General features: G+C 34.4%; 4 protein-coding genes and 1 long non-coding RNA gene across 15 annotated transcripts in view; 3 read left to right on the forward strand and 2 right to left on the reverse strand.

Annotated features, from left to right (window-relative positions):
• The first annotated feature begins 12,889 nt into the window (after positions 1 to 12,889).
• On the forward strand, positions 12,890 to 17,819 carry LOC112290880 (putative protein phosphatase 2C 11). 7 transcript variants are annotated; one of them, XM_024537695.2, is made up of 11 exons: positions 12,892 to 13,312; positions 14,535 to 14,655; positions 14,977 to 15,043; positions 15,294 to 15,402; positions 15,802 to 15,919; positions 16,084 to 16,209; positions 16,380 to 16,503; positions 16,666 to 16,742; positions 16,887 to 16,939; positions 17,193 to 17,247; positions 17,443 to 17,819. In XM_024537695.2, the coding sequence occupies exons 1-11, from the start codon at positions 13,224 to 13,226 to the stop codon at positions 17,596 to 17,598; spliced, it is 1,095 nt and encodes a 364-aa protein (XP_024393463.2). In that variant the 5' UTR covers positions 12,892 to 13,223; the 3' UTR covers positions 17,599 to 17,819. The 7 variants fall into 7 exon arrangements, with proteins under 7 accessions (XP_090111442.1, XP_024393463.2, XP_024393469.1 ...); XM_024537701.3 differs by having other exon boundaries at positions 12,917 to 13,418; XM_024537700.3 differs by having other exon boundaries at positions 12,918 to 13,362.
• Positions 17,820 to 17,964: 145 nt separating this feature from the next.
• Positions 17,965 to 19,327, forward strand: LOC149987942 (uncharacterized). Its single transcript, XM_090255317.1, has 2 exons — positions 17,965 to 18,231; positions 18,350 to 19,327. The coding sequence occupies exon 2, from the start codon at positions 18,592 to 18,594 to the stop codon at positions 19,027 to 19,029; it is 438 nt and encodes a 145-aa protein (XP_090111443.1). The 5' UTR covers positions 17,965 to 18,231; positions 18,350 to 18,591; the 3' UTR covers positions 19,030 to 19,327.
• Positions 19,328 to 60,092: 40,765 nt separating this feature from the next.
• LOC112290731 (kinesin-like protein KIN-5D) lies at positions 60,093 to 67,289 on the forward strand. Its single transcript, XM_024537355.3, has 22 exons — positions 60,093 to 61,034; positions 61,129 to 61,258; positions 61,638 to 61,796; positions 61,962 to 62,302; positions 62,457 to 62,595; positions 62,686 to 62,783; positions 62,876 to 63,032; positions 63,145 to 63,214; positions 63,327 to 63,403; positions 63,531 to 63,584; positions 63,683 to 63,763; positions 63,859 to 64,057; positions 64,205 to 64,380; positions 64,472 to 64,633; positions 64,759 to 64,866; positions 64,975 to 65,133; positions 65,342 to 65,425; positions 65,545 to 65,750; positions 65,864 to 65,965; positions 66,074 to 66,183; positions 66,380 to 66,531; positions 66,668 to 67,289. The coding sequence occupies exons 1-22, from the start codon at positions 60,976 to 60,978 to the stop codon at positions 66,881 to 66,883; spliced, it is 3,039 nt and encodes a 1,012-aa protein (XP_024393123.1). The 5' UTR covers positions 60,093 to 60,975; the 3' UTR covers positions 66,884 to 67,289.
• Positions 67,264 to 67,795, reverse strand: LOC149987943 (uncharacterized). Its single transcript, XR_016506073.1, has 2 exons — positions 67,669 to 67,795; positions 67,264 to 67,424 (listed from the first exon to the last, which is right to left on the reverse strand). It is a non-coding gene; the product is annotated as an uncharacterized LOC149987943 (long non-coding RNA).
• A 670-nt stretch (positions 67,796 to 68,465) lies between these two features.
• The window catches only part of LOC112290215 (nuclear transcription factor Y subunit C-1), a 3,751-nt gene continuing 127 nt past the window's right edge, over positions 68,466 to 72,089 (reverse strand). Inside the window, exons 1-7 of one of the 5 annotated variants that reach the window (XM_090255318.1) lie at positions 71,985 to 72,089; positions 70,995 to 71,073; positions 70,553 to 70,620; positions 70,112 to 70,306; positions 69,720 to 69,830; positions 69,443 to 69,505; positions 68,466 to 69,130 (exon numbers count right to left, since the gene is read on the reverse strand). The exon at positions 71,985 to 72,089 is cut by the window's right edge and continues 125 nt beyond it. In XM_090255318.1, the coding sequence (XP_090111444.1) occupies positions 69,080 to 69,130; positions 69,443 to 69,505; positions 69,720 to 69,830; positions 70,112 to 70,306; positions 70,553 to 70,620; positions 70,995 to 71,073; positions 71,985 to 72,089 (672 nt within the window). In that variant the 3' untranslated portion in view covers positions 68,466 to 69,079. Of the gene's footprint in view, positions 69,131 to 69,442; positions 69,506 to 69,719; positions 69,831 to 70,111; positions 70,307 to 70,552; positions 70,621 to 70,994; positions 71,080 to 71,691 lie in introns of all 5 variants that reach the window. The other 4 variants (XM_024536288.3, XM_090255320.1, XM_090255319.1 and 1 more) reach the window with 4 other exon arrangements.

Genomic DNA, 72,089 nt, shown 5'->3' on the forward strand with positions numbered 1-72,089 from the left:
TCTTATATCAAAAGAAAGAGAAGTAGTTTTTGAATAATAAAAGATAATTTTATTGAAGCCAGAATAATTTCATCTTCAAACAATGAAATCAACATTGACTATTGATTTGACTTTTTTCAAGTAGATCCAAGCAAGTATGTCCTCAGACCTTCTTGTTCATGATATTAAAAATAATTCTTCCAAGTCTCAAGATACTTCTAAGTTTGATTTTAAAGAGAACCTACTCTATTTCAAAGAATACTTATATATTCCAAAGAGAGAAGGACGATTACATATTCTTGAAGCTTGTAATATTTTCCTTGCAATAAGGCATTTTGGATATAATAAGACTTTGGAGCTTATATCCAATGATTTTTAGTGTTTTCAAATATGAAAACCTATTAAAGAATTTGTGCAGACATGTGATATTTGTTCAAGATCAAAAACTCCTTGTCATTGACCTTATAGACTTCTCCAACCATTACCTATATCAGAACAACTATGGTCTTCTATTTCTATGAATTTTATCATGGATTTTTAATTTCAAGTTCATATGATTTTATATTTGTGATTGTAGATCATTTCACCAAGATAGCATATTTTGTACCATGTACAAAATCTATCATAGGTGAAGGAACAGCTAAATACTTCCTTAATAATATCTATTATTATCATAGATTATCAAAGAATATTATATCAAACAAAGGAATATAGTTTTTATCAAGATTTTGGAGAATTCTTTTCAAAATATTGAAGGTGGATATAAAACTATCTTTGGCTTTTTATCCTCAAACTAATGGATAAACAGAACAAATAAATCAAGTTTTACAGCAATATTTGAGGTGTACCATTAACTATCAATAAGTTGATTGGATAATTCTTTTGCCATTGACAGAGTTTACTTACAATAATTCAATACATTCTTCTACTCGATAAATATCTTTCTTTGCCAATTATAGTTATCATCTATGATTTAACACTTATGACTTTTCAAAAGTTGATAATCCTATGGTGAAAGATGTGGCAAATCAATTGTTATAGCTAAATGTAACAATAAAGGCACAATTAAAAGAAGCTCAAGAACTACAAAAAGCCAATATAGATGTCTATTGTAAGGAACAACCTCAATTCTATGTGGAAGATAAGGTATGGTTACTTTGTCATAATATTAAAACTATTTGTCCTTGTGACAAGTTGGATTATTGTAGGCTTGGACAATTTTCCATTTATAAATCGATGAATTCAGTTGCTTATCGATTACACCTATTATAGTGTATGAAAATCCATCTTATGTTTCATTTGTCTTTACTTGAGCCATACAAGATAATAGATATACAAGGAAGGAGACAAATGCCACCACTTCCAATAGAAGTGGACAATAATGAAGAATTTGAAGTGGAAGAAGTCTTAGATTCAAGGCCGTACCAAAATAGGTTAGAATATTTAGTACATTGGCATGGATATGACATTAATGAATGTACATGGAGGCCATCTAGGGATCTAGCAAATACATCAACCAAAGTTAAAGCTTTTCATCAATGACATCTATCAAAATTAAGATGAAGAATTAAGAAATTCTTTGCTATAAAGCAAAGCAAGTCCAATGGAGGTTTCATTCTATCTTGTATTATTATTTCTTTGGATTTTTTAGTACTTAGGAAATGGAGAACCAACAACTAGCAGATTCAACTCAAAAGCTATCATTTACTGAGCTATCAAACAAGACATTGTAACTTTTATAACCTTTGAGATAGCAAAATCGAAATGAAGTTCTATAAGAATGACATATTCTTCTTCAAATAAATGGCAAGTTACAACACATTTGTTACCACAACCTTTGAAGAGACTCTCGATGTTTAGTAATATTTTTGGAGGTAGAAACCACTCTTAATGGTATTACTAATGTTTCATTTGAAGAAAGTTATAAAGGCCTCTATAATGATCAAATATCAAGGTGGTCTTCTTGTCCTGGTATGGGACATTATCGATGGTTGAAGGAACCTATCAACTACCTTCAAAGGGAACAAAGATTAAAGTATGTGGCAAATACAGTTCGATGCATATTGGACTTCATCAACATATAATCACCGCTCTTCATAGAACTTGTTTTTAGAAGGGGAGATAATGTCAAGGACATACATATTTATCCTGATAATTATCTAAATAATAAGAATAAGTAGAAGTCAAAGTAGATAAATATGACAATATTTGGTGAAAAGCTTTTTAGAAGCTACTTTGCCTTTATACATGTCTATATGTGATTGATAGGTTGAAAACTTGGCCAACAAAGAGGCCATGTGTTGACATGTTGATCACTTGTAGTACAAGTTGGACATATGGCATAGACTTAGGAAACTTGCCTTATAAATTAGACTTATGTTCTGCAAGTTGGATGAGTATCAGAGGTCCTATAGCATATTTTTAAATAGTTCTTAGTTAAGTAGAATATATAGAAGCAAGAACAAAGCATTCCTCACTCTTATCAATTCATTTCTTACTTTTAATCTAGTTTCAAGAGTCTTATATTTTTTAGTCTTTGGTAATAGTCATTCCAATTTTTCTTTGAATATACATACTTTCTTCTATTTTGTCACTTTTCTTTTGATATAGATTCTACAAGTTTATGTATTTTCTTCTAGTTTATATCCTTGATATTTGATCTATTTCTTTCTTTGAATTGCATAACTTCTTAGCACAGACTTTGATTTTTATTGTTGACTTTTTCTATGGATGTAGAAATAATACTTCTATAATTTATGTTAAAAATTTATGATATTTCTATCCTAAGAATATTAATGAGCTTTTCAAGATCTGTAATAGTTACAAATTTATTCTCACCTCTACCAAAAATAGCATCCATAATTTTTTCTTCTATAGAAAATTTAAATAAATTCAAAAAATTAAATTAAATAAAAGTAATCTATAACCTTTAATATAAAATAAAAATTTCTATAAAGATGGATTATTTACTTTGTTGAAGGAAAAAATTAGTATTAAAAACTATAAATTAGTTTAAAAATAAGTAGTCCATAATTTTTAAAAATATAATAATAGAAGTAAAATAATCTACTTACTTCCTAAATAAAAAAAATAATAAGTTAAGTCTCTTATCAAATTATCAAGGACATGAATCTTAAAGAAAAAAACTCAATACACTCTTTTGTCATTCATAAATATTAGAAAGTTATTCAAAGATGGTAATATATTGAATTAGAATGGCTATTACTAAAGACAAGGATACTAAAAATTCTTAAAATAAGACTAAGAATTAAAAAAGTATTCATAAGAATAAAAAAAGCTTCATTTTATCTCCATATATATTATTTAACTAGGATCTATGTGACAATATTTTATAGGCCCTTTAACACATGTTGACTTTTCAAGATACATATTTTAACTTAAAAGATAAGTTTCATATGTGCACAACATATTATTTGCTTATATTACAAGCTACCAACATGTACAATACATGGTTAGCTTATTGGCCAAGTTCTTAATCTATTAATCAATTACAAATATTTATAAAATCAAATACATGTCTATAAAGCTTCTAAAAAGCTTTGCCATAATATACTATTAAATCTACCTATATTTATATTCTATCTAATATTTCTTATCTAGATAAATATATATGTCCATGATAGTCTTATTCAAACAAGACTTAACTATCTCAAAAATCGAAGATCCTTCTAATCTACAATAACATAAGGTTTGTTTACAAAATAGGACAAAATAGACCAAAATAAAATTGAACGGAACTAAATAGAATAGGACATGAAAGACAAAATTGAACAAACAGAAATAGAACAGAATAGAACTAAACAAAAAGATGTAGAACCAAACTTTACTAAGAGAAAGGACTTAAAGCCGTACTTGACTAGATATCCAAAAAGATCTTGATCAGTCCTATTTATATCTTATCATACCACCCTAAATTTTCTAGAATGTTCATAAGTGGTGGAATCCACTTAAATAACCACTTTAAATTCTTTTTTTTAGAAGGTTCTATGATAGGTTCTATTTGAATAACTATCCTAAATTCTTTCTAGAATATTTTACAGTGGATCCTACTTGGCCCTCTAATCTAATCTCAATTATAGAAACTTCTATGGTTCTAATTATCTATATAATTATCTTATATATATCCTATTACACTTGTCTTAAGCCATATAAAATAATAAATATCTTGAAAAGAAGACAAATATCATTGACTCCTATAGAATAGATAATAATTAAGAATTTGAGGTAGAAGAAGTCTTAGATTCAATGAGGTGCCAAAATAGGTTAGAATATCTTATTTATTAGTATGAATATGATATTAAAGAATAAAAATTAGAGTCAATTAAATATATTATAAATATAGGAAATAAAGTTGATGCTTTTCAAAGATGACATCTATCAAAATCAACATAAAGAATAACAAATCTATGTTATTGAAGAAACGTCGTTTAAAAAAGATTATATTCTACCTTCTATCTTTGTTTGTAGTTTTTATGTATTTATTGCATTAAAGATATGAAGAATCAAGAATCAATAGATTCAATTTAAGAGCTATTATTTATTGAATAATCAAATGAAATATTATAACTATTACAACCTTCAAGACAATACAATAGAAATGAAGATCCTCAAAAATAACATATTTTTCTTCAAATAGATAGTAAAATATAATGTAATTGGTATCACAACCTTGAAAGATACTTCTAATGCTTGGTAATATTATTGGATGTAGAAACCACTCTCAATAATATTTCAAATGTTCTATTTGAAGGGAGTTACAAAAGCTTCAACAATGATAAAATAATAGAGTGGTCTTTTCATCATAATATGAAATATTACTAATGATTAAGAAGACCTATCAACCACCTTCTAAGAAAAAAGATTAGAATATGTGACAAACATAATTTGCTGCATCTTAGACTTCTTTAACATATAATTACTAATCTTTGTAAAATTCGACCTTAGAAGAAGAGATAATGTCATGGATATATATATTTACTTAGATAAGAAGTATTAAGTAGAAAATAAATGTAGTTAGATTTAATATTATCTTGTGACAAAATTCTTAAAATCTTCATAAACACGTATTTGACCTAATACATATTTGTAATTGATTGATAAGTTAAAAAATTAACCAATAAATTGGCTATATATTGCATATATTGGTAGCTTATGGAATAAGCCAACTTTATAGCTTACATATAGAAAACTTATTTAATAAGTTATATATGTATCTTGCAAGTTGGACTTATGTCAAAGATCCTACAGAACGTGGCCACGTAGCTCCTAATTAGATAGTATATATGGAAGGAAGAATAATGTCTTCTTCACTCTTATCAATGTATTTTTAGTCTTTAGTCTTATCTCAAGATTTTTTTAGTCTTCTTATCATTGGCAATAGTCATTTTACTTTAATGCTATACCATCTTTAAGTGGTTATCTAGTCTTTTTGAATGAAATAAGTATATATATTAATCTTCTATTTCTTTGAGATTCATGTCCTTAACATTGAAAAGTAAATTTTGTATGTTTTGCCTGAAAAACTTTATTTTATCCTTCTACATATTTTCAATGTATTGTAATCCATATAAAACTAATGTATCCAATTTCTTACTAATTTATAAGTTCAATATTTTTTCTTAATAAAATAATTATATTTTAGAATTTGATCTTTTTTTAGAATTTATTAACATCTAGTTAAGTCAAAAACAATAAAATTTCTTCAAGTCTTTTTCAAATTGATTATAATGTCCTTCAAAAGTTGATTAATTTATCTTTATAAAAAACCTAATTAGGTATTTTAAATAATATTAAATAATTTAAAATACATCTCTAAAATTCTTTTAATATTATTAAAATACTAATATCAAACTAAAGATATTCTAGTACTTTTTGGTAGTTTTTTATAGCTTCAAAAAAATTAAATTATTTAAAATCCTATTAATTACATAAATATCTAAAAAGAAATTATTATTATTTTTAAGCCTTTTATCTATTAACTATAATGTATAATTTTTTAATAAATAAAATATGAATTAAAAGACTATTTAAGGTATTGATTCCAAGAATTAAATAAGAAATATTACAAAATATAAAACAAAGATTAAAATTAATAAATCAATTAAGATAATTCTTACCAATAAGTATTAAGATTCTATTTTAATGATTTTATTTGTCTTACAAGACTTAAATAATCTACAGGTTCTTTAGATCATTAAAGTCTTATAAGAAAAAAATCATAATACTCAATTATTTTTAATAAATTATATAAATATTAAAAATTTAAAAATTTTATTTTAATTTTATTAAAATAATTTTTTATATCTACTAATTAAGATTGATTTGTGGAATTTTAAATATATATATATTATTTTCAATAACTTAGAAGTAATAATAAAAATCATTAATAAAATATAAATAGTTGAAATATAAAAATTATATTATTTTTGTATAACACATATTATTAACTTTACAAGTAATTTAATACGACTTTTGGAAAAAACTCTATGACAATAAACCATTGATTTGCACAATACAATTCATATAGGCATTACAAGAATATCAAATTAATATTATATGTCAATTCATAAATCAAAATAATAAAAAAGAATAGAAGCCAATACAAAGACCTCACAAGATACTTCAAAACCTTTATAAGAAAAAATACATGAAATTTATAAACTAATAATGTCTAAATATAATAAAATTATATTATGTTGTACATTTTCTGAGAACTAGAATGCCAATCAAGCTAGTTTGGACATGTGGGCTCCAGCATGAACAGCCAGGCCGTAGTATGCAGATAGATGAAATAAGATGGATGTATGAAATAAAGCAGATGGATAAAATTCCAAGGTAAAAGCCCCTCTCCAGAGGGATGTTCTGTGTGTTGAAATCATTAAATGTAGCCGGCGCTCTCCATAATATTTACTATAGACTATAGTAATTACCATAGCTACAGTATTTAGAGTCTAGTGGAGAAGTACTGTTTATCCTCTCCTCTTTTTTCTTCTTGTATATGAGACACAACCAGATTAATAGATTTGTGTGTGTGAAGCTCTCTCTCCTTAAAAATCCTCTTGTGTATATGACTTACTACTACTCTTATATGTGTGTATGACTTACTATTACTCTTGTGTCTTTCTTAACATTTTCAACACGTTAACAACACAATTCTCTTCTACACACTATCACAATCTTTTGCTCTAGTCTTTGACTCTTCAAACCTGTTGCTATCCTTGCTTAATATCTGCTTCATGATCTTGTTCTTTTTGTTGGTCTCTCACACATTAGCTGCTTGCTTAGAACACTTGTTCCACTCCCTCCCTTGATTGCTCTGAATACTTGATCCAGCCTAACTCCACCCTCTGTTTGCTCCCTATTGCGCCTTGCGCCTATCGCCAAACTGCCGTCAAACCCGTCATTGCTACCTTGTCGCCGTTGATGCTGCCGCCCGCCATCGCCGTCACCACTGTCCGTCGCTGCCCGGCGCCGTTGCCTGCCACTGCTGTCCGCCACTGCTGCCCGCCGCTGCCATCCTATTGCACCTACCGCTGCCTGCTACTGCCATCTTATTGCTGTTCTGCTGCCTTAATCTACAACTCTCTCCTTAAAATATATATATATATATATATATATATATATATATATATATATATATATTTTTTCAAGTTTAAGTTTATCATTTTATTTGACTTTATATTTTAAGATACATTTTACTCAACTTTTCTACTTGATCTTGTATTTTCTTTATAGATTTATTTATAATGAGTGCTTCAACATCTTCAACTGCTTCTACTATGGTTCCAACTATTACCAATGCATCCCAACATTTTTAAGTTCTTTTATTTCCACTATTGACTGTGGATGGAAGCAATTATCTATTATAGGCAAAAATAGCAAAAGCAAATTTATTTGCAGAACAACTCTCGGATGCTATTATGTTTGAAGAATCTCTTACAACAAGTATTTCTATATCTCCTGCTATTCGTTGGAAAGCACTTCTTCTCCTTTGTCGTCATCTTATACCTACATTACAACATCAATATTTGGAAATGGAAGACCTTACATAACTTTGGAAGAATCTTAAATCTAGGTTTGATCATCAAAAGACCATTTTTCTTCCACATGCTCGTCATAATTGGACACATTTACATATCTTGGATTTTCCAAATTTAAATGCTTTCAATAGTGAAATGTATAGTATTGTCTCATAATTATGATTATATGGACAAAGCATTTTCGAAGAAGAAATGATTGAAAAAACTCTCTCTACATTTCTTCCTGCATCTGCTATGCTTGCACAACAATATAGGAACATGAAATTTCAGAATCATTTTGATCTCATGTCTTATCTACTTCTTACGGAGAAGCAAAATGAGCTACTGTTACGCAATGCGAAAGCTCATCCTATTGGAACTACAGTTCTAGAATCTCATGCACTTAATATTTCAAAGTCTAAGAAGAAATTATATAAACATGGAAAACGTGCTCATAAGTATCAGGGTAGTCATAGTCAAGACCATTTCTACCCATATAGAAAGAATAAACGTTCTACTATTAATTATAGTAGAAAACAAAAATCAAAGATGCGTTCTTGCCATAAATGTGGAATGATTGGATATTTAGTACATGCATACCTTACTTCAGAATATTTTATTAAAATATTCCAAGAAAATAAGAAATTACGAGCTGAGGCTCATAAAGTTCATACCATGGATGTCTCCATGGATTCAATTGGTGTTGATGACTTAGAAGCTTATATGAATGATAGAACCTCTAATGATGAATCAAATGATGCGCTTATTGATTCTGCAATATCATTTACTATCTTACGAGATAGATGATTTTTTATTGAAAAATCTTCAACTTGGCAAACTAAAAATATGATGACCATTGTTGGAGCAAATTCATTTTGTTTCCAAGAGGGCACAATGATGATAAAATTACTTGCGGGTTCCATTATAAAATGTAAATATGTGATGTTTGCACCCTCAGCACCTCGGAGTCTGATCAACTATCGAGATGTGCGTATTAATGGTTATCACCTCTCGACCACCACTTTAAATAGAAAAGAGGTTTTGGTTCATGTGAAGAACCATAAAGTTGTTGAAAAAGCTTTTGCTACAGAAAATGGTTTATACCGAATTGTGATTCGGCCTCCTATTATATTTAATTTTGCATCATCTATCTCACAGAGTCATGTTTCTCTCTGGCATGGACGATTGGGACATCTAGAATCCACATTATTTAGAAAGATCATTCTATGTATAACTGGGCATAATTTAAAGCCTGTAGATATAGACTCTATGGAATTATGTCGTGCATGCATATAAGGTAAAATGATTACTCGGCCTTCAATTTGGAAACTTCCACAAGAATTACCACCAATGCTTGAAAGTTTGCATGGTGATATTTGTGGTCCTATTAATCCAGTATGAGGACTATTTTATTATTTTTTGGTCCTTATTGATGCATCAAGTAAACAATCACATGTTTCATTATTATCAACTTGAAACATGGTGTTTGCCAATCTTATATCTATGCTTATTTACTTTCAGGCACATTTTCTTGATTATCCTATAAAAACATTGCGTATGGATAATGCAAAAGAATTTACATCAAAGTCTTTTGAAGACTATTGTATTGCAACAAGAATCGAGTTGACATATTGTGTTCCATATGAACATGCTCAAAATGGACTTGCAGAGTCATTTATAAAGCATATACAACTCATTACCTGGCCACTCCTCCTTCACGCAAATCTACCTGCATCTATGTGGGGTCAAGCAGTTTTACATGTTGTAGCATTAATACGCCTCCGCCCTTCTTCTCTTGAAATTGTTTCACCACATGAGCTCATTTTGAGTCGTGTTCCAAATATATCTCACTTATGAGTATTTAGTTGCCATGCTTGGATTCCAGTATCAGAACTTCAATGGCGTACCATTAGAGCTCATCGACAAGAAGGCATATATGTTGGTTTTGATTCACCAAGCATTATTCGTATTGTTGATCCATCAACTAGCACATTATTACGTGCACGTTTGCAAAATTGTCGTTTTGAAGAAAATGTATTTCCATCTCTTCAAAGAAGAGTATCCAATCAACAAAGAAATAAAGTACTCATATTTGAAGCACCAGAAACATTTACAATGAATCCCGATCCTAAGACATCTTTGGTAGAAACTGAAGTTGCTAAGATTTTACATTTAAAACGCATCGCGGATTAAACACCTGATGGCTTCAATGATGTACCTAGAATTATAAGAGTTCCTATTAATGAGGCTCAGAATGCACCTGCTTCATTTGTAGTGCTATTGACTACAATACCTCAAGTTATAACAACAACTAAAAGAACTCGTGGACTAGATAAGCAACCACGTAAGAAGAAAGCTATAAAATTAACTAATTCTAGTATTATTTCTCAAGAAATTGCCACTCATCTTGCAGGACTATCAATTCATGATGATATATCCATACATAATGTACCTTCAATTCCTATGAAAAATAATCTTGGAATTGGAAGGAATAAGAAAAAGTTGAGTAAAGAATTATCTATTCTGTATTGTGCTACAGATGATATTTGGGACAGACCATCTATTACGATAGATGAATCATTTGCATATATGATTATAGAAGCCCTTTCTTGCGAGAAAGATGATCTTGAACCTCAAACCATCGAAGAGGCAATGCGTCGCTCAGATTGGTCAAAATAGAAAACTGCTATTGAGGAGGAATATGCCTCTTTGCATAAGAGGAAAGTCTTTGGTCCAATTGTAGACACTCTTAGATCTCGCCCTGTGGGATATAAAATGGTATTAATATGCAAACAAGATGCTCAAGGCCAAATAATCCGCTATAAAGCTCATCTTGTTGCTCAAGGATTTACTCAACGATTTGGCATTGATTATGAATCCACATATTCTCTAGTCATGGATTCAATTACATTTCGATATATTATTGGAATGGCAGTTTATGCCACCCTTGAGATGCATTTGATGGATGTAGTTACTGCATATCTATATGGTTCTCTTCATGCAAATATTTATATGAAAGTTCTACCTGGCTTAGAAACAGGAACTCCAAATCAACCTGCTCCAAGAAAATATCGTGGTATTAAATTTTGTAAGGCCTTGTATGGTTTAAAATAATTTGAACGAATGTAGTATCAACGTCTTCAAGATTATTTAATTACAAATAATTTTATAAGTGATCCAATAATCCCTTGTTTATTTATCAAACGAGATAAAACTGGTTTTGTGATCATCGCTGTATATGTTGATGATCTTAACCTAGTGGGCACTACATTTGCATGTATTACAGCTACAAACCTACTTATATGTGAATTTGAGATGAAAATGCTAGGAAAAATAACTTTCTGCATTGGTCTTCAGATTATGCATCTTACTGATGGTAGCATTTTTTTCTACCAACTAACGTATATTAGACGAATCTTGCAAAGATTTAATATGATTGATGCTTATCCATTGTCCACACCAATGGTTGGACATGGTCGTGATGGTCATGATCCATACTGTCCATGCGAGGAGGAGGAGGAAATATTGAGAGATCAATATCCATACCTTGCAACGGTTGGAGCACTTTTGTATTTAGCTACATCTACAAGACTAGATATTGCATTTGCAGTTAGTGTTCTTGCAAGACATAGTGCACGTCTAACATTATGACATTAGAATGGCATCAAATATTTATTACATTATTTAAAAGATACTAAAGACTTGGGATTATACTACACAAAATCTGTAGATCTAAAATTGGTTGGATATTGTGATACAGGATATAAATCTGATATTGCAACAGCTAAATCTCAAACAGGATATGTATTTTTAAGACATGGAGCTGCAATATCATGGAAATCAGTGAAACAAACAATAACTGCAACCTCATCCAACCATGCAGAAATTATTGCCTTACATGAAGCATCTCGAGAATGTATTTGGTTGTGATTAATTGATAAATTCATTCAAACAACCTGTGGATTTTTATATGATGATTCTCCAACTATCTTGCATGAAGATAATAGTGCTTGTATTGCACAGATGCAAGTTGATTTCATTAAAGGCGACAGAACAAAGCATATTGATCCAAAGTATTTTAGTTATACTCATGACTTGATTACTGATCAAGTACTTATAATTAAGAAAATTGAATCTACAAATAACCTTGTTAATCTCTTCACCAAAGCTCTTCCATTAAGCAACCATCGTCGACTTACTTATGGCATTGGTATGCGACGACTTGCTTTTCTTGAATAAGAAAGTTAATGAGCTCTTTAAATAATTAAAGAAAATGATGTTGTACTCTTTTTCCTTCATCTATGGTTTTGTCCTTAAATAAAATAAGGTTTTCCTAGATAAGGTTTTAATGAGGCAACAATTGTTGATCTTGCAAGATCACAGAAAAGTATAGATCATAATTCTATACAAATTTTATATTATGTAAATATTATGATGAGCGAGGAGGAGTGTTGAGATCATTAAATGTAGCCGGTGTTCTCCATAATATTTATTGTAGACTACAGTAATTACCATAGCTATAGTATTTAGAGTCTAATAGAGAAGTACTGTTTATCCTCTCCTCTTTTCTCTTCTTGTATACGAGACACAACCAGATTAATAGATTTGTGTGTGTAAAGCTCTCTCTCCTTAGAAACCCTCTTGTGTGTATAACTTACTACTACTCTTGTGTGTGTGTATGACTTATTATTACTCTTGTGTCTTTCTTAACATTCTCAACACTGCGGAACCCGCGACTGAACCGCGGGTGATACCCCAGTCGACTGCTTCAGCCGGTAGCGCGGGTTTTCATTGGGAGCGACGAGGATGGCCGAGAAGAGTTCGTGTCCCAACCCGGGATGAGGACGAAGGGTTCGTGTCTCGTCGTCGTGGATGCTCTGGACTCGGCATTCCTCCGCTTTCCTCTCTTGCCCATTTCGTCTCGTCCGCACCGCACCTGCGCCACGGCTCCCGCACTCCGCACCGACGCTCCCACCTCTCCGACTCGACATCACCTCTGGCTTCTGCTTTCCCTCCTGCTTTCATTCAGTGCTGCTATCGTCGGTCGTGATTCCCCGAGGCCATCGCGACAGCGCCTCACGTGGTCTGCTCCCGCAGCAGGATTTGTGCTGTGATCATCTGGTTTTGTCCACACTCTCTCATGCCTCCGCTTCCGACGCTTGCTTTCCTTTTCGTTCGTCGTCGTTGTCGTCAACGTCGGCATGGATGCCGTCTCGGGCTGTCGTCCGCCGTCGCCTTTTGAGTTCTGAATTGGTCGAGGAAAGGCCACGAAAGTCGAGGCGAGGCGAAGCGAGGTAGGAGAGGGGAGGAGGGTTTGAGCAGATTGATTGCGTAATTCATCAAGGTACCTAACTGTCGGGAGCAGTTGAGTCCTCCAAAGGCGTGGGAATTCAAACCCTAGTACGGCGTCACTGTTTATTTTATTTTATTATAGTTGTTATGACCTGTGATTTGGCCGGCATTGGTGCATCGATGGAGCTGGTTTGGGGCGTAGTTGAGTAAGGGATGGTATCAGCTTGGAGCAACCGCATGAAGTTGCTAGGCGATAGGTGGATCAGCAGAATGTGCGTGCGAGTGGGGTGCAGAATTGTGGTTGACGATCGCTCGCTGCGTGATGGCTGGTAGCGAGGGCACAATGTGTGAAATTCGAGTGGTGGTTGTAGTTTTGTGTATGGTCGGAGTGTGAACGCACTTGATTGGCGTACGGTTTCGCGGCATGCATCAGGAAGTGGAATTGAATGCTCGAGGATTTCTGGACTGGGACTTAGTACTGTGGCTTCTTGTGAAAGGTCTGCCAGTTTCAGTCCGGATCGTCTCCTGGCGTAGCAGGCGCGGGGTGCTAGGTCTGTGGGGTCTTGAGAATCAGGATGATTATGGAAGACATGGGCGTAATATATTGATGAGTGAGGTCGATGAGGTCTTAGGGGATACGTTACAAGAATCACCGTCTTGGAGTAAGTACTGAGTGGCAGAAGGGCGATAGTTGTGGACAAGTGCGTAGGGATTGGAAAGGGGCTCATCTGCCGTACATGAGGAATAGGTTATGGTAGAGAATAGGTATCTAGATGTTGTAATGATCGTGAAGTGCGCAGCGGAAGGGCTGTGCTGGTACTGTGCACGTGGTCGTAAATCAGGGACGTGACTTGTTGGAAATGCATTGTATGAAGGAGACTGCTACATCGTGAGATGACGTCTTTCCTGCTCAGATACGTGGGATTTGGGATGTGTCATAATGCTTACGTAGAATATGGATTTGGGGGTGGCACAGTCAGACTGCAGTTACGAAGTCAAGATATGTGCTTATTAGGACTTATCTTACATGATTCTGAATTGCTGCATGTGTGTTTCAGCAGTGTGCTGATTTTCTATGCGTAGAAGTTGCAAATATCTGTTAGGGTTATTGTAGGTGTACTAAATATTTGAAGAGTTTGGATGTATTGCGAATGGTTATGGGATCGAATCAGTGGGCTAGAGGAATAGTTAGCGCTCACCTCGTATCTTTTCATATCTTTTTAGGAAGATGGGGATTTATCTGAGCTCTCCGAAGACTGACAAGACATCTGAAGATGGTGAAAATGCGGAGTTGCGGTTTGGCCTATCTGCCATGCAGGGATGGCGCGAAAGCATGGAAGACGCAGTACGTGCCTTCCTACTCAATGAAGAGGGAACCCTGTGCAAATCAGTTCATTTCAATTAAAATTGAATTTGAATGTAATTAACCGATTTATTATTAATGGGTACATTTTATTAGATTGATTCAAGTATTAGCAGGATTAATATATGGTGTACTTATTTTAATAATGTTTTACATTGTTTTTTTCTCTCTAGAGGAGTTAGGGGGACAAATACTTCGTGGGATTCATTGCTGGAATTCGTATGCAGATTCATAGATTTGATACTGATAATACACCGTATTTTAATACTCTACAGCCACTTACGTCTGCCTTATGATGTGCAGCACACTGCTATTTTGGACGTGGATAACACATCTACGTCAATATTCGGCATTTTTGATGGACATGGAGGTGTGTAGTGAGAGCTTCATATGCTCTCTTTGCCTTTGGAATTTTCGAATCTGTGTACAGGATTGGAAAATTTCTGAACATGCATATCATACCTTTTACAGACCTTCAAAGACAAACGAAACTCTAATGAGGACACGCAATACTTTAGAGTTAGATCCGGTATCAATGAGTAAACATTCAACCATGTCGTGAAGCGGTAGGATTGACTTGTCTTGTCATGATCTCGAAACGCAACTTTATTCATGTGCAGGGAAATTGGTGTCAAAATTTTGCGCAAAGAACTTGCACAGACAGGTTTTGAAATCTGACGCATATGCTAGGGGCAACTTGGGTGCAAGTTTGGAACATTCTTTCTTGCGGTATGTAATGTTATGTAGTTTTACTTTCTACTCTTTAGGTTTTAGTTTTTTATTTTTAGTTTTTTTAGTTTTTTAGTTTTTTAGTGTTTTTAGCCCAATATATCTTTTTGAAATAGTTGTACGTAAGGATGATCCTCACCTGAGATTCTCCAGTGGTGTTTTACCCCACTTCCGCATGCTCTTGAGTTTTTATGTGAAATGCATTTTGATTATCTACGTCTCATACTAGAAGGTTTAGTTACTTTAGCAGTGTTTCGGATGTCAGCAGTATTGCTTCAGACCTGGTGTACAAGGAACGGTGCTTACTTCTCATGTACCAACAACTGATACTATCATTATGGTTTTCATATCTAGTCCAGTTTGGGAGAGTTAATGACGGCACATTGCCCTGATTGGCAGGATGGATGAGATGATGAAAGGAGAAAGAGGATGGAGAGATCTTCAGCTTCTGGATGAAAAGAGTAAAATGAGCGCCCTACGAGACGGACAGGGGAATGACGAAAGTGATAGTACTTATGTAAATATTCTTTTGAACTTGTGTTTTTGAAATTTCTCTGCATAATTAATTTATTGAAGTTAGCAGATACGTGTTACCTGTAAGAATTTACCTGATTATGTATTATCTACTTTTCTTTAACTTTCCAAGGTTGCATCCTTCATGAAATTTAGTGGTTGCTGCAGGGTGACCATAAAGATTACCTGGGTCCCAGCTCTGGCAGCACTGCAGTGGTGGCTCTGATTCGAAGTAATAAGCTTTTCGTTGCAAATGCAGGAGACTCACGATGCATCATGTCCCGACGTGGCCAGGTTATCACTACCCTAGCTTTCAGTTTTTTCAATATTGTTTTCGGAATTTAAAGTTTTTGTTTGATATTTCAAAATACAAAATATTCGTGTCATCTTTGCATAGGAGTGAATGGTGAATAATATTCGTATCACTCAACATAAACCCTTTAGATTCCGCTGTAACTGTGCAGGCTGTGAATCTGTCGGTAGATCATAAACCTGAGCTAGAGCTTGAGAAGGAAAGGATTAACAAGGCAGGAGGATTTATTCATGGTGGACGTGTGAATGGTAGCCTAAATCTCACACGAGCAATTGGTATGTCTATTGAATTACAGAGTGAACCTATGTTTCTGCTCATTTTTCTGTTTTGCTACTTGTGGTATCTTTTGTTTTGAAAAAGAATTTTCTTTTTTTCACTAGAATAATAATTGTGAGGAATACATTATATCTTCATCATAACTAAAGTTGCGTATGTAGGGGACATGGAATTCAAGTATCAAACAAATTTGGCACCTGACAAGCAGATAGTCACTTGCTGTCCAGATATCCGAGAGGTGAATTCCATCTATTCATGCTTCGCCAATTGTCTCATTGACCAGTCAATATATTACATCATTTCTAGATTAATCGTAGTATTCAAAACAATTTTATGTGCAGTTCAGACCATACTCATAAGTGGTATTTGGGTTTTGGTATAGGAGGATCTGGGACCTGATGTTGAGTTCATCGTCCTTGCCTGTGACGGAATATGGTGAGATAGTATTCCTTTTTACTTCTTAATGGACAGTGATTGTCATTTGTCTTGAGGCATTCGTTTAACAATGCTTCGGGCGAAACTTACGTTATCAAATGCAACCTCTTTTATGTGGGTGCTTAAGAGTGTTGTATGTTTCTAATTTTGTTCCGAGGACTATCGGTACCTGCAGGGTAACAGTGTGCCCAGTATTTATATGTTTTATTTATTTATTTTGAGGATGACCTCCGAATGATGGATTTGTGTGCAGGGATGTTATGTCTAGTCAGCAAGTTGTGGATTTTGTTAGGAAAAGATTAACTACCGTAAGTACCCATTCTATTTTCTGTGAAGTTACATATTTGATATTACGTAGCTTTCACGTTTTCTTGTATCCAAATCTTAAAAGTCCAATTGCGTTTCTTTCCTTGTCCAAGATGCTCAGCTTGTATATAATTTCTGTGTTGTATACTTCAACCAAGGATATGGCTGACTCTATTTCGCTTGTGTACTTTTGCTAGGCCAATACTTTATCGTCTATATGTGAGGATATACTGGATAACTGCCTGTCCCCAAGCACGCGCCAGCAAGAAGGGTGTGATAATATGAGCATCATCATTGTCCAATTCAAACAATCGAGTGGTGTAGCCTCTTCGTCAGCAGATTCAAGTTTATGACTATCGTTGGACACCTTTCAGGTCTATAAACGTATTTAACGTAAATTTCTGTGTCCGTCTTGTGGGAAGTCTCAAATTAGGTCGCACTTTTTCGTAGTTTTAAATTTTCGTAGAGTTGAAGAATCCCTAATTGGGAGGACAGTAGTGTATCTACGTTTGGCTCTATTATGGCTCCTGTTTCTCAATATAATAATTTCGGAGAGCCAATCGAACGTCAAAAAGTACGCTATTTGTGTGGTTTTGCGCCGGACTCGTATCCCTCTCTTCACATGCTTTTCAATCACAGTGGTACTACTCTACAACCGATCATGATCAGAACTTGTGTTTCTGGAATCTTCCGTTTCTGCTTGAGACTTGGTGTCCTGAGTTGGGTTACAGTCGGCAAAGGGGGGCGGTGCGGCGGCGGCGGGTATGCAGATTGAAAATTTTGGGGTCTAAGGAACAATTCAGGTGGACTTCTTGGGCGGCTCCAACTCGATCTCCTCGACCACTCTGATTTCAAATCAAGGATCTTGAGCACAAATCTTGTCAATAGATGTAAAATCATTGCACTACTAAGCTGTACAATGTATCGAGCGAGGACTCGACCAGGCAACAAAATTGCGTAACTTTAAAATCGTATATGGCATTAAGGTGATTATGCTCCTCTGAATCAGCTCGGTACAGTTTAATTCCTGTAACTTCAAACAATGTTATTACTTGTGAGATTTGAACATTTGCTTTCATGTTAAGAATTCGTGTTTGGTGAAAGGATGTGACGGTTCATCGTGAAGGGACGTGATCAACTATGAGTGCAAGAAGTTCAAAGTTCATTCTGAAATCTACACGCTGAAACGAATTGAGCACTTCTCGAGATGGTTGAGGTGGAACTACTCTAGAAACAAGTGGTGCGTCACAGTTTTATGGGTCCCTATCAAGCGTGAACGACGTGACATTCTACACTGACAGAAGACCCTACTCGGGTTTGCAAAAACTCGACCTCGATTGGACACCATGGTGTTCCCGACAAGCACCATGATCCGGGACGCTGTGATCCACATACGCAAGCGTGACGGTACCAGTCTGATCGAAATTTGCAAGCATTTAGAGTCGCACCACAACAAAAAAGTAGACGCAGTCAACAAACGGATGCTGCTGTCCACCTTGGATGGGCTGGTGCAGACGGAACAGCTCCAGAAGAAAGGCTCCAGCTATACACTTGCGACGCAGCAGAAAGCTGCATCCAGAGACTTTCCCAAACGCCGCCGCCGCCGCACCTCGCGTCGCAGATCCAAACGAAGCTCCCGCAAGCCCGTGAGTAAGTCCCGCCGTCGTAGACGCCGACGCCGCTGTGGCAAACCACCCCATGAACACTGCAAACCATCCTACCGACACAAGAGCGGCCACCGTAGGCCCAACCGCAGGGGCCACCGCCACTGCCCTCGAAATTGACGGAGAGGACGCCCAGCAGTGGACGAAGACGACGACGAAGGTTCCTTTTCGTCGACGTCGACGAACGATGACGATGTTGACCGTGCGATTCGTCGACGCTGTCGTGAAACCCCCCAACGTTATCGTCCGTTCGTGGTCGAAGCCGCACACTAACTATGAATTTAAAATCTATTTGAAAATCAATACTGTACAATTTTTCATTAAAGGAAAAAATATAGGTCAGGAAAAATTTATCACTGCTTTTATTCAAGGTTAAATTTTTATTAGAGAATTGTAATAATAAAAATCGGCTTTGCTACATGTGTGAATAGATATGATTTTCATTTATCAAATATAATATATTAGTATGTGATCTTTTTGATTGTAAACATTATTGAATTTTTATGGAATTTTCTAATTCTTCTTTTTGTTGAAAGGACACAAACGGTTCTTTTTTGTACTGTTTGCAATTTTGAGTGATTAAGTCCATGGTAGTCTTTCATTAGATTCTTAAATTTACAATATTACATAAAAGAAATAATTGTAGATATTTAATTGATCTGTTTAAAATTCAAAATTAATATTTTTTTTGAAGAACACATAATCTAAAACATTCTAATATTGCATAATATTTAAAAAACTTAAATGTGTTAGAAATAATTACTTTAAATTTTCTAATATTGCTATAATTTCCTCAATGCAATATCTTAATATGTATCTTAAACAATGTATTTTGCACTCACTATTTGTTGTTTCTATTGTAAAAATAAAATAAAATAAATAAAAATATAAACAAGTATAATAAGAACAGTAATACACTAATTAATGTATGTGGTTATATATAAAATTAATTTTACAAAATTACAATGATAAAGAGTACATTGTCTTGAGTCAGTAAAATAAGAGTTTTGGACAAGGAGTGGTGACTTGATACAGCAAATTAGAAAGACTATTTGTATATTGTAACTTTATTAAAACATAAATTCTTCCAAAATTTATTAATTTAAACTTTTAAAATTCTACATGACAAGTAGACAAGTGTCAAAGATTTTAGCCTCTTTATTTTATTATATATATATAGACTCTATAAAATAGTATAAGAAGAGTACTTTCTTTTTTACATTCTTGTAAATCATCATGAGGTACAAGTAAAACTACAAATTAATATGACAAGTATTGAGGTTTCATTGCCAAGGACTTCTACATCTTTGTAAATAGATAGAATGATTGCATTGACAATGAAGTGTCTTAATTCTAATTAATAAGTAAATGGCATATCAATTGATAATTCATAATGTTTAATAAGAGGTGATTTGACTTTATTATAAGTAGTGAATACAAAGTATGGTTAAATCATAAAATAAAGAATGTGTCATTCCATCACTGTAGATATAAGTACAATGTTTGCAAATGTTGTAAGCTATCTCATGGATTGAAATAGTAAAAAATTTGTAATAAAATAATGATTTCTAAATTTCAATACATTTGTTGTGTTATATAGATATATATATATATATATCTATATATATATATATATAAATTTTCATATATAATTATGGAGAAATTAAGCATACTACTCAACATTGTCTAAAAAAGTAACGCAATCATAAAATGAGAAGCACGATTGCCAAAGAAGATAATGTATCAAAAAATGAGTTTTTTCAGCTATAATAGGAACCGTTGTCGTAATACGTGAAGTCTTGCTTGAGAATGCTGTGGGCACCTAGTTATGGAAGGTAGAATGGAAATTTCAACAAAAAATTTCTAATTCTAATAGAGCACTAATAATGCTAAATAAGCTTGAATCAAATTTAGAAAAACCTCAAAAGAATTCCAAAGAAACAATAAGAAATCTTAAAGAAATATTAGAATGATTACAAACATATCTCAAATACATCTCAATTCAATCTTAATTTAATCCTAGTTGAAATCTTATTGGACTTTATTTAAACTTTAGGCCAAAAACTAATTAAATCTTAAATCCTAAAAAAACTCAAATAAAATCTTAAATCCTAAATCAAATCTTGATCAAATCCTAACCAAACCTTAAATCTTAAATCAAGCCCTAAATTCTATATTCTAAATCAAATCTTAATCAAACCCTAGTCTTAAATCAAATCTTAAATAAATCCTTATCAAATCCTAATCTTAAATCAAATCCTAACCAAATCCTAACCATAAATTAAATCCTAACCAAACCCTAGTAATTTCTATAATAGAATTAAATCTCAATAACTAATGAATGAACCGTTAATCTTAACTCAAATTTTTCACACTTCTTAAAAACTAAGTTGAAAACAAGCACAAAAATTTTGAAAATGATCGAAATTACCAAATAGGCGATAACCTCAAAAACGTGTTTGGGTATTGGACGACTTCCTTCTCCAATCTTGATGCCAATCTCTTAGAGCCAATATCTCTATTTTTCACTATTCGATTGATCTCAAAATTCTCATATATATAGAAAAACAAGTCTAATATTCTCTCACATAAATTTCACTCCAATCTAACTAGTAGATTGCAAAAAATCTTAAAAATCCTCATTGGACCTAAAATTCTACTTTCTGAGACCTTGACTCACTTAAACCTCAATAATCCTCAATTCAACCATTAGATCAAGCTCAAATTCACAATACATATTGAAAACAACTATAACCATTAACCTACTAAAATTTCACCTATAAATCTATTACAAAACTCTTGAAATCATCCAAAATATAAATCCTATTTTATTTCACAAAATCCAAGTCATTCAAAACTAACCTTGACTTTGCAAAGCTCTTACAAAGTCAATACAAATCCAAACCATCCAAAACTAATGCTCATTGAAATCCTATTAAGTTTGTTCTCTAATCCCACTCTTTGATCTTCAAAAGAGACCCGAAGTCGTCGTCAAGACTCGATTTTGTTCCTTGGGATCTGATTTTGACCTTGGTTCATAACCAACCCTCTTTGGGTATCAATATCTAGTTTTTCTAAATAATTTTTGCTATAATTTACTCTTAACTTCTTCCTAAAGATGCTTGTATCATTTATTTTTTCAATCTACTTTGTTTTGCCTTATTTATGGCTCTACAAAGTAAATAGAAGTCACTTTTTTAAAAAGGTAGTATTACTACTAAAAAATTTTACTACCTCCCTATCTTATCCATATTTTTCTATTTTATCTTTTAACTTGGCTCTTCTATAATAAGATCTATATTATCATCTTTCACCATATAGTCGTATTACAATACGACACCATGCGCCAGGAATCATATGCAACACCTACTAAAGGTCCTATTTTCTCCTCAAATCTCTCACCTTATTTTGCAATAAATATATGTTTAAGACCTAAAAATCACAAAGTCTTTGCATTATTAGATTTAAAAAATTCAACTTGTTTCATAGACAAAGACTTTATTAAAAAAATAAGAAATATTTTTAGTCAAAAAAAATAAACTCGTACAAGTAGAAGTCGTAGATGGTTGTTTATTGTCTTCTAAAGATGTAATGTATAATATATATTTTCCTTTTAATATAGAAATTAAAGATCATAATAGTATAAAAATATAAAAATTGATAAGATCTCCTTTTAATCCAATTATTTTAGAATTATTATAGTTAAAAAAATATTACCTTCAAATAGATTAGATTTATTGTGATCTTAAATTTTTTTTTAATTTAATCCAAAATTTTATAGTGAAGTAGAAATAGATAAGCCTAATACATCCAAACTCTTATCAATAAGTGCAAGAGATTTTATGCATATGGCTAAAAAAGAGCCAAATTTTATTATATATGCCACATCCATTTTTGATAATGAAAAGATGTCAAAAGATATTCCTAACTAATATCAAGATTTCCAAGATATTTTTGAAAAACAAAATGTAGATATTCTTTCAAAGCATTGATCTTATGATTATACAATTGATCTACAAGAAAGAGCTTTCATAGATATATATCTACTATAATTATTATTTAGGTAATATGAATAAATAGAAGTAGGTAAAAGTAGATTAATTTTATAATACTTTCTAAAAAAGCTTTCTAAAAGCTTCTTAGATGTTGTTTTGATTTTACATGTATTTGTAGTTGATTGATAGGTTAGAAACTTAGTCATCAAACTAATCATAAACTACATGTATTGGTAGCTTGTAGAATAAGCTAACTATGTGGTGTCTATATAGAAAACTTGCCTTGCAAGTTAAGATACATGTTATGAATAGTCAATACGTTTTTGGAGGTCCTATAGAACATTGCCACATATATCTTAGGTAGATACTGTATGTAGAGGCAAGAGTAAAGTCTTCTTCACTCTTCTCAATTCTTTTCTTACTTCTAATCTAATTTCAAGAGTCTTTAGTTTCCTTGTCTTTTGGCAATAGCCATTTTAGTTTCTTTTTTTATATACATATTTCTTTATTTCTATTTTATATATATAAAAAGAAATATTTCTTTGAAAGAATCTTATTTATTTATTTACTTTCATTGAGTTCTTGTTCTTAACAAATTGACAAGAATATACTTATAATATTAAAGTTTTTTCTTTTTTTGATTAAAAATACATTAGTCATTTTTCTTGATAAGACTTAAGCATATTAAGAGTTGAAAATCATCCTCTTCTAAACTAATATTATTTTTAGTATTTTTTCTTTATTTTCAAGTCTTATCTTTTATTTATTTTTAATAATATTAAATATCTTTCCTTCTTTAAGTATTATAATGGCCAAGTTTTTTGAAATGGAGAATGCAATGGCACAAATACAAGAACAATCTAAGGAATTAATACTTATTATGTATCAACTCAATTTATCATCACAAAGAGTAATAAGAATAACAAGGAGCAAAAATATAAAGATGATTGAAATTATTTCAACATCTATACCAAATCATGTCTCTTCTTCTATAGTGGAACATCCTTCCAATCTTAAAAAATCAATGGTGGCATTTTTTGAGAAGTTTAATGACATAAGATCCAAGTTTTGGGGATTTATCAATCATGTACAATTTGTGATTGAATTTCAATCCAAAGCTATCCAATTCTAGGATCGTAAGTTAAATTCATTAAAATATTCTTTTTAGGTTCAATATTATCATAGTTTTTATCTTTTTTTGAATGATAAGATCTAATATTAGATAATTTAAAAGCTTTTTTGGCAGAATTCTGATTCATTATTAGAGAACATGATGCAATTTGTATTACAACTAATAAGATCCATATTTTATCATAAGACAATGAATTAGTAACATTACATGCTTCACAATTTTGACAACTTGTAATTCATATCAAATGAGATTATATTGCACTTGTTAGCCAATTTTTCTGTAAATTATAATATGAAATAAAAAAATTAATGCTTAACTTACTTGATCTTCAAATATTAAATCAAGCAATTGACTTTGCTCTGAGGTGTGACAATCAACTTTTTGAATTTTGATCTGAGAGTTGCACAAGTACACCTTAATATTACTGTAATTCAATGACAATGCTAATATCTGTCATGGACATACATTGGAAGATTCTTCGAATATTCTTCTAGAATATTCTCTAAAGATTCTCTAAAGATTCTTTTAGAAGGTTCTAGAAGATTCTTAGAATATTCCCTAAAGATTCTCTTAGAAGGTTCTAGAATATTCTTAGAAGGTTCTAGAATATTCTGATAGATTCTAGAAAGTTGCTCGAGAAGTTTCCTAATTAGTAGAAGTTGTAGGAGAAGCGTCCTAGTTAGCGGAAGTAGCTCGAAAAGCTTCCTATTCAGTAGTATATATAGGAGTCGAGGCTGAAGGGTTCTTCAGTCTCGACAACACATCTCTTGGAATTCTAGCTCACTTTTCTGGTGTTGTTCTTGTACTCATCTGATTAATCCAGTTCTTCTTGAACTTCTTGTCTAGTTTTCTTGTCTGTATTTTGTATCCGTGACAGTTTGTCGAGACTGCATTTTCACTGGTATTAGAGCTAGTTCCTTCTTGTTAGAGAGTGGATTACCCCTCTTCTTGAAGGTGTGCTAGTGTTTTAGAGGTTGCGGATTACCCTCCTCTAAACTGATATCTCTCCTTTCTCAATATTGGAGCCTTATTCTTCTTGGAGAGAGTGGATTACCCCTCATCTTGGAGTCTTAAGGCGTTTTAGAGGTTGCGGAGTACTCTCCTCTGAACCAATATTGTCCTCTTGTCAAAACTCTTTTTTCTTCTTTCTGAAGGTTAGCCGAAGGTTAAGACGTTAATATGGCTGAAAGTTTGGAATCCAAACTAGACGCCATCATAAATGCTCTTGCCTCGTTGTCACATAGGACAACAGAGATCGAAGGAGTCATGGTAGGACTCCATAACAATGGAGCATCTGGGATAGCGCCATCTAAAGCATATCAGCCTCAAACTTCTGCGCCAGAAGAAGCAGTTCTATCTTCAGTTCAACAAGATCGAGTAGTCCTACAATGAAAGGAGCCTCGAGTTAGTCTTCCGGATAAGTTTGATGGAACTCGTTCTAAGTTTCGAGGTTTTGTCAACCAAATCAGGTTGATAACAATTTTACAGCCCGAACGTTATCCAACGGAGGAAGCGCGTGTTGGGCTTGTTGGAACCTTGCTTACAGCACAAGCTCTGTCTTGGTTTACTCCCTTGTTCGAGAAGCGATCGCCAATCCTGAGCAACTTTGAAACGTTCTTGGAGGCGTTTGCAGAAGCATTTGGCGAGCATGATAAAGTTAGATGGGCTACAACAAAGATCCGATCGCTACGACAAGGAACACGCTCTGCATCAGTCTATGCCTCGGATTTCAGACAATTGGCAAGTGACATTAATTGGGGTGAAGAGGCGTTGGTGAGTCAATTTTATTGGGGCTTGAAGGATGATGTGAAGGACTTGCTGTTATCTCTTCCTGATCCTCAAATGCTCAACGAAGCTATTAGCCAAGCTGTAAAGTGTGACAACCGCCTATTCCAACGTCGCCAAGACCAACGTCCAAGACACCAAATGACTCGTTACGACGTGACTATGTCTGCAAATAGCTTAAACTCACATTCGGAGGCAACAGACATGCACATCGACACGGCGCGTGCCCGATCTCTTACTCCAACAGAGAAGAAACGGCGTATGAAGGAAGGGTTATGTTTGTACTGTGGAGAAGAAGGTCACAAGGTTGGAAATTACCCAAAGAAGCAAAATTGGCACCCTGTCAAGACTACAAGTGCGATGATTCCGAAAAATGACGACGCCCAGCCACAGTAGGAACCGTGCGGCTGGACAATCTAATATCACGACAACAATCAGGTTCTTCCTTCTCTGTCCAACCTGCCCGTTGCTTTACAATTCCTTTGTTTTTAGGCCCTCAAAAACAAAAAACTTTAGCTTTATTGGATTCGGGGGCATCTACTTGTTTTTTAGATGAAGAGTTTGCTAAACGCCACAAGATCCGTTTAGTACAGAAGTCCAAACCTGTTCACGTAGAGGTGATAGATGGACGACCCTTACTGTCAGGCAACGTTACCCACGAATCAGAACCTATAGAAGTGGTGTTTAAGGACCATAGTAGTCACGTTGTTTTTAATATTATTAGAACCCCATCAAGCCCTGTTATCCTTGGTCTTTCTTGGTTAGAAGATCATAATCCGTCCATTGATTGGAGGCTACGAAGGATAACATTTCCTGAAAAAAATAATAATAAACCTGTTGGTAGAACCTACATGAAGAAATCCATGTTTATTGGAGCGAGAGCGTTCCTAAGATCGTCCAAGGAAGGCGCACCATTTGTCATTTATGCAGCTCCAACTAGCGGCGAGAATATCTCAACATCGAATATACCAGAGCAATATAGGGATTTTGAAGACGTGTTTCAGAAGAAGAACGCCGATATACTGCCGGAACATCGACCATATGATTGCGCCATAGACTTGGAGGAAGGAGCGCAACCACCTTTTGGTCCAATATACAACCTATCGCAGACGGAGTTGGCAGAATTACGGAAGTACATCGATGAGAATCTAGCCAAGAATTTTATTCGACATTCAAAGTCGCCAGCTGGAGCACCAATCCTATTCGTGAAGAAAAAGGATGGCTCACTGCGGATGTGCGTGGACTACCGAGGACTCAACAAGGTGACCAAGAAAAATTGCTATCCCTTACCTTTGATCTCCGGCCTCTTAGATCAACTTGGACGTGCAAGGATTTTTACAAAGATTGATTTAAGAGGAGCCTACAACCTTGTGCGAATCAAAGAAGGAGATGAATGGAAGACAGCCTTTCGTACAAGGTATGGCCATTTTGAGTACAATGTCATGCCTTTTGGTCTTACCAATGCTCCAGCGGTCTTTTAGCATATGATGAACGACATCTTTCGGGAGTACCTCGATGACTTTGTTGTCATCTATTTGGATGATATTTTGATATTTTCCAAGAATGAAGAAGAACATGAGAAGCACGTTTGTTTAGTTCTTGAAAAACTACGCGAACGAGGACTCTACGCTAAGTTGGAGAAGTGTCAATTTCACCAGAATGAGATGGAATTTTTGGGCTTCATTGCGACTACAGAGGGCTTGAAGATGGATCCAAAAAAGGTAGAAGCAATTATATCTTGGGAAGTTCCGAAGACGGTTAGAGATGTTCAGTGTTTTCTTGGATTTGCTAACTTCTATCGGATCTTCATAAAGAATTATTCTCAAGTTGCTGCACCACTCACGCGTCTAACAAGCAAAGACAAGCTCGAATGGGGATCACAAGCAGCAAAAGCATTTCAAGATCTCAAGACGGCATTCACTACGGCTCCAATCTTGGTACACCCTGACTTTGCAAAGGCTTTCTATTTAGACACCGATGCTTCAGATTTTGCTTTGGGAGCTGTGCTTTCACAGATGGGCATAGACAAGAAGCTTCACCCAGTTGCGTTCTATTCACGGAAGTTCTCTGCTGCTGAGATCAACTACGAGATCCACGACAAAGAGCTGCTTGCTATAGTGGATGCCTTCCAAGAGTGGCGTCACTTCCTCGAAGGAGCTGCACATCCAATGACTGTTTATACGGACCACAAGAATTTGGAGTACTTCATGACAGCTCAAATTTTGAATCGTCGTCAAGCTCGATGGAATATGTCTCTATCACGATTTGACTTTATTATCACCTATCGCCCTGGAAAACAGCAAGAATTATCTGACGCATTATCGAGGAGATCGTATCTTGCGCCAAAGGCTGGAGAAACAGCGTTTGATCAACAATGTACAACATTGTTGAAACCAGAAAAATTCAAGATTTTTGCTACTATTGCAACCATCGATGACGGCTTCCTCAGCGAGGTACGTACTGCGACCATTGAGGATTCTATAGCTCTTGACATCAAACAACGTGTCGATAATGACAAGTTTAAGGTGGAGGGAGATCTTCTGTATTTTGAGGAGCGGTTGTATATCCCAAAAGGACCAACTCGACTCCGAGTACTTCAATCTCGCCACGACTTTCCAGCTGCGGGACATTTTGGATTCAACAAGACTTTGGAGCTCATTTCACGAGATTTTTGGTGGCCCCAAATGTGGAAGGATGTGAAGGAATTTGTCCTTTCTTGTGATGTTTGTTCAAGATCCAAGATCCCTCGACATCGTCCGTATGGACTTCTCCAGCCATTGCCTATTCCGCACCGACCATGGTCTTCAGTTTCTATGGACTTCATTACGGACCTACCGCCATCGAATTCATTTGACAGCATCTTTGTTGTGGTAGATTGATTTACCAAGATGGCGCATTTCGTGCCTTGCAAGAAAACATCGTCAAGTGAAGACACCGCAAGACTCTTTCTTAATAACATATATCGTTATCATGGCCTACCAGATGATATCGTGTCGGATCGAGGTACTCAGTTTGTATCCAAGTTTTGGAGGTCCCTCTTTGAGATATTGAAGGTGGATATTAAGCTCTCTTCGGCTTTTCATCCTCAAACTGACGGTCAAACGGAGCGGGTGAATCAAGTTTTGGAGCAATATTTACGATGCAGCATCAACTATCAATAAGATGATTGGACTGCATATCTACCGCTTGCTGAGTTCGCATACAACAACACTCTTTATGCGTCAACTCAACAAACACCATTCTTCTCCAACTACAGATACCACCCCAAGCTCGATTTATTGAGTTCTTCAGCAAATAACAATCCAGCAGCTGAAGGATTTGTGAAGCAACTATCGGAGCTTCAAGCGACGTTGAAGCTTCAATTGCAATCTGCCCAAGAGAGTTACAAGGCATCTGCAGATAAATATCGAAATGAGGCGCCTACTTTTAAAGTTGGAAGTAAAGTATGGCTTCTTCGAAGGAATATCAAGACCAAGCGGCCATGTGACAAATTGGACTATCGGAGATTAGGGCCATTTATTATCGGGAAGCAGATCAATCCGGTGGCATATCGTCTGGAGTTACCAGCTACTATGAAGGTACATCCAGTCTTTTACGTGTCTTTGTTGGAACCTTATCGAGAGTCAGCTTTTCTCCAAAGAGTACAAAGTCCGCCACCAAGTATCGAAATTGAAAACCATGAGGAATACGAGGTGGAAAAGGTACTAGATTCACGGCGTAATAGGAGAAAATTGGAGTATTTAGTGCATTGGAGTGGATACGACATCAATGAACGAACGTGGGAGCGTGCCGAAAATCTTGCCAATGCACCAAAAAAGGTACAAGAATTTCATCAACGATATCCTCATAAACCTAAGTCGATTCAACGATAGCTTCTTGCTGAAGCTTGCTCATCAAGTAGCATAAAAAGGGGGGAGGGCACCTCCAAAACCCATAGTTCAATAGTGTAGAACTTTGTTAGCAACTATAGTTTGCTCTCATCATTTTAGTCTTTGGACATGGATAGTCAAGATACTACACTTGTTATGTCATCTCAAGCGACTAGCTCACGAAGACGACCGCGAGATGAAGAACCGCCTGCACCACGACGACGTCGGAGGATACCGAGCAACAGATCGCTAGTAATTGTATTTGAGGTCTAGCCTGCCTACGACGGTCAGCCAGAAGGTGTGTTTGGAGGGCAGTTTCACAATGAAGACACAGAAGTCCACGCTTGGTCAGAGATTGAAGGTGTTGGTCACTACCGTTGGCTCTAAGGGCCGATGAATCATTTGCCTCGCGAACAACAATTGGAATTCATAGCAGATGTGATGCGACAAATTTTCATTTTCTTACGTTGGTATTGACTGATAACAACATTGCTTCTCGGAGACCTCGAAGTTAGAAGAGGAGGTGATGTCATGGACATACATTGGAAGATTCTTCGAATATTCTTCTAGAATATTCTCTAAAGATTCTCTAAAGATTCTTTTAGAAGGTTCTAGAAGATTCTTAGAATATTCCCTAAAGATTCTCTTAGAAGGTTCTAGAATATTCTGATAGATTCTAGGAAGTTGCTCGAGAAGTTTCCTAATTAGTAGAAGTTGTTGGAGAAGCATCCTAGTTAGCGGAAGTAGCTCGAAAAGCTTCCTATTCAGTAGTATATATAGGAGTCGAGGCTGAAGGGTTCTTCAGTCTCGACAACACATCTCTTGGAATTCTAGCTCACCTTTCTGGTGTTGTTCTTGTACTCATCTGATTAATCCAGTTCTTCTTGAACTTCTTGTCTAGTTTTCTTGTCTGTATTTTGTATCCGTGACAATATCTTCTCAACTCACATATTTGGAAGTAGAAGATATGCAAACTAATGCAGTATGTTTCAAATTGCTTACTGAAAAAGAAAAGACTTGTCATCATGAGGAATGATTATGCTTGTATTATAAACAATCTAAACACAATGCTCAACATTATGTAAAGAAGTGACACAATTACAAATTGAGAATTACGGCCATCAAAGAAGATAGTATATTGAAAAATGAGTTTGTCTAGCTATAATAGGGACTACAAGAATGGAACCTTCTACAACACATAGTGAAGGTTCTATTTACTTCTTAGAAACCTCTCTTTTTTTTATAATAAATATTATTTTAAGACCTAAATATCACAAAGTCTTTATCTTATTAGATTTGAGAGCCTCAAAATATTTTTTAGATGAAAAATTTGCTAAAAGATATAGCATACTTTTAGTAAAGAAAACTAAATGTGTTCATGTACAAGTCATAAATAGTCATCTATTGTCTTCAAAAAATGTTATTCATGATATCCTTCCTATAAAAGTAACAACTAATGGTAATAGTAGCTTTATAATATTTAATATTATTAGATCTTCCTCTATTCCAATCATTATAAGTTTATCATGGCTAAAAAAATATAATCCAAAAATAAATTAGATTTCTTGTAGTCTTGATTTTTTTAAACATATAACTAAAAGTATAATTGATCAATTAGAAAATCATAAGTCTACTACAATTAAACATATATTTGTAGGTATAAGAGCTTTCTTGTATGCTGCAAAAGAAAGATTACCTTGTGTCATTTATATTGTATATTTTTCTAATGGTAGAAAGACTTCAAGTAGTATTCCAAACTAATGTTAAGATTTTTAAAATATATTTGAATATCCAAAAATGATAAAAAAAAAAATGTCTAATATTTTTTGGAATTTGCTAATTACTATTAGATCTTCATCAAAAACTTCTTTCAAGTTATAGTTCTACTTTCAACTTTGACTTCTAAAGTCAAACTTTAATGAAATCAAGAAGCAAAAATAGCATTTGAAGCTTTAAAGATAGCCTTTATTTCTACATCAATCTTGTATTGCATCAATTTTTTTAAGCAATTTTTTATAGAAAAAAATATATCAAACTTTGTTTTGGATGCTATATTACTACAAATAGAAATACATGATAAACTTCACCTAATAGCTTTTTATTCAAGAAAATTTTCACTAGTCAAGATGAACTACAAGATTCACAACAAAGAACTTCTTGCAATTGTAGATTCATTTTAAGTTTGGTACTATTATTTAAAAGGTACTTCTAATCAAGTCACTATTTATTTCAACTACAAGAATCTTGAATATTTTATTTTTGCATGTATTTTGAACTGTCACTAAGCCCATTTGAATATGTCTTTGTCAAGATTTGATTTTAAAATCACTTATCAACCTAAAAAACAACAAGATTTGTCAAACACCCTTTCTAGATATTCTTATTTTGTACTAAAAAAAAGACGCATCTTTTAATCAACAAAGAACAATTCTCTTGAAGATGGAGCATTTTCATCTTTAAGTAATAAAATCAATATTGATTATTGATTCAATCCTTTTCAAATAAATTCAATCAAATATGTCCTCTAATCTTTTTATTCATGATATCAAGAGCCCTTCTTTTAAGTCTCATGATGCTTCTAAGTTTGAACTCAAAATTAATCTATTTTATTTTGAAAGTTACTTATATATTTCAGAAAGAGAAGTACATTTATGTATTTTTCAAGCACATCATGACTTTCTAATGGCTATATATTTTGGATACAATAAGACTTTAGAACTTATACCTAGAGATTTTTGGTGGCCACAAATATGAAAGATAGTGAAAGACTTTGTCTAATCATGATATATTTATTCAAGGTCAAAAATTCCTTATCATTAATCCTATGGACTTCTCTAACCATTATCCATTTTATAACAACCATGGTCTTTTATTTCTATAGATTTTATTACAAATCTTCTAGTCTCTAGTTTTTATCACTTTATATTCATGATAGTAAATTATTTCATGAAGATGGCACAGTTTGTATCATATACAAAAGCTATCATAAGTAAAGAAACAACTAAGCTTTTTCTTAGAAGAGTTTATTTATTATAACACAATACATTCTTTTATGCAATAAATATCTTTTTTTACTAATTATGATTATCATCTATGACTTGATATTTTTGACTTTTCAAAAGTTGATAATCTTATAGCAGAAGATTTGGCAAATCATTTATATGAGCTACATACAACAATGAAGGTCCAATTAAATGTCAAGGACAAGAACATGATAAAGACAAATAAACAAGTGAGACTTCTCTCAAAGAAAGATGACAAAATAGAAATACCTTAATATGTATATTAAGAAAGAAACTGGAATGGTTATTGCCAAAAGCCAAAAAAACTAGAGACCCTTGAAACTAGACTGAAAGTAAGAAAGTAGTTGACAAGAGTGAAGAAGGCTTCACTCTTGTCTTTATATATACTATCTTACTAGAGGCTACGTGGCAACGTTCTATAGAACCTCCAATATGTATTGACTTTATAGGACACATGCCTTGACTTACAAGGCAAGTTTTTCTACGTGTAAGCCACATAGTTAGCTTGGTCTTCAAGCTAACAACATGTGTGGCACATGGCCAATTTGTTGACAACGTTTCTAATTCCAAAAAGTTAATTAAAGACACCTATAAAGTTAAAGCAGCATCTATGAAGTTTTTAAGAAGCTTCCATACCAAATACTATAGAATTAATTTATTTTTACCTACTTTTACTTACTTCTATCTATTTATACATGTAATTATTGGCTTGTATGTCCATGACATTACTCCTCCTTGTAGGGACGAGTTCCACGAGGAGCGGTAATCATATGTTGAGGAAATCTATGATGCGACGAATTGTATTCGCCACATATTCTGATCTTTGTTCTCTTCGAAGATGATTGATAGGGCCTCTCAACTATTAGTAGTATCCCATACCAGGGCGGGAAGACCACCTAGTTATTTGATCATTGTTGAAGCTTTCATAACTTCCTTCAAATAAAATATTTGGAATACCATCAGGAGTTGTTCCTACCTCTAATAAAATCAGCAAACATTGGGAGTCCCTTCGAAGGTCGTGATACCAAATGTATTGTATCTCGCCATCTATTTGAAAAAAAATAAGTTGTTCTTGAAGATCTTCATCTCGATTGCATCGTCTTGAAGGTTGTGACAATCCTAATGTCTTGTCTGGTAAGTCAATAAATGAAGGCTCTTAAGTTGAATCCGCTGGTTGTTGATTCTCCATCTCTTGAGCATCACAACTACACAGAAGCTACAAACAAGGATTGAAAGTAGAATGTTATCTTGCCTAGATCTTGTTTCTTTTATAAAGAAGGTTTTCATCTTGATTTTGATGGATGTCGTTGATGAAAAGCCTCCACTGCCTTTGTTGTATTTGTAAGATTCTTTACTAACTCCCATGTGCATTCACTAATATCATATTCACGCCAATGGATAAGATATTCCAATTTATTTTGGGGCCGCCTTGAATCTAAGACTTCTTCCACTTCAAACTCTTCATTATTGTCCACTTCTATAGAAGGAGGTAGAGCTTGTCTTCTAGTTGGTATGTCCACTATCTTGTATGGTTCAAGAAGAGACACATGGAATACTGGATGGATTTTTATTGACTCCAGTAGGTGCAAATGATATGCAAATAGATTGATTTGTACAAAAATAAGAAATGGTCCAATTCTACAATAGTCCAACTTGTTACAAGGACGAGTGGTCTTCATATTGTGACGAAATAATCATACCTTATCACCCATGTAGAATGATCATTGTTCCTTTCGATAGACATCCGCATTGACTTTTTGTTGTTCTTGAGCTTCTTTTAATTGTGCCATTATCATTGCATGTAGCTCTAACAAATGAATTGCCAAATCTTTTGCAGCAGGATTATCAACTTTTGAAAAGTCAAAAGTATCAAGTCATGGATGATAACCATAATTGGCAAAGAAAGGTGTTCATTTTGTAGAAGAATGTATCGTGTCATTGTAAGCAAACTCTGCCAATGGCAAAAAAGTTGTTCGATCAACTTGTTGGTAGTTAATGGTACATCTTAAATACTGCTCCAAAACTTGATTAACACACTCCGTTTGTCCATCAGTTTGAGGATGGAATATCAAAGATAGTTTTATATCCACTTTTAAAATCTTGAAAAGAATCCGCAAAAATCTTGATACAAATTGAGATCTCCTATCCAATATAATATCCTTAGGTAATCCATGATAGCAATAGATATTGTCAAGAAAGAGCTTGGCTGTTTCTTCACCTGTGATAGATTTTGTACATAGTACAAAATATTCCATCTTGGTAAAACAATCTACTATCACGAATATAGAGTCATAAGAACTTGAGATTGGAAGATCCATGATGAAATCCATAGAAATAGAAGACCATGGTTGTTTTGGAATGGGTAATGGCTGAAGAAGTCAGTAAGATCAATGATAAGGAGTTTTTGATCTCGAGCAAACATCACAAGATTGTACAAAATCTTTGACTGCTTTCCACATTTAGGGCCACCAAAAGTCCCTGGATATTAGTTCCAAAAGTTTTATTGTACCCGAAATGTCTTGTTGCTGGAAAGTCATAACAAGCTTGAAAAATTCATAATCAAGCTTCACCTTCTAGAACATATAGGTGTACCTCAAAATATAGTAGATTCTTCTTGAATTCAAACTTGGAAGTATCATGAGACTTTGAAGGATTTTCCTTAATATCATGAATAAGAGGATCAGAAGACATACTTGACTGAACTTGCTTAATGAAAGTTGAATCAACAGTTAGTGTTGATTTCATTGCTCGAAGATGAAGATGCTTTGGCTTCAAGAGAATTGTTCGTTGTTGATCAAAAGCAGCATCTCCTTCCTTTGGTGCAAAGTAACATCGTTTAGAGAGTACATCTGACAAACCTTGTTGTTTTCTTAGTTGATAAGTGATCTTGAATTCTAATCTTGATAAAGACATACTCTAATGGACTTGACGATGATTCAAAACATGTACTGACATAAAATATTCAAGGTTCTTGTGATCCGTATATACAGTGACTGGGTTAGAAGCACCTTCTAGATAATGGTGCCATTTTTGAAACGAATCCACGATTGGAAGAAGTTCTTTGTCATAGATCTCATAGTTGATCTTGGCTACTGAAAATTCTTTGGAATGAAAAGCTATTGGGTGAAGTTTATCATTTGTTCTCATTTGTGACAATACGACAGCCAAAGCAAAGTCTGATGCATCTGTTTCCATAAAAAATGGCTTAAAAAAATCAACGCGATACAAGATTGGTGCAGAAACAAAGGTTGTCTTCAAAGCTTCAAATGCTACGTCTGCTTCTTGATTCCATTGAAGTTTGTCTTTGTAAGTCAAACGTGTAAGTGGAGCTACAACTTGAGAGAAATCTTTGATGAAGATCCGATAGTAGTTGGCAAATTCTAAAAAGTATTGGACATCTCTTACTGTTTTTGGCATCTTCTAATCCATAATACTTTGAATTTTCTTAGGATTCATCATAAGTCCATCATTTGAAATGATGTATCTTAAAAGGTCGACTTGAGTAGTGTGAAATACACACTTTTCTATCTTGGCATAGAGTCCTGCACCTCTTAGTTTTTGTAATACTTGGTGAACATGAAGTTCATGTTCTTTTGAGTTCTTAGAATAGATTAAGATGTCATCTAAGTAACAGACAACAAAATCATCTAAAAACTTCCAAAAGACATCATTCATTAGATGTTGGAATGCTGCTGGTGTATTTGTAAGTCCAAAAGGCATGAAGTTGTATTCACAATGTCCATAACTTGTTCGAAATGCAGTCTTCCATTCATCTCTTTCTTTGATGTATATCAAATTGTATGCTCTTCATAGATCTATTTTTGTATAGATCTTAGCTTGATTCAACTGATTAAGAAGTCCAGATATTAAAGGTAGTTGGTACCTATTTTTGATAGTGATTTTGTTGAGTCCTCAATAATCAACACACATTTGCAATGATCCATCTTTTTTCTTCACAAATAAAATAGGAGCTCCTACCGGAGATTTGGAATGGCGTATGAAGTTCTTGGCCAAATTTTCTTTAATATACTCTTTGAATTCAACTAACTCATTTTGAGATAAATTATAGATTGGTCCAAATGGTGGTTGTGCTCCTTCTTGAAGGTCAATTAAGCAGTCATAGGAACGATGTTCTTGAAGAGTATCTGCATTCTTTTTCTCAAATACATCTTGAAAATCTTGATATTGGCTTGAAATGCCACTTGAAGTCTTTCCGCTAGTAGAAATAAGTGTGGCATAAACGATACAAGGTGATCCTTCTTTTACAACATGCAAGAAAGCACTTGCACCTACATATATAGGTTTAATTATACTAGACTTATGACTTTCTACTTGATTAATTACACTCTTAGTTATACTTTCAGAAAAGTCAAGACTACGAGAAATTTAATCTATTTTAAGGTTATATTTTTTTAGCCATAATAAACCTAAAATGACTAGATTAGAAGGAGATCTAATGATATTAAATATTACAAAGCTACTATGACTATTAATTGCTACTTCTATAGGAAAGATTTCATGAGTAAAATCTCTTGAAGACAATGGACGACCATCTATAACTTCTATATAAACAGGTTCAATTTTCTTTACTAAAAATATGTTATGTCTTTTATCGTAAAACATAGAAAGGATTCTCAGGAGAGGATAGGACCTTCACTATGGGTTGTACAAGGTTCTTGCCGCACGGTCCCTATTATAGCTAGATAAATTCATTTTTCAACATGCTATCTTCTTTGATCACTGTACTCCTCATTTCATAGTTGCGTTGTTGTGTTGTAATATGAGTATATGGTAAAAATATAAATGAAAAAGATTTTATTAATATTTAGTCATCTTGGATGTTAGAAACAGTGGCCAATTCCAGGGCTAATATTCAAGGGCCAATTAATGCCACTCCATTGCAAGCTATACCACCGAACGTGATAACATCGTATGCTCTAGTGGCGTCATCGAATCAAGTATCCTCCATCCCAACAGGACAACCAGGATCATTTTCTAATCCTACATGGAACAAGCCTAGTAGGTATATACCGGTGGAGACATCCAATATGCCTGATGGGGGTATAAGAAGACCACTTCGTTGTTTTCGTTGCAGAAAGATTAGTCATTATGCTAGTGAATGTCTTAATCTCAAAGCTAGTGACAATTATGTGCCAATGTGTGACAATAGCAAGCAATTGGAGCATACTTATCAGCAATGTAATTCTCCGTTCAATTTCAATAATCGGGATCAGTAGATCCAAAGCTAAGAAAAAAATGGAGGAGATAAATTGAGGTCCTCAAGATTCTCCAGTAAATCAGGTGGAATGTGTCCAAGCCATTCTTACCAGGAGTCAACAAAAGAAAAAAGGACCAATTCAGCATTTAGATGAGCTTGATGGAAAGGGCCAATTTGATCCAATTATGGGAACATCCAATCCAGGTCTTGTTACGGGCCTCTTACCCAGTATGAGACCTGACTTGGTTGGGCAACCCAATGAAGTCCCGATTATGGAGGCTTTAATTTCATTTCAAGCTATTCCATTTTCTATGCTATTTTGAGAAAATGTCCTTTCCATGAAAAGATCCTCTTAGAGGCAGGAATTCTATAGAAGCGTGGTATGTTGTTCCAATTCCGAGTCCAAGGTGGAAGAATAGGGGACCTCACGGAGTTAAAGAGAAAGAAAGGAAAAGGAAAGAGGGCATTTGGAGATTGAGATTTTGGGATCGAAGAGCTAGCTTCAAGCTCCTTCGAAAGGTGTAAGACTGAGTTTCATAGGATTTGGAAGGACTTGGCAATCATTGCTCAAAGTCAGTGTTTGTATTGTGATTTGGATTTTTTTTGCAATAAAGTTAAAGCTAGTACTCATGACTTTTTTATAAAATTGGAAAAATATCTGTAGTTGAAATTTTAGAAGTGTCTAGATGGTTGAGTATGCTAAGTGCTTGCAAAAATTTGTGTTAATCTAATGGTATGGATAGAAGATATTTGATCATTAGTATAAAGAGGTATTAGAAGTTGGCATATTGGGGTTGTTTAGGGTTTCTATAATATCTAGAGATCTACCAACTAGAATAAGGTGAATTTTAACATGATAAGTTGAAGACTTAAAGGCGGAGCTACATACAAAGTTTGAATGAGAATTAACAATTAAAAAAGGAGAAATTGCAAGTCAAAGTTCATCATCAACTTTCTAGGCAGCGGTCAAGGGACATCAGTATGGATTTACGATATTTTCTTGCAATTTATAAGTTGAATTGGATTAAAACTTCTTGAGCATTTAGAAGACTTGCAAAGACACTAGTAGTAGAAGTTTTACAACAATCGAAAGTTCAGATTGAGAATTACAGCTTGTCGAAGCTTGCTATCTAGGGTTAAGGTTTAAAAATTAAAAAAATAAAAAAATAATAATAAAAAAAACTAATAATAAAAATAAAAATAAAAATAAAAATAAAACTAACAAATAATAAAATAATTTGTACTTATAATATCTAAAAATTATTAAAAATAGTATTTCTAAGTACTTTGTATTGAGATTAAGATTTTACATTGAAATTCAAAATAGTTTATATTTAAATGGTTGAAACCCACTAAACTACTAGGATACTTACAAAACATTATTTTATCTTCTACAGCTAGACGCCCAGTGCATTCTTTAGCTAGATAGCACCTAATATGACAATGTCACTTCTTTGGGCAATGTTGAGCAGTGTGCTTAGGTTCAACACAATATAAGCACAATCCTTCTTGACGACGACGAGTCTTTTTTTGCTCAGTAAGAGGTTTGAAACATACTGCATCAATTTGCATATCCTCTACTTCCAAATGTATATGTTAAAGAGATGTTGGTGTTGCTATTGAATTATAGTAACGTTGAGATCCACTTGTATGGTTCTTAGATCGAAATTCAAAAAGGTGATTGTCACACTTCATAGCAAAGTCAATTGCTTCACTCAATGTTTGAGGATCAAATAAGTTGAACATTAATTTTTTTACTTCATATTATAATACGTAAAAAAATTGGCTTATAAGTGTAGCATCATCTCACTTGATATCAGTTGCAAGTTGTCAAAATTGTGAAGCATACAATATTACTGATCGATTGCTTTGTCATAAAATATGGATCTTATTGGTTGCAACACGAATAGCATCAATTTCTCCATACATGGATTAAAATTCTACCAAAAAAACCTCTAGATTATCCAATATTGGATCTCGTCGTTCAAGAAAAGATGAAAACCATGATAATGTTGAACCTGAAAGAAGCATACCAATGAATCTAACTTGAGATCTTGGAATTGGATAGCTTTGGAGTTGAAGTTCAATCACAAGTTGTACCTGATTGATAAATCCTCTAAACTTTGATCTAGTACCATCAAACTTCTAGGGTAGGACATTTCTTGGTTCTCTAACACTAGAAGGTTGTTCCACCATAGGAAAAGGAACATGATTTGGTGCAGATGTTGAAGCAGCTCCAATCATTTCTATATCTTCACTTTCTATCAATCTTATTGCTCCTTGTGGTGGTAAATTGAGTTGATACATCTCAAGTATTAACTCCCTCAATTGTTCTTACATTTGTGCCATTGCATTCTTCATTTCAATAAGTTCTGCCATGATAATACTTAAAAAAGAGAAGATGTCTAATATCACTGAAGATAAATAGAAGAGAGGACTTGAGAACAAAGAAAATACTAAGGACAATATCGGTTTAGAAGAGGGTAATCCGCAACTTCTAATATTCTTATGTCTAATAAAAAAAAAAGGATAATTCACTCTTAATTAAGATTAGACAAAGCTCTGATATTGTAAGTGTACTCTTGTGAATCTGTCAAGGACTAGAACATAATAAAGATAAATAAATAAGTGAGACTTCTCTCAAAGAAAGATGACAAAATCAAAATAACTTGATATGTAAATTAAGAAAGAAACTGGAATGGCTATTGTCAAAAGCCAAAAAAACTAGAGACCCTTGAAACTAGACTAGAAGCAAGAAAGGAGTTGACAAGAGTAAAGAAGGCTTCATTCTTGTCTCTATATATACTATCTTACTAGGGGCTATGTGGCAACATTCTATAGGACCTCCAATATGTGTTGACTTTGTAGGATACATGCCTTGACTTACAAGGCAAGTTTTTCTATGTGTGGGCCATAAAGTTAGCTTGGTCTTCAAGCTAACAACATGTGTGGCACGTGGCCAACTTTTTGACCACGTTTCTAATCCAAAAAGTCAATTAAAGACACCTATAAAGTCAAAGCAGCATCTATGAAGCTTCTAAGAAGCTTCGATATCAAATACTATAGAATTAACTTATTTTTACATACTTTTACTTACTTCTATCTATTTATACATGTAATTACTGGCATGTATGTCCATGACACTAAAAAAGCTCAAGAACAACAAAAGAACAACACTGCAACTTATTGTAAGTAACAAATTTATTTTCACATTGGTAATAAGATATGGATACTCCGTCATAATATTAAAACTATTTGCCTTTGTGATAAGTTGGATTATCTTAGACTTTGACCATTTCTTATTTATGAATAAGTTAATCAAATTGCTTATTAATCATATCTATTAAAGTCTATAAAAATCCATCTTATATTTCACTATCTCTTATAGAGCCATATAAGACAATGAATATTCTGTAAAGAAGATAAATACCATAGCCTCCAATAGAAGTAGGTAATAATCAAGAATTTGAGATAGAAGAAGTTTTAAACTCAAGGTGCTTCTACAATGTTTTAAATATCTTATTCATTTGTACGGATACGATATTAGCAAATGTACATGAGAGCCAACAAAAAATCTTACAAATGCAATAGAAAAGATTAAAGTTTTTTTATCAATAACATCCATGAAAACCAAGTTGAAGGATAGTAAATCTTTGCTATAAAAGAAACACAATTTAGAAAAGATTACATTCTACCTTCTATCTTTATTTGTAATTTTTATATAATTTTGGCTTCAAGAAGATAGAGAACCAATAGCTAGCTGATTCAACTCAAGAGCCATTATTTATTGACTTATGGAATGAGACATTACCATTATCACATCCTTCAAGATGACATAATAGAAATGATGATCTTGGAGAATGACATACTATTCTTTAAATAGATCATAAAATGTAATACATTTGATATTACAACTCGAAAAGATATTTTTAATATTTGATAATTTTATTAGAGGTAGAAACGACGCTTGATGGTATTACACTTGCTTTGTTTGAAAGAAGTTATAAAGGTTTTAATAATGATTAAAAAAAAAGTGGTCTTTTTTTCTTAGTATAGAATATTACCAATGGCTAAGAGAATCTATCAACTACCTTCAAAAGGAACAAAGATCAAAATACGTGTCAAATATAATTTCTTGCATCTTAGACTTCTTCGATATGTGATCACTGCTTCTCATGGAACTCGTTCCTAGAAGGGCATGTAATGTCTCAGATATATATCTATTGTAATTACTACTTAAGTAATATGAATATGTAGAAGTAGATAAAAGTAGATTAATTTCATAATATCTTTTAGAAAAGCTTCTTAGAAGTTTTTTAGACATTGTTTTGACTTTACATGTATATGTAGTTGATTGATAGGTTAGAAATTTAGGCAATAAGCTATTTATGTATTACATGTGTTAGAAGCTTGTCGAATAAGCTAATCATATTGTGCCCATATAAAAAATTTGCCTTGTAGGTTAAGATACATGTGATGAAAAGTCAATGCATTTTTGGATGTCATATAGAATGTCACTACCCAGATCCTAAATAGATAGTATATATAGAGACAACAGTTAAGCCTTTTTCATACTTATCAATTCTTTTCTTATTTTTATCTAGTTTCAAGAGACTTTAGTTTTCTTATCTTTTGGCAATAGTCATTTTAGTTTATTTTTTAATATGCATAATTTTCTATTTATATTTTGTCTAAATCAATCTACAACTTATTGCAAAATGAATTGGTTGTACTACAAGAATATATTGACAAGAACTTAGTTAAAAATTTCATATACCATTTGAAATCTCTAGCAGGAGCTCCTATCTTATTTGTAAAGAAAAAAGATGAATCTTTGTAGATGTGCATATACTATTAAGAACTTAACAAGATCACCAACAAAAATAGGTATCTTCTATCTTTGATTTTAGGATTTTTTTACTAATTCAATCAAGCAAAGATCTATATAAAAATAGATCTACAAAGAGCATATAATCTAATTTGTATCAAAAAAAGAGATGAATCAAAGACTATTTTTTAAATTAAATATGGATATTTTAAATATAATGTCATACCTTTTGGACTCACAAATGTATTAGCTAATATTTAATATTTTATGAATGATGTCTTTTGAGAGTTTTTTGATGATTTTATTGTCAATTATTTAGAAAACATTCTAATCTACTGTAAGAACATAAAAGAATATAAATTTTACGTTTATTGTATGTTACAAAAATTATAAGATATAAGATTATATACAAAAATTAAAAAAAAAGTATGTATTCCATACAATTCAAGTTGATTTCTTTAGATATATCATTTCCAATGAAGGATTAATGATGAATCTTAAGAAAGTCCAAACTATCATGGATTGAAAGGTTTCAAAAATAGTCAAAGATATGTAATATTTTTTAAGATTTGCTAATTACTATCAAATCTTCATAAAGAACTTTTCTCAAATTGTGGCTTCTCTTTCATGTTTAACATATAAAGACAAACTTGAGTAGAATAAAGAAGCTTAAATATCTTTTAAAGCTTTAAAGATAATATTTATTTTTGCACTAATTTTATATCGTGTCAATTTTTTTAAAGCATTCTTTATGCAAACACATACATCAAACTTTACTATGGATGTTGTTTTATTACAAATAAGATCAAATAATAAGCTCTATCCGATAGCTTTTCATTCCAAGTAATTTTTAATAGTTGAGATTAACTACAAGATCTACAACAAAGAATTCCTTACAATTATGGATTCATTTCAAGAATAACATCATTAACTAGAAGACACTTTTAGTCTAATTAAATATATATATATTATAAAAACTTCTAATACTTCATATTGACATGTATTTTGAATCGTCGTCAAGTCCATTGGAGTATGTCTTTATTAAGATTTGATTTAAAGATTACATAAAGACTTAGAAAATAATAAGGTTTATCAAATGCCATTTCTAGATATTCTCATCTTGTATCAAAAGAAGAACATGCAGCTTTTGATCAACAAAAAATATTTCTCTTGAAGCTAAAGCATTTCCATCATTGAGCAATAAAATCAACATTGACTGTTGATTTAACTTTTGTTTAGCAAATTCAATCAAGTATGTCTTCTGTTCCTCTTGTTTATAATATCAAGAATAATACTTCTAAGTTTCATAATACTTTTAAGTTTGAATTCAAAAATAATCTACTCTACTCTACTCTAAGAGATACTTATGTATTTTATAAGGCAAAGCACAATTATGTATTCTTTAAGCTCGTCATGACTTTCTAAGAGCCAAATATTTTGGATACAAAAAGACTTTGGAGCTAATATTAAGAGATTTTTAGTGGCATCAAATATAACTGGTAGTCAAAGACTTTGTACAATCATGTGATATTTGTTCAAGATCAAAATTCCTTATTATCAATCTTATTGACTTCTACAACTATTATCTATTCCAAAACAACTATGGTCTTTTATTTGTATGGATTTTATCTTAGATCTTTCAATCTTAGGTTTGTATTTTTTTATATTTGTAATAATAAATCTTTTTATTAAGATGGCACATTTTATACCATGTACAAAATCTATTGCAAGTAAACAAATGGCTAAGCTTTTTTTTTAACAATATCTATTGCTATTATGGATTGTCCTAGGATATTATATTGAATAGAAGGACTAAATTTATATCAAGATTTTGAAGGACCTTTTTTAAGATTTTTAAGATAGATATAAAGCTCTCTTTAGCTTTTTATCTTCAAATTGATGGGCAAATAGAAGGGATGAATCAAGTTTTCGAATAGTATTTAAGATGTATCATCAATCATAATTAAACTAATTAGACAACTCTTTTATCATTAGTAAAGTTTGCATATAATAATTTAATATATTCTTCTATTCAAAAAAATCTTTCTTTACTAATTATGGACATCATCTACAACTTGATACTTTTGACTTTTCAAAAATTAATAAACTTTCAACAAAAGATTTAGCAAATTATTTTTTAGAGCTACATGTAACAATGGAGGCACAATTAAAAGAAGCTTAAGAATGATAAAAGATTAATATGGATGCCTATTGCAAGAAATAACTATAATTCAATATAAGTGACAAGATATAGCTACTTTATTACAATATCAAGACTACTCATCATTGTGACAAATTGGACTATCATACGCTTGGACTTTTTTTTATTAATGAATAAGTTAATTCTATTTCTTATTTGTTACATCTATTGGAATCTATAAAGATCCATCTCATATTTTATATATTTCTTCTTAAACCATATAAGACAATGAATATTTTAGAGAGAAGACAAATACCACCACTTCTTATAGAAGTAGATAATAATCAAAAGTTCAAGGTAGAAAAATTCTTGGATTCAAGGCAGCACCAAAATTGATTAGAATATCTTATTCATTGGTATGAATATGATATTAGTGAATGCATATGGAAGCCAATAAAGAATCTTGCAAATGTAATAAAGAAGATTGAAGATTTTTATTGACTACATCTATAAAAAAATAAGATAAAGAATAGAAAATCTTTGCTATAAAAGAAATAAGATCTAGAAAAAATAGCATTTTATATACTGCTTTTGTTTGTAACTTTTATATATTTTTAACATTAAAGAAATAGAGAACCAATAACCAGCAATTTTAATTCAAAAGCTATGACTTGCTAACTTATTATATAATTCATTGTAATTATTACAACCTTCAAGACGACATAATTGAGATGAAGATCCTAAAGAACAGCATGTCCTTCTTCAAATAGATGGCGAGATACAACATATTTGATATTACAACCTTGAAAGAAACTTCCAATGTTTGGTGATTTTATTTGAGGTACGAACAACTCGTGACGGTGTTCCAAATTTTTTATTTGAAAGAAGTTATAAAAGCTTCAATAATAATCAAATAATAAAGTGATCTTCTTGCATTAGTATGATATACTATTAATGGCTAAAAAGACCTATGAACCATCTTTGAATAAAACAAAGATCAAAATATGTAGCAAATACAATTTGTTGCTTCTTAAATTTTTTCAACATATGATCACTACTTCTCGTGGAATTTTTTCCTAAAAGGGGAGATAATATCACAAATATACATATTTATTATAATATTTACCTATATGATTAAATAGAAGTAAATAAAAAATAGACTAATTTCATAATATCTTGTAGAAAAGTTTTTTAGAAGCTTCATAGATATTGCTTTAATTTGACATATATTTATAGTTAATTAGTAGGTTAGAAATTTGATCAAAAAATTAATCATATATTGATAGCTTGCGGAACAAGTTAACTATGTGGCATACATATGAGTCTTGTAAAGTCAACATGTTTTGGAGAACCTATAGAATATCGCTATGTACATCTTAATTAAGAATATATATATATATGGAAGCAAGAGTGAAGCCTTCCTCTTTCTTGTCAACGCCTTTTTAGTCTTTAGTCTTATCTCAAGACGTTCTAATTCTTCTTGTCTTTGGTAATAGTAATTCTAATTTGTTATTATATCATCTTTGAGTGATTTTTTAGTCTTTTTGAGTGATACAAGAGTATATTGATATTTTAATTCTTTGAAGTTTATGTCCTTGACATATATACAAACAAAAGTATATTTTTGTAGTTGTCTCTTATATACAAAGAAAAAACAAGAAGATAAATAGTTTCTTTCTACTACATTTCAAATACCATAGTTATAATATTTATTATAAATTATAGTAAATATTATAAAAAAGTATTGAATACATTTAATATTGCCAATATTCTTCTTTGTTTGTCATGATATTTATATAATATAAAATTTTCATAGAATTATAATCTATATTTTTTTATTATCTCACATGATCAATAGTTACTACTTCATTAAAATCTCATTTTAAAAAATCTTATTGTATTCAAGGAAAAAATGGTAGATGAAAAAAAAAAAGTACAACATCATTTTTCTTAATTATTTAAAGAGCTCATTAACTTTCTTGCTCAAAAGGAATAAGTTGCTACATGCCAATGCTATAAGTAAGGTAGCAATGGTTGCACAAAAGAAGAGCTTTGGTGAGGAGATCAGCAAGATTATTTGTAGATTCAATTTTTTTGATCTTAAGTGCTTAATCAATAATCAAGTCATGGGTATAACTGAAATACTTTGGATCAACATGCTTTGTCATGTTGCTTATAATAAAATCAACTTCTATCTATGCAATAAAAGTCTTATTGTCTTCATACAAAATAGTTGGAGAATCATTATATGAAAGTCCACAGATAATTTGAATAATTTTATCAATTGATTGCAACCAAATACTTTCCCAAGATACTTCATATAAAGCAATAATTTTTACATGGTTGAAGAAAGTTATACTTATAGTTTGTTTTACAAATTTCTATGATATTATAATTTCATGTTTTAAGAATATATAGTCTATTTGAGATTTTGTTGTTGCAATATCAAATTTGTATCCTATATTATGATATCTAATCAATTTTAGATCTGTACATTATGTGTAATATAATCCCAAGTCTTAAATATCTTTAAATAACGTAATAAAAGTTTAATGTCATTCTAATGTTGTAATATTTGACATGCATTATATCTTATAAAAATACTAACAGCAAATGTAATATTTGATCTTATACATGGAGCTAAATATAAAAGAGTGTCTAAAATTGAACCAAAGACTTTTCTCTTATGCAAAGAAACATGTTCTTCTTTAATGGAAGTTTTTCATTTTAACCAATCAAAGAAATGCATTATTTTTTTGATGGTTTGAAGTTCAAGATCCTCTTCTTTATAAAAAAGAGCTTTTATAATCATACATACAAATGATTCATCTATTTTATTAGATAGTCTATCCCAAATATCATTTGAAATATAATATAAAATAGATAATTCTATATTTAATTAAATTTATTTCTTCTAATAGCAAGTTTTTTTATTGCATGAAGTGAAGATATAATTTACATAGACATATCATCATTAATTGATGGTCTTGTAGGTTAAGTAGGAAATTCCATAGAAATAATACTAAAATCAATACATATTATAGCCTTCTTCTTACATGGTTGCTTATCTGGTCTACAAATCCTTTTAATTTTTAATTTCATAATCTGAGATATATTAGTTAGTGGTATTACAATTTAAGCAAATATATTTTGAGCTTCATTAATAAAAATTCTTATAATTCAAGGCACATCATTGAAGTCATCAGGTATTTTAATTGTAATCTATTTTAAAAACAAAATCTTAGCAATTTGAGTTTCAACCAAAGTTGTTCTAAGATCAAGATTTATTATAGATATTTTTGGTGCTTCAAATACAAGTAGTATATTTTTTTTTTATTACATACTCTTTTTTGAAGAAATAAAAATATATTCTTTTTCAAGCAACAATTTTGAAAAGATGCACATAATAATGTGCTAATTGATGGATCAATAATACAAATAATACTTGGTGAATCAAAACCAAAATATATGCCCTCTTATTGATGAGTTCTAATGGTATATTGTTGAAATTCTGATATTAAAATCCAAGTACATCAAGCAAACATCCAAAGGTAATTTACATTTGAAACATGACCTAAAATGAATTATTATAGTGTAATAATTTCAAAAAAAGAAGGATAGAGGCATATTAATGCTACAACATGCAAAATTGCATGACCTTATATAGATGTAGGTAAATTTTCCTGAAGAAGAAATTGTTAGATAATAAATTGTATAAGATTTTATATTATAATATATGGTAAAAATATAATTAAAAATAAAATTTTAATTAATATCTAATTATCTTATTTCAATAATAATTTAAGATATTTAAACATGGTTGACCATTTAGAGGACAAGATCAAAATCAAATCTCCAACCACTAAAACAACTACCGAAGAAAAAATTTGGAAACATTTGGAATTCAGCAATTGGAATTGGAGAGCTAGCTTCAAGTTTATTCCAAAAATATAAGACTTATTTTCATAGAATTTGGAATAATTTTGCAATTGTTGTTCAAAGTTAGAGTTTGTATTAGTGATTTTGAATTTATGCAATACAATTAAAGCTAGTATTCTTAGTTAGTTTGTATACTTGGTATCACATTTTTAATTTAAAATTTAATTAGATGTGCTAAGTGTGTGTAAAATTTTTTATTAATCTAATAATTTCATTGAGAGATATATGGTTTTTGATACAAGAGGATATTGAAAGTTGACAAATTAAAATTAGGTAGGATTTCTATAATATCTAAAGATCTATTAGTTGGAACAAAATAAAATTTGATATAATATTAGAAGACTTAAAGATCAAGCTATACAAAAATCTTCAATTGAAATTAATAGCAAGAGAAGGAGAAATTACTACAATGACATTTGTATCAACTTTTGAGTTGGTAGCCAAGTGACATTAGTAAAGTTATTTATATTTTTTCTTATAATTTATTATTTGAATTGGATTGAATTTTTTTTTGAACGTATAAAAGACTTAAAATTACATTTGAATGCAAAATCTTACATCAAAAAGCCAATCGGATTAAGAGTTACAACTTGCTGAAACTCACTGACTAGGATTAAGGCTTACAAAGAGAAATTGAAATTATTTAATTATGAAATTAGTAAGGCAATTGGAATTTGTGTATAATTGAGGTTACTAAAAATGATATTTTTGAATAATTTTATTCGCTTTAAGTACTTTTGAATTAAAATTCAAATTATATTTTTCTTACATAAATGAAACCTATTAGGATTTTTTGGATCCCTATTGTAATAAAATAGTCTTAAAAGGCTTTGGTACAAATACTTTTATATTTTTTATATGCAATGTTTTGATAGGATAATTAGAAAAATGTACTTGAAAACAAGTATAGATATAAGACTGGAAAATATGATGTTTTCAATTGATAATAATGAAATATGTGATTATTTACTTAATGTATCAACAAAGACCAAAAATAAAAAAAATGGTCTAGATATTGGATTAATAGGACCATAAATATCACCATGCAATCTTTTAAAGATTGGTGGTAATTCTCATGGAATTTTTTAAATTAATGGCCAAGCAATCATCTTGCCTTGTATACATGCATGACATAATTTCATAGAATCTATATCTACATATCTTAAATTATGTCAATTATACATGGAATTATCTTTCAAAATAATTTAGATCTTAGATATCCTAATTATCTATGTTAGAGAAAAGCACGATTCTTTGTGATACATGATACAAAATTAAATATAATAAAAAATCAGATTATAGTTTGATATAAATCATTTATTGTAGCAAAGGGTTTTTCAACTATTTTATGGTTTTATATAAGAATCAAAACCTCCCACCTATCTAGATTAGCAATTGAGATGTAATAACCATTGGCACACACATCTTGATAGTTTATCAAACTTTGAGGTGTTTAAAGTGAAAATATTATATGTTTATATTTTATAATGGAATTTGCAAGCAATTTTGCCATTGCTATTCTTTTTTAGAAACAAAATACATATACTCCAACCATTGCGATCAAATTTTTAGTTTACCAAGTTGAAGCTTTTTTAATAAAAAAATGTCTATCCTATAAGATAGTATTTATTGTTATAGAATCAATTAATGCATTATTTGACTTATTATTAGAATTTTTTTTATTAATATAAGCCTCTAAATCATCAATACTAATTGAATCCATAGATGCATCTATGGTATGAACTTCACAAGTTTTACCTCAAAGTTTTTAATTTTTTTGGAATATTTTAACAAATTATTTTAAAATATAATATATATGTACTAAATGTCTAATCATTCCACATTTATAGCAAGAATACATCTCTGATTTTTATTTTTTATTGTAATTAGTAGTAGAACATTTATTCTTTCTATATCGGTGGAAATGATCACAACCATGACTACCTTAGTATTTATGAGTACCTTTCCTATTTTTACATAATTTTTTTCTTAGACTTTGAAATATTAAATGCATGAGATTCTAAAACCATGGTTCCAATATGACAAGCTTCTACATTAAGTAAGAGTAGTTTATTTTATTTCTCCACAAGAAGTATATAGGATATGAAATCAATATGACTCTAAGATTTCATATTCTTATATTATTGTGTAAGCACAAAAATGCAAGAATAAATGTAGAGAGATTTTTTTCAATCATTTCTCTTTTAAAGATTCTTTATCCAAATAACCATAGTTGTGAAACAAAATGATATATTTCACTATTGAAAGCATTTAAATTTTAAAAAATCTAAGTTACATAAATATATCTAATCATGACATATATGCAAAAGAAAAATGGTCTTTTGATGATCAAACTTAGATTTAAAATCCTTCCAGAGCTTGGTTGAATCTTTCATTTTCAAATATTCATATTGCAATGTAGGTACAAGATGACAACAAAAGAAAAGAAGTACTTTTCAATAAATAGGAAGAAAAATAGAAGTACTCACAATAATAGTTTCTATAAACAAAATTATATCTAAGAATTATTTTTTAAATAAATTTATTTTTGCCATTTTTATCTATAATAGATAAATATTTCCATCAGCAGCCAATGGTGGAAATAGAAGAACTTGAAAATATTGAGATGTAGTGGTAATAGTTGGAAACATAATAAAAATAGTTGAAGATGTTGAAGCACTTATTATAAATAAATTAGTAATAAAAATACAAGATCAAGTAAAAAAGGTTGAGAAAAATATACCTTGAAATATAAATCCAAATAAAATGATAAATTTGAACTTAAAATCAAAAATATTAAATATTTGAAGAGTTTTTTTCTTTTTTTTATAAAAAATAAGGATTTGTATAATTGTCGTTTTACTTATTCTATAAATTCCTTTCACAATAAACTTGTATAGGTAAATTCGAACATAGGGAAAGACTAAGCGCATGAGCTTTACTTGTTAGGATCACACGATTAACTGTATTCCAAACCACTAAAACACCAAGAAACACTACAATGCTTCTTTCCAATAACAATACTCCTTCATCAATAGATAATGATAATATGCAACCCTGCACTCTTAAAAGACTACTCAAAACTCATAAATTCCATCCAACACCAGGAATAACAGACTTCACTCCAAACAATCTGGATTTGCAGAATTTCTGTAATCACAGACTTCCTCTGTCCAAAACACACACAACTCTTGATAAACAACAATCATAATCTTCCATTTATAATCAATCTTCCAATAACTTCATATATAATTCAATCACATAATACTCCAATTACATAATCAATAACTCATAAATCAATCTCTGATTTATTCCACAGACTCACTTCTCAGTATTCAAAAACTATTCATTATTCTTCAATAACAAAGAAAACAAAAAAACAAAGAGGTAGCACCAAGCTTAATCCCGACTCATGACTCTCACAGTCTGGCAACCCGACAAACTTCTACAACTCCTATATAATTCCTCTTGATTTCCAGATCCTAATCGTAATCCTATAATAACTACTTTTAATAACTAAATCAACCATCTATCCTCCTAAATTGACTATTCTATGGACTATTAATCTATTTTACTAATATCTTACAAAAACGAACTAATATCTATTCTAAATAGCCCCACTTCTATTTGTGCAGCATCCTTGGAAATACACAATTGATTCCTATCTAAAAACTACTTAACAAAACTTTACAAAGTTATTAGTTCTTCTAGCCCACCCAATTAATCATTTGCTGTATTATCGAATATATGTTTTGTTGAATCTAGTTCCAATTATAAATCTTCCTCTTCTTCCAATCCATCCATTGGCTCTTTCTTCAATTAGTTTGATAGATCTTCATTATACGCATCCAATACATGGACTTGAGCCTCCAGTTTTAAGATCTAGGCATCTCAAAGTTCCAATTGATATTGCTGTTGACTCATCTATTCTGGAACATCTTCAATTGACACTTGTGATCAGCTCCTCACTGTTAACTCTTCCATCAATTTCACCACCTTAGCTTGTAAAACTTTAATTTTGGACCTCAACTTCTCTGTTTCGCATCTGGAATGGTCACTCAATGCCTCTTTTTCTTTCATCAATAACTTTGCCTTGTCTCCTTCCACCTGCAATTGGCATTTGTATTTTTCTCGTTCCAAATCCCATATCTTACGATTCTAGAATAATTCATCCCGTTATCCTTCTACAATCCGTAAGATATGTTCTTTTTCTTTTGTCCAAGACTCATATTGGTGAATCCATTTCCACTCCAATACCAGCTTGGATTCCCCAATTTCTTTAATCATCTGTTCTTGCTCTTCAATTCGTTGGTTTTGCTCTAATAACACCTTCTTACTGTCTTCTAAATCTCGTTTGCTACTGTCCTCTTAGTCCGTAGTTCTCTTTTCACTTTCAATTGCCATGACGCTCCCTTTGTCAAGCTCTTAACTGGAACTACTACTCTCGAATACACAAGAAACATAAGAAAATGGCACTCCAACTAATCCAAAACAACACCACAGAATGACTTTAACTAGTGCCCCACTCCTATTCTTTTACTACCTGGTGATACTAACAACACGTTATCCATACTACCCGTGAAAGGTAATAGGAAGTAATCTTTCTTGGTGGCCACATCAAGTTTCTGGAAATCTTAACAAATTTAGATTTTTCCATTCTTTTTTGGCACCATGACAATTGAAGAAATCCACTCGCTATTTGGTACTGAGTAAATAAAACCAACCGCAAGAAGCTTGTCCAATTCCTCCTTGACCATGAAAGAATATTTAAGATTAAGGTGATGTTGTCTTTGTCATACCAATTTAGCGTTCTCCTCTAAAATGATATGATGCTCATAGATGTCAACGAGAATATCCTTTAAATCAGCATAAGTCCAAGCAAAAGCGGACTTATGATGCAAGAAAAATTTTATCCAACAAGTCAACTCTTGGTCCTTAATATCTTCGTAGACCTTAATTGTCTAAGGCTCTGCTGTGGTTACCAAGTTAATAGTTTGACATAAAGGTGCAACGATGATGTTTTGTTTCAACTCCTATGTTGGTTGAAAATCAGTCAATAAGTCCAACATGTATAAAGTACTGAATCTTGTGTCTATGGCACTAACATGGTGCACATCATACTTGATCATCCAATTAATACTAACATAATCAAAGCTTATCGAATCCATCGAGTATATCAAGTACTCCCCCGGACCTCCACATTGGTATACCACTCCAGGATATTGCGCTGCCTCTACGGGCGCCTCCATAATCAGTACGACTGCATCATCATCGGAGCTAAGCTCATTGTCTGATGTCAATTCAGATGCTGGCAATTGAGATTCCCCGTGATAGAAAATTAGGTACATTTGTAATACCATTTTGTCGCTGCCCTTACCAATTGTCAAAGTATCCCGATCGCAATCATTCTTGGCCTTCACCTGATAAAGTCAGGGTCATCCCAATAAAATTTGATATGATAAAGTTGAACGTTATAGCCAAAAGATGATATAGTCAATTGCATATGCAATACCAATAATTATAGTTTGAACACTCTGTAAAATATCCATTGGTTTAACCAGGCTATGATCTGCCATCCATAATATCAATGTCGTAGATATTAAGTGTTCCAAATCTAAAGCATCCATTATATCAGCATTCATTAAATTGACACTGAAACGACTATCCACTTGAATACCAGAGATCATGACACCGTCAATCGAAACATCGATGGTTGGTGTACTTGGATCAGGGTTCTAATTGACTTTACATACTTCCTAATTACGTTGTCAATGTGGTGTTAGGGATAAATTCAATGTAGAACAACACTCTGATGCGATCACTAGAAGTTGCTTCATAGAAATAGAAGGTCAAATAGTATCCAGATCCTTCAATATGTCATAGGGTTCCATATTTAGGGTAATGCTCAATGCCCTCTTTCTTTTCATTGCTTGGAGTTTAACTCCGTGAGGTAAGATATTCTTCTGCCCTGGACTCAAAATTGGAACAGCAGACGAAGCTTCTTTGCAATTCACACCTCTTAGAAGATCTTTCAATGGAAAGGACGTTTCTCAAAACTGTATAGAAACAAAACAAATTGAAATCGAACCGAAGACTCTGTAATTGGGACTTCATTGGGTTGTCCAACTAAGTCAAGTCTCATACTAGGTAAGAGGCCCGTAACATGACTTGGATTGGATGTCCACATAATTGGGTCAAATTGGCCCTTCACATCAGGCTCACCCAAATGCTGAATTGGTCTTTTTCCCTTTTGTTGACTCTTGGTAAGAATGGCTTGGACACATTCCATCCGATTTACCAGAGAAACTTAAGGACCTTGATTTATCTCCTCTATTTTTCCTTGATTTTGGATCTGTTGATCCCGATTATTAAAATTGAATGGAGCATTACATTTCTGATAAGTATGCCCTGACTGCTTGCAATTCTGACAAATTAGCACATAATCGTCACTAGCTCTAGGATTGGGACATTCACTCACATAATGACCAATTTGTCTGCAACGAAAATAACGAAGTGATCTTCTTGTACCCCCGTCAGGCATATTGGGTGTCTCCATCGATATATACCTATTAGGCTTGTTCCATGTAGGATTAGGAAATGATCCTGGTTGTCTTGTTGGAACGAAAAGAATTTGATTTGATGACGTTGGAGGAGCATATTGCTGATATCTCTATTGCTCCTTTTCGTAGTGCTGGGGGTTTGATGTAGACCTCTGATTAAAATTGGAACTTTGAAAGTTATTGAATGCTTGATTTTATCGATTAGATTGCTTTCCATTCCATCTAAACGTATTTTTTGATTGAACTTGATTGACGTTCCAGTGAGTTGGTGAGATCATGGTCTGATTACTAAATTATTGTTGCCTTTGCAAATTCCAACAATTAGCTGTTAAGTGCTTTCCTCCATAAAATGTATATTGACCCATCATTTATAAAGGTGAAGGGCATTCTATTACCAAATGACCATGGCCCATACAATTACTACACCAAACATTGGTCCTAGTATTGGTAGGCTTTTTTCTCTTTTCCTTATCCTTGGCCATATTGAATGCCATTTCCTCCATTTTCTTTGTCATGTTTAACAATAAGGCTTCATTAGAATCTTTTGGGGCTTGTATTATTGCTAACTCTACTGCAATTAACACTTGTTGTTGATATGGAAAATAGGGAGGATATGTTGTTGTCACATTCGGTGGTATAGCTTGCAATGGGGTGACATTAACTCGCCCATGAATATTGGCACTAGAATTGGCGACTATTTCTAACCTCCGTGGATAACTACCTATGGATCCGTTCCAAGTCAAATTTTGATAACTGCCTTGAACTAGAATCATCATAGCTCTCGCAGTTAAAAAATGATCATAATGGCATTCCTCCCAAACCTTGGCTCTATTAAAGGATGCACACACCATAACAGGTTGAACTTCCTTTACAAACATTTTTAACTCTGGTGGTTGCAAACCATTAATTAATATGGATAAAATAAATGCCTCCGGTATTTGGTGATTTGGCCACTTATTGAGTATATCAGCCACTCGGCCATAATACAATTCCACCGCCTCCTTTAAGATCATTTTGATGTTCATTAACCTCTCTCAAAGACAATCTTCAAAATCTATTGGCCAAAAATGGATTAAAAATGTATTCTTCAATGCTTCCCAATTTGAAAATTGACCCACTGGTTGGCAGTTGTACCATTCAAATACCATGTCCTTTAAAGTTGGTGGCAACCATCGTAACCAAATATCTTCAGTTCTTTCATTATTGACTACACATACTGTCAAAAACTGAGACAAATATTGATCGGAATCCGTACTCAAAAAGCCCCTAAAAATAGGTAATAGAGCCACGTTCATTGTGCGATCACTCATGTCACCCATTTGTACTGCTATTGGAACTACTAGACCACTCGTCGCCATTGAAGAGGACAATGTGCCGCATAATCTCTTATTAAAATTACCACTACCTTTTCCAATTGTCTTTTTCAGACTTTTCAACCTCCTCAATTTATTATTATTATCCTTGAATAAGTTTATTGATTGAATTGGAGGTAAAAACAATGGATTTTGAAATATGCTGAATTGGCTCTTATTGGCAAGCAATTTATGCCATTCTATAGAACCAATTTTTAGAGAATCGGCAGTTTCCGCTATTGGGAAGGTACCCAATAGAGTACCCAATTCTTCTGTGTTTCTTCCACTTGTACTTAATGAGCTCAAGAGATACGCTAGATTGTTGACAAAATTTCCTATGAGTGCTCTTGGCAATTTTCTTAACGATATATATGTTTGAAATATTAGAGATCTGTTAGCTTCTGGGTATGCTCAGATATATCGACAGACATGCAACCATAGCTTAATCCAACTTTATTGATGCCTCCTTTTTAACTTGTGTTCTTGATCATTTTGCAACGATTCTCTTGCTTGCATTCTCTCTTGTCTTTCTTTTGACTGGCGTGTTTTCTTTACTACAATGTTTTCATTCTTAATAACCATAATCTTTCATTATATACTGCTGAAATTGCTTCTTATTTCCCATCTGTTCATTCGGTAGTTGATTCCTAACACTCAATGCTATTGTCAATCCTCGGCAGTGGCGCCAAAATGTAATTGTTGTTTTACTTATTCTACAAATTTCTTTCAGAATAAACCTGAATAGGGGAATTTGAACACAGGGAAAGACTAAGCGCATGAGCTTTACTTGTTAGGGTCACACGATTAACTGTATTCCAAACCACTAAAACACCAAGAAACACTACAATGCTTCTTTCCAATAACAATACTCCTTCATCAATAGATAACGACAATGTGCAAACCTGCACTCTTAAAAGACTACTCAAAACTCATAAATTCCATCCAACACCAGGAATAACAGACTTCACTCCAACCAATTTGGATTTACAGAATTTCTGTAATCACAGACTTCCTCTGTCCAAAACACACACAACTCTTGATAAACAACAATCATAATCTTCCATTTATAATCAATCTTCCAATAACTTCATATATAATTCAATCACATAATACTCCAATTACATAATCAATAACTCATAAATCAATCTCTGATTTATTCCACAGACTCACTTCTCAGTATTCAAAAACTATCCATTATTCTTCAACAACAAAGAAAACAAAAAAACAAAGAGGTAGTACCAAGCTTAACCCCGACTCATGACTCTCACAGTCTGGCACCCTGACAAACTTCTACAACTCCTATATAATTCCTTCTGATTTCGAGATCCTAATCGTAATCCTATAATAATTACTTTTAATAACTAAATAAACCATCTGTCCTCCTAAATTGACTATTCTATGGACTATTAATCTATTTTACTAATATCTTACAAAAACGAACTAATATCTATTCTACAATTTGCTAAGGATTATGGTAGTAGTGGCAATCAACAACTAGTTGTAGTAGTTCGAGACAAAGGTATCATAATTGGTGATAAGGTGCAATAATTTAATGATAAGATGCAAGAGTTTGGTAGGGTGCAATAGTCAACAGTAAGGCACTGCAGTTTGAAGGTAATTTGGCAACAAGTAGGGCACAATAGCAGTAAGATGCATCGATAATAGGATACAACAACAATAGAATTCAACAGCAATAAAGTTCAACAGCAATAAGATTCAACAGTAGTAGGATTGAGCAACAACAAGGTTCAGCAATAGCAAGGTAGAAAAAAATAAGAAAAAATGGAAAGACAAGATATACAAAATTTTTTAAGAACTAAGATTAATATATAAGAGCAATCATCCTAATAATGTGTTGAAAATGTTTAAAGAGATACAAGAGTAATTAGAAGTAATATTACATATACATACAAAAACAAGAGTATATTGATGTAGTTGTCTTGTGTATACAAAAAGAAAGAAAGAAAATAAACAATTTCTTCCCACTACATTCCAAATATTGTAGCTATAGTATTTATTGTAATCTACAATAAATCTTATGGAGAGCACCAAATATATTCAATGTACTCAACAATCACAAGCCTATTTGGGATAGACTAATAGATGGACCCCTTTGGAAGGAATGAAGTATGGTAGACATCAATTAATGCCATTTTTACTAAATAGATTTACATATTAAAAAAATATGATTTTCATATATAATTTTATATATCATGATGAATGTGGTTGGTTTTTTTTTGGTTTCAGATCCGATAGTGAAGAAATGAATCTAAATGTGATTTTTTTTCTTTCATGAAAAGAAGGATGGGTGGGTAAATTTAATAAAATTTGGGGTCTATTTAACATTCTCCTCTATCTGTCTACCTATCTATCTATCTATGTGTATGTATATCATGAAAAGAAGGATGGGTGGGTAAATTTAATAAAATTTGGGGTCTATTTAACATTCTCCTCTATCTGTCTACCTATCTATCTACCTATGTGTATGTATATATATATATATATATATATATATTTCTTTATTTCTTATACCTAAGAGCCTTCTCATGCCGAAAGACCATTTGGCTTTGCGTTGTCCCCTCAATACTCGTTCATATAACAAGGAGCCCCAGTCTGTGTCAGTCAGATTAAAAATTTGCAACGGGCCTCGGAAATCCCGCCAAAGGTGGTTGGGGAGGGAGAGGGATTGTGAGCGACCTACGAGGGCAACGATCAGTTCCTATTGATTTGAAATTTCTTACATCGGTGGATGGAGTTAGGTTTCGTCGGGCAGGTCCGTTGTGGATTGGGGTTCGTAACGGTCACTGGAACTTTTTCGCAGGTCGGCTCCTGGAAAAAAAAATAATAATGAATAAATAAAACAACATTCAAAAAATTATATATTCAAGCACCACTCAATTTCGCGCATCGCTCGCTGTAGAAGAAGAGACAAAAAAGTTGGTTCAGAATCCCTAAGCGAGTGAGAGACGACGAACTCAAGTATACAGGTTCTGTTTTTCTCATCAACGGTACCGAAATAAAACAACTGCAGCGCTTCCAACGGACCCCTAAAATTCAAATTGGAATTACACACAAATCCGCAGTGGGTGGGTTCCACTGAGAGTTTGCCACCTGCAATCTTCCGCTCCGTGAAGATTGTAGGGATCTTAATCCGAATACTCAGGAGTACACGCGAGGGCGTAGAACCTGTCCTCCATTTCGTAGATGGAAATTTGTGGGGCCATGTTCAAAAACTTGTAGACGTGACAGGGTTGAAGCCGCATGAGCGGGAATTGGGTTTGAAAGGCAAAGGAGGAGGCGAGTGAAATGGTGATGGTGTCCCTGAGACGGTCTTTAAGCTCCAACAGAAATGTCTTTGAGCTCCTCCCTCTTCTTCCTAGGCGGCAGTCACACATCCCCCCTCCCCCCCCCCTCATGTAGCTTGTGCTGCTCACCTTCTCTTCTATCTTGCATTGCATCTCTTGTCCACTTCAATCTTGGTTCGCTTCTCGATTGCTCTGTTTTTTGTTAGCCATCTCTGCTGCGTACAAAAACACTAGAGTTGTTTCGTTGTAGCTGACCAATTGTGGAGAGGCCGGGACTTAAGCCCCGTGTCTGGGATTTGAAGCTGAATACTAAGTAGGTTGCAGGGTTTTGATCCTTGTCTTTGCTTGATCGCCTGGACAGACGCAGGAAGTCCATTGCATTGCATGTTTCTCGTTCGCTGCTGAAGCCCCGCAAACGGTCGATTGGTGTTTCAGAAAGAACCTCGTAGGATTAACATTGTCCTGTCCCGGTTTCTTTTTAGACTGTTGATCCATGAAACAGTAGAGGGAAGTGGATGCGGTTCTTTGCACTTGACGTCTGAGGCTTGTGTTGGTTGCAGCGGCTTCTACCTTTTTATGTGATCCAACCTGTGATCTATGGACGTTCCTCTTGAATCGGAAAGAGTGTCTCCTTAGTAGGGTTGGGTGCTCAGGTGCTCGCTACACTTCTTTCCCTCAGACTTGAACTCGGTCAGATGACACATCCTAGGTGTTAACTCCACACGTCGAACTAAGTTCTTGAATGATCCTATCCTTCCACATTGAGAGGCACTGGAGAATGGGAATTTGATTCTGAGGGTCCTCTGTAGAATAAGATTTTAATCGCCTGCTCATTTGAGCTTCTAGAAACCCTGGCTCGCGATCTGACTCCGTTTTCCCCACGGTCCACTCGGACAGTAGCCAAGGTCCCAGCAGACACTATGGCTGCCCGAGCGGAAAAAGACAAAGGCGTAGCTGTTCAAGTTCTGCTTCGTTGCAGGTAGTGTCCTTTCTCTGAGTCAACGTCCAGTTTTAATTATTGTTTTTTCTGTCGCTAAACCGGTTTGCTGAGTATTTGAACTTCTTTTCTGTAGGCCCTTCAATGAAGAGGAGAAAAGGGCCAAGACTCCTCAGGTCATTTCTTGCAATGACTCCCGTCGAGAGGTGACTGTGTGTCAGAATATCGCCAGCAAGCAAATTGATAGGACGTTTACCTTTGACAAGGTTTGATAACATCCATACGAGCACAGCACTTTCTTTCTATGTCGGAGGGTGTCTCTTACCCATGAATATTCAGTCCGTTGCTCCATTCGTCCAAGACATCCTTGGGTGCAAGTTGCAGAACACACGGAATGCCAATTTCACCTCATTTGATCCGCTCCCTATTTGCATTCTTGCCATGAAATTCATAGATACATCAATCGAACTTTGGGTATCTTCGGCCGACTGAAGTATCCGTACTTCCCCCGCCACGCTCTCTCTCCATCTCATTCTCCGAAAACCATCCTCAGGTGGCACATATCTCGTTGGAGTTGCTTTCTTCTGATTGTCGATAGTATACTTCTTCCGATCTCTCAGATACTGTTGTTTTTTGATTCATCAGGTGTTTGGGCCAAATTCCAGACAAGTTGACCTATATGACCAAGCTGTAGTGCCCATCGTGAACGAGGTCCTGGACGGTTTTAACTGCACGATATTTGCCTATGGCCAGACTGGGACAGGGAAAACCTACACCATGGAAGGATCGGGAAGAAAATCCAAGGTATTGGGTTGTCCTGGTTTGCGAAGTCTTTTGAACTTGCTGCGCTACCGTCTACCTCATCCGCTTGATTTCGAGTGTCTTGCGGAAAGGCCAACTTGATTGATGAGCTTATGTTGAATTGAAGTGGGAAATATATACTTGTCTAAGACGAATAATGTCTTACAGAATGGGGATCTTCCTGCCGACGCTGGTGTAATTCCTCGTGCTGTTCAACAAATTTTTGAGACACTGGATAGGGACAATCAAGAGTATAGTGTCAAAGTCACATACTTGGAGCTCTACAATGAGGAGCTTACCGATTTATTGGCGCCTGAAGAGTACTCAAAGGTGGTAATAGATGAGAAGGTCAAGAAGCCACTAGCTTTGATGGAGGATGGAAGAGGTGGAGTCCTCGTCAGAGGTTTAGAAGAGGAAATTGTTACTAGCGCTAATGAGATTTACACTCTGCTTGATAGGGGTTCGGCCAAGCGCCAGACTGCTGAGACGCTGCTGAACAAACAATCCAGGTACGTTTGCCCTGTACACCCAACATTTCCAGAAAGATTTCAATACCTGTAGTGTTAGCAGTCGAAAGTGCCTGAGTAAGAAAACCACCCAAGATTTCGACCGAGTCCTTTGCAGTGTCTCCGAATCTCATGAGGTGTTCTGTATCCTCTGCAGTCGTTCTCATTCCATATTTTCGATCATAATTCATATCAAGGAAACCACTCCAGAAGGCGAGGAGCTAATGAAATGTGGAAAGTTAAACTTGGTGGATCTGGCCGGATCTGAAAATATCTCTAGATCTGGTGCCAAAGATGTAAGTTTCTCTTGGTGGTTCATTCTGAAGATTTCCTTTGAGAACAGTCCACACCTCGAATTTCACTCACTGTGATTATTGTCCCTTCAGAATCGGGCTCGAGAAGCTGGAGAAATTAACAAAAGTCTTCTTACTCTTGGACGTGTCATTACTGCCCTTGTCGAACATCTAGGGCATGTACCCTACAGGTGAATCTTATGTCAGCGGCCATATAACCTCTCTCGTCCAGTACAGAGTTCCCTCTCCTAGAGCTTAATTCTCTTGTCGTTAATGTTTACAGAGATAGCAAGCTGACAAGACTGCTCCGAGATTCTTTGGGAGGGAGAACAAAGACATGCATCATCGCCACTGTATCTCCATCTGTTCAATGTCTGGACGAAACACTCAGTACGTTGGATTATGCATATCGGGCCAAGAGCATTAAAAACAAACCTGAGGTGGGTTTCATTTTTAACCCTACGTCTGTCTCAGGGTGTTGTACCTGTTACTATCAATCAAATTCCCCATCGGCAATTAAGCACCGATCACTATCGGCCCTTATTCTTTCAGGTGAATCAAAAAACAATGAAGTCTGCTCTTATCAAAGACTTGTATGGGGAGATAGAGAGACTCAAAGCAGGTACCAAATTCAAACACGAACATGTGAGATTCTCAATTCTAATAACATCGCCGCGCTAGTCCTTAAATCATTAAATGATCCGTCTGAGGAATGAGTTATTTTCATGTATCAGAGGTCTACTCTGCTCGCGAAAGGAACGGCATATATATTCCACGTGAACGTTACTTTGAGGAGGAAGCTGAGAAAAAGGTCCGTCACATACGCATGCCTTGCGTTCGTGTCAATTTGATGGGTTCTATCGGAAGTTGGACTGTACGTTTCTGCCCGTAGTGTCCAACTTCTTCCGAAGACTAATATGCTTCCATCCTTGTTCCAGGCGATGGTGGATAAGATTGAACGCATGGAATTTGAAGCTGAGTCTAAAGACAAGGTATCTCCTGGGACACTCCATGGTCGGTTCAATTTATGAATCATTCAGCGTCCACTGACATGTCGCCAATTTCCTGAGTATTCGTTATTATCTTGCAGCAAATCGAAGACCTACAGCTCCTGAACGACTCCCAGCAACAACTGTATTCAGATCTTCTCATCAAGCTGAATGAAACCCAGGTTGGGAACACGTAACCTTGGCTTTATCCTTAAGTTAATCGACCGATACGTTGTAAATTCTGAGCTACATTGACAAGTGATTTTCGATTGTGCAGAAATCGCTCGAGTACACGCAACACAACTTGAATGAGTCAACAGACCACTTGAAGCAGGCGATTAGTGCAATCAGGGAACGTGACTATGTCATAACTAAGTTGAGAGAGTCTGAGAATGCCCTCGTTGACCGAGCTGGAGAACTAAGAAAGGAGCTGGACGCTGCTGTTCAGGATGTCACTGGCTTGTTCGCAAAGATAGGTAAAGTCCCTAGCATTGCATGTCAAGGCTCCGTAGCCGACAGAGCTTCAGTTGTTCTCACATACCACGTTTTCCCGTTTGTATGTACCGTCCGCTAGCTATGAAAGTGCGCGCCTGAGTGAATTACGTATGTTGTCTCGTGAGCAGAACGGAAGGAAGTGCTGGAGATCAGAAACCACAAACTGGTGGATGCCTTTCACAGCGGTTTGACAGAACACATGAAAGAACTACGCACCTTGGTAGTAGCTGGTGTAGATATTCAACATCAGCAATTGCAGTCACTGGAAGAGCAGCTTCAGTCGTTTCTGAATGTCAAGGACCAGGTAATTCATTGCATAACCATATAACTGCCCTGCGCAAACCGTTTCTCGGGATCTGGAACCTTCATTCTAATAATCATTCTCCTGTCTGCAGGCTCTGGAAGAGCTGAAGAATAAGCTTCAAGGATTAAAAGACTTGTACCTGTGCCAGTTGCAGTCGGTTCACACAGCTGTGCATGCTCACGAGGCTTTGTCTACATCCACGGTCAAGTCCCTAGATTCTACTGTGGCAGCCCATCCGGCACTGATTGAGCAGGTGGAACTCTCCGACTACTTTCTGGTTGTCGAGATTCATAAGTTATCATCTCGACGTTCTTGCCCCTTAAGATATATCGGTTTAATTTAGACTTTCCCTCATGTTGGCTCCTTTGACTGTAACAGTTGCTGGTTAGCGCCGTCGCTGACGCGCATAGCGTTCTTCACGATCTGCAAGAAAATCTCTCTACCCAGCGGCAAGAAGTTGCCGATTTCGCCCAAAAACAGCGTGAGGTAAGCGATGTCCGGAAGTTTGGCAATTCAATTTTCTCACGTGGGTATATTTTAATGCCTCAATACCATCCGTGCTATTTTCTGATTCTTGTGTACTGATCCTCTCAGGTGGCCCTAAAGAGCCTCAAAGCCGCCAAGGATATCACGCACACGTTGGTTGCGTCCTTGTCCACAATGGAGACTGATGCCGTAAATTTCCGAGAGCACGTGAATTTCTGCAGTGCCAACCATGATGAAGAGCTCCACAACCTCGCCGAGGCCTACGAGGTCGGTTGTCCTTATCTCATCTTCTAAGGGGTGTCAGTGGCCATGTTTATTTATTGTACTAGCATGGTTTTGCTGTCAAGCCAACAAGGAGGGATTGTGATGTTTCGATGTACCCCTTATTCCCTCAAATACGCTTGAGTACTTCATATCGTCTTATCTAGAACTATGGCACTGTACGGTCTTTTTGAAGCCACGTTGTCTTGAGCAGGAACACGCTAAGAGAGAACATACTCAGCTTCTGGAAAGCATTACAGCAATGTTGGCAAGCTCCTTGTCAGAACGGACCAATCTTGTAAGCACTGAAACTATGTAAACTGTGCCACTGGGTGATGTGTTGGTTCGATGGTCTGGTATTTGTGGACGCTGGTTTTTATATTATCATATCTGATTGTTACGGTAACTTTGTAACAGGTTCGTACGCGAGTTCATAAGCTGAGGGATAACTGGAGTCAACATGCCCATGTGGCGCAAGAAGCCGTTGGCAAGATCCAGAAAGAAGCTGTTGCCGCTAATGGAAGGTTGGACGCCTTCATAGCCACATCCGACGCCTCCTCTGCCCAAGAAGCAGCCGTGTTAGCCACAAAGGTGTCTCGGATGGAGGAAATTCTTGAAACTTGGTAAGTCAGCCTCTTGTTCCGTTGTTCGGCTTCATTGCAATTGAATGTGCATATATGTTTTGCAGTATCTGATTGGGTACGAAGTCTCCTCTTACGTGTGCGTGTCATTGCAGCACCAAGCACACAGCAACATCTGGAAATAAATGGGTGTCGACTTACAAGGAAGTGAACGATGTAGTGAAGTCCCACTCCGTCGTCGTCAATTTGATTCTTGGGTTAGTGTTTCTACTTCTCTGATAAGCCAGAACAGTCTTTACACTGAGATTTTACATGTGGCTGTCACTTGTGAACTCATCTGGTTAATTTGTCCATCGGAATGTCAGGGAGGGTTTGAAAGCGAATACAGATCTTCTACACAATCTTCAAGGGCTCGAGGAAACCGCATGTTTGGAGATCGAGAAAGAAAATAGAAACACTGTGACATACGTTGATGGTACAGTCCTACTCGTTTGTCCTGAAAAGTATCATCTTCGTATAATTTTCGGACCACCTAGTGTTACCTCCAAGTGTATGTAGCAGGACAGAAAGGGTCGATTTTTCACTTCCGTGAGATTGACCTGAATCGTCTATCTCGGAGCTGTAGTTGCCGTTAGACATACTCATTTTTGTGATCCTTCCTGCTGTCTTAGATATCTGCACTGGAGACCACGAAGCAGCGTCCAGGATGCTATCGGTCATGAAGTCACAGGAAGGAGCTGCAACTGAACTTCAGAGCATGCATGACTCAAGATTATCTGTTGTCCAGAACCATACTCATCACTATCTGAAAGATGAATACATCGTAAGCTAATGCCTTCTGTTTCGAGTTATTCATTTCAATTCGTGTTCAACCAAAGGTTTGTGCGGTTGTCTTCTTCATTGTATATTGTGTCTTAAACATTCTGTGTGATTAACGAGTAGATACCCGTTCCATGCAGGGTGACAAACCTACGTGCACAACTCCACGGAAAAGAGCAATTCATGTCCCCACTCTGTCTTCAATTAACGGCCTGTGCACTCCACTGTTTGATACTCTGGTCAACGAGTTCCGAGCTAAGAATACCGCCGGCGGTATTGATAGACCAAGTAAAGTGTTCCAATCGGTAGAGTCTCCGTTCCGAGACTCTCGAACACCGCTTACCACCATCAATTAGTCAGCATTGGTAGTGACCACGTGGGGAAGAGGTGGGCACGGCTCCAGATGTAGAAAAGTAAGGCCGCTTGGACATGAGCTTATCTAGCCAATCGCTCGCTGTTGCCACCTCTTAAACAATCTCCGTGATTATCCTACAGACCTTCCGTAGCATGAATCTTCTGATGCGAGACGAGAAGAGCTACACTACGATATCACTGCTTGAGGCAATTTCTGCAATGTCGCTAAAAGAGGATTCGATTACGTAGATTTTAGCTCCTCCCCTTGAGGGAAGGTGTCTTGTTGGCACCAGAGGTTAGCAGATATTTTGTATATTATGAGACTCACCGCTTTGATGAGCACCATGTATTTTCCCTGGTGCATTGAAGTGCCCCAAGTAACTGTTTTGACAGTGCGAATTCCTATGACAGCAGAGAATCTGAGAATATATCCAGACTCCCTGTGTTGCCTCCCCCTCAAATGTGGCCCTAAACAAAATCTGCCTTCCGCTGTTGGAGAAGATGGTTCTTCTAATCAGCTGAATGAAGAGAGTCTTTCATTTTCTGTTGCATTGAATAGAAATATCAACAACCGTGACGAAACGAACATGTTCTTCTGACCTAAATCATTTAAGCAGAATCATACTGATGTCAAATTGCAAACATCTGCGCGCCAGCTTCGGTAATATAGCTGAAAGAATATTTGACGGATATTTTCATCATATATACACTAACTAATTAAATAAAAAAAATACACAATAACTAATGAAAAATGCATTTTATTCAAAAAACCTCATTCTGGTTATACCTATCCAACTTCACAATCATTCACAGTTCGATTGGTTCAACAATCCTATAAGATATACCTCCATAACTGGTAAGCCAGTAAATTTTAAGACATTTGTAACCGATCACAGCAAATGGCAGCAGAAAAAAAAATTTCTAAAAATCATTATTTCGTCCCAGTTGCATGTCGGAATTAACCTAACTGTCCAAAACAAATGAATTTTTGGATCACTTGCAAACCTATTCAGAAGTGGCAAATCAATCTATGTATACATATATACATACTTACGTGCGTATGTATAGATGTATGTATATACACGGTCAAAAGACTTGGATGGTCCACTGTAGAAACAGCTTGTACTTGTGAAAGATGGTCGCACAATGCGAAGGCAATTACATTTTCGTTATGCCATGATACGCATGAGAAAGTTGTGGAGTCACGTGAGGACTGGAATTTTAATTTTACGTAAAACTGTAGAAAAAAGGATCGTCAGAGGCATCACCATGGAATCCACTCCATTTATAAATCTTGCTCTCGTACACCCAATAATTTTCCTAGGAAGACCCATAATTAAAAATCCAAGTAGACATAAAGCTATTAAGTGCCTCTGAGAATACTCTTCCTTCTATGAGATTTGTTCGCGCACAAGTCTCAAGCCCATTCATTTCGGAACGTGCTCTACGATTATTTCTCTTGATCATATTGGCAGTTCCAATAATAAAAGATTAGTTCATGATGTGCTTGTTTGAATTTCGACAATTAATAAAGCGTAGGTAATTCAAATTCGTTCCACATCTATTCAAACACACGCACCCAAATGTGTTGAATACCAGTACATAAAACTTAGAATATGTGAACATACCAACCACCTGATGTGAGTTCAGTTGAAAGATGATGTCTAAAATAGAGCTCTAATGTATGACAGAATAAGGTTAAATACTGATCCCACCGAAACTGCAGACTAGAAGCCATAAGGACTACTGATACAGAAATGTAAAAGAAAAGAGCTAAGGCGATGAAAAGAGACAGTGATGCTAAGACAACAGATATCTGTGTCTTGAACCTTCAGAGAATTTCCAGCGATCGCTAATACTTAACTAGGACTGATCTCCATATTCACAAAGTTAGCATGATATCCACTACGAGGGCTATAGTGCTAAACCAAATTCAACCTCTGCTAGGAAAAGAGGCACTAAGAACCATTTGTCACTCTTCAGAGCTTTGTTGTCCAGGATCCTCAAAATGAAGCAAAATGCCAACACAACAGTACCATTAAGACGAGGATGCACCTGCTTGCTGTGACTTCTCCGGCCGTATAATAGTAAATAACATCAATACGATGAATTCCGCTCCATGTAACGCTGGTCACTTGATGCGAGAGCTCTTTTGCTTCATCGCAAAGCGTACAAGAGGCTATTGTATACTCTACAGATTAATACAGTTGCTGCTGTGGTTGCTGCTGCTGCTCTGGCGCAAGCACAGCCTGAAAGAGCAGAAACGTCAAAAATCAAACAGCAAACTTTGGAATACAAAACTCACAAGGTTACGACAGGTATTTTGCCCATTATAAGCTCAGAAAGTGGTGAAATATAATTTAGAGCCTATGATCATAGATCTAGATACTGCAAGGTAGAGTTTGCAAGCCTTGAAACCAGTCAGACACTGTCTGTGGATACACCCAATCATTCCTCACATGTAAAATTAAGTGAACAGCTCTTTTGTAGATCACGCCCATAATTAGAAGTAGCTATGAAAGTTACGAACTTGGCAAGGGAATTCTAAAGCCTGCAATTACCAGTGGTGATTGATACATCATTTGTGGATTTGGTGGAACGGCTGGTTGGCCGACCATCATCCTCTGCATCATAACTGTGATCAGTAATCTTAGCCAATACACATTCAAGATTAACTTCAGCTCAACCAAGAAATTAAAACTCGCGTCCATAATCAGCTATACGAACTCTTCAAACCTTGGGTGATCTTCGTAATTCCTCCGATTCCAAGGTATTCTACAGCTCAATCATATGGTTGAGACTAAGATCCACTAATGTTGAAAAGGTGTAGTAACTTACAGGAGCTCTCATTGGATGTATTGGCTGCCCAGGCATGGGAGGATAGTACATCCCTCCATATTGCACGCCATCGGCTGGAACTCCAGACCATGGTACACCCAAATCCTCTTCCTGGAACACAAATTGTTTAGTATGTGGAATTGCTGAGAAAGTCAAAGGAAGAGCTTGTAAAGGGTGAATTTGTGGACTGTCTGCACTAAGTTAACAATGCAGTCTAAGCATGATATGAGAACAAATTGGACAAAAACATTTTCACTAATAAAAACCATAAAACATGTAAAAAAAACAAGTAAAAAGGATGAGAACCAAAAATAATGAACTTGAGTTACAAGATCGATATTGAACATTGAGATACCGGTCTCCAAAATAGTTGGTGGTTTCAAGAAATGCACCTTTAGCTCGTCACGTGGAACAATGTCTACAAGAAAGTCAAAAATGTCGCCCCTAGTGATGGCGCCAGCAATATCGTTTCTCTGTAGTGTCCGTCTCTTATTCTCTTCAGTGTGAATCCAAGACCGAAGCGTCAATTCCAATATAAACATCTCGCAAGCTTTAGAAAATAGCACTGGAGCTTCTGTTGCGATCATCTGCTTGAAAAACATGATCCACATCTCAGCAAAGTCATTTAACCATAGATTTTTTGAAGCGAATCAGTAATAGCGATACAGAAAACGGTAGACAATATCATAATCCATCTCCTGATGTACTCACTGGACACATGACACTTCAATTCTAACAAAACGGGATAGATCTAATACTTGTGAATTGAGAAACTGGAAGCTATATCCCCTAATCAATATGCAGAAGAGAAAATACGACGAAGGAACGAGGACCTTGACATCTTCATCAGACTTCATGATCTTCTTTATGCGCGCCAGTGGAAGCTGATGAGTCTTGGAATCTGAAGAACACAGGACAGTGAATGTCAAAAAAGTAACAAGTAACATTTAATGTGACCCAGATTGGCCCCAAATTTAGAGATTATTCTCATACAAGACGCTTGAGATTACTGTACAGATCTTCACCAATTAGTTTCACCGCAGCCTTAAAAAATCAGTATTACAAACATAAATAAAAAGACCATTTCAACCTGTCGCAGCTCAACTGATAATCAGGTTACCAAATGAGATATACTACGTGCATTACTTCGTCTATTCGTAGGTTTTGTAAGCTTTTACATTGATTAAGTTTATTCATTTGAGATAACCTTGGAGTTCAATATCTCGTGAATTCACAAGATTAAGTATTCTGATCCACGCATGCATAGGGACATACCATTGACTTCCTCCATCTCTTGTGTTTGCTGAGCCCAAAACTGGGCCAGCTGCTGCTTCTGAATTTGCTGATAGTGGAGCTGCAGCTGCATCAGCACTCATTAGAGTGACATCGACAGACGTTCTAATGGTAAGGTAGAGATTATCAACTACACCACAAGATAAATAGTTGTGCCCAAGAGTGTATTTCTACACGATCGGTAACTACCAGGTGCCAAGGTATGCAGGGTTGTGGTTACGATCACAACTAGAAACGGAATGTATTTAATTACTCTCTTCTTTCAATTCTGACCACTCCGCATGTTGAAACCATTTACCAACTATTAAAATTGTCTTTCCCATTCTAATCACACAGAAACCTCCACCCTAATCCCATAGAGTCTAAAATGACGAATTTCTTCACTTTCGGACAAACCCCAGAGAAGCTCGCTAATCGAGACACCGTCGGAAACACGAACTCATGGATCATCCCACACCTATCACACTCAACAATTACGAAAAAAATGAATCGGGTGCGTGTCAATCCACGCAACCTGATCACCAAACTGTCATCCCCGCCATTACTAAAAATCTCATTCTTTGGTCTCTTCATGACCCTTGACCTAGACCCAGGTTGGCAACAAAAAGGTCGATCACGGCACTAACAATCAACTGATTGTGCGCGTCACAACAATCTCAACCACACCAAAAAATAATACCATGTTCATCCACCACAGCTCATTTGTAACTCCAATGATCGTCCACCAACATCAGCAGCTGGGTGAGGCACGCCAACTCAACTCAATCCAACCCGACCCGACCCGGCCATGGGTGTGGCGAGAAATAGTAGAGCTGACGGCACAGCGAGCCTGTCGGAGCCGCGAGGGGCATCAAAAGCACTGAAGAGCGTGTCACGTCCCAAATCTTCGATGGGATTGGGCGATAATTGGGAGCGAGGTGACGCATTCGAGACGTGACAGAACAGTTGGTGGGATCGAAGAGAGATTTGTACCTGCTGCTGCTGATGTGGGGCGTGATTCGGGTAGTGCATCTGTTGTTGTAATCGAATAGTGGGGGCTGCGTGCGGCGACATCTGGGCTGTGGAGGAGGGCGGCAC

Source organism: Physcomitrium patens, chromosome 13 (genome assembly GCF_059467195.1).
Source record: "Physcomitrium patens ecotype Gransden chromosome 13, ASM5946719v1, whole genome shotgun sequence".
NCBI classification, from domain to species: domain Eukaryota; kingdom Viridiplantae; phylum Streptophyta; class Bryopsida; order Funariales; family Funariaceae; genus Physcomitrium; species Physcomitrium patens.

Excerpts from the sequence above, each read along its gene's own strand:
- LOC112290880 (XM_090255316.1), top strand. The coding sequence starts at position 12,891 with ATGCTCTGGACTCGGCATTCCTCCGCTTTCCTCTCTTGCCCATTTCGT. Across the intron at positions 14,656-14,976 it reads GCGAAAGCATGGAAGACGCA|CACACTGCTATTTTGGACGT; the intron begins GTACGTGCCTTC and ends TATGATGTGCAG. Across the intron at positions 15,403-15,801 it reads TTGGAACATTCTTTCTTGCG|GATGGATGAGATGATGAAAG; the intron begins GTATGTAATGTT and ends CCTGATTGGCAG.
- LOC149987942 (XM_090255317.1), top strand. The coding sequence starts at position 18,592 with ATGGTGTTCCCGACAAGCACCATGATCCGGGACGCTGTGATCCACATA.
- LOC112290731 (XM_024537355.3), top strand. The coding sequence starts at position 60,976 with ATGGCTGCCCGAGCGGAAAAAGACAAAGGCGTAGCTGTTCAAGTTCTG. Across the intron at positions 65,426-65,544 it reads TGTCAGAACGGACCAATCTT|GTTCGTACGCGAGTTCATAA; the intron begins GTAAGCACTGAA and ends ACTTTGTAACAG. Across the intron at positions 66,532-66,667 it reads ATCTGAAAGATGAATACATC|GGTGACAAACCTACGTGCAC; the intron begins GTAAGCTAATGC and ends CGTTCCATGCAG.